Source organism: Carassius auratus, unplaced genomic scaffold, assembly GCF_003368295.1.
Source record: "Carassius auratus strain Wakin unplaced genomic scaffold, ASM336829v1 scaf_tig00214183_4049273_7079891, whole genome shotgun sequence".
Classification (NCBI taxonomy): domain Eukaryota; kingdom Metazoa; phylum Chordata; class Actinopteri; order Cypriniformes; family Cyprinidae; genus Carassius; species Carassius auratus.
In genome coordinates this window covers 4,361-72,704 of record NW_020527547.1, presented here as the reverse complement: position 1 = coordinate 72,704, position 68,344 = coordinate 4,361, and the positions used below count along the sequence as shown (strand labels likewise).

Sequence of the window (68,344 nt, the reverse complement as noted above, 5' to 3'; positions counted from 1 at the left end):
GCCAGCGAGCAAACTCAGATTAGAATTCATCAGCTGATGGTGTTCAACACTGCACCTTCTAATATCGCCCGTGTGATTGTTGGGAAGTATTAAAAATAGCCTATTATTTGCCTATTTTTTGTCTTTTGGGAAGCTGCGTTCAAAATCCCCTTGGCTCAAAAATCCGTTTGAATGGGCATGACGCCTCTGAACACCAAAACCAATCTTTGGATGGTTTTAGTAAATGACCTAGTATTGCAAAATGTATTTCAGATGTGGTTTCATCCTCGTCATATTTACTGCAGCTGTCTTCAAAAGCCTGGAAAGAGTAAGGATAGAGTTTGCCTTATTAGGAAACAATCTATGATTAAAACTCTCTCTCTCTCTCTCTCTCTTTGTTTCCAAAATTCAGACAACACCTTCTGCTTTAAATTAGTGTTCATTAACAGGCAGACCATATTTGCATACTTAAAGTGGGGTTTATTAGAGTTCACAATTGTATAACATTAGTGAGATGAGTTTGAATAATAATGAATGCTATGAAAATATGAACAAACATCATGGTTTTGAAATATGTGTGGGAAAAATGTATTCTCATAAATGATTATAATTATGATAAACTGACTTGTTGTTAATATATCAGATGAGACAATTCAGCACACCATAAAATAGACCTTACAGTTCAACTTCTGCCATTTTAATTTGTGATGCTTGATAGATGTTCAACGTTGCATTGTTATACTTTCGAATTGTGTCCCATATGAATTTTTTTTTTTTTAATTATGTTTAAAATTGTCATAGGGATGATAATTGTCACTAATGGAATTTAAAACTTAAAAAAATATAAAATGTAAACACATTTTAGGTTGTTCCTATGTCCCTGGTTGTACTGCATTCATTTACTAAACAAAAATGATACTTAAAAGGTATTGAGGTGCTTTCATGAGACAGTCTGAAGATGATTGTTTAGATTCCTTACAGATATTATGTTATGATTACTCTCTTTAAAAAGCTTGCATCAAAGAATGCTTAGGTGCTTGCGTCTTCCAGTCACCTCTGCCTCCATTTGGTCTCGGACTCTCTTACTTACATAGGAATTTGCTTCATGATGTCCAGAAGTGGATAACAGGCAACCTCTTGATTAAATAAATGCTGATGAAGTTGGAAAAAGCCTCTGCATTTCTTAAAGGCATAATATAAACTGTAAGTTCTACTTATCTTCATGCAGTGGCCAAGATGGATCTGTAACAGCGTTTTGGTGCCACGTGGGAGGTCTGATCTTTCCAGCAACTCTGACATTTGATAAGTTTGCACACTCATCTGACCTGACGGAATTCCTGTAATAATAATAAATGTGAAGATTTTGGTCATGCCTTAGCACAGTTGACCTGACTAGAGCAAGAAAGGAAGGGGGGTCCCGAAGAGATTTTCAAAATAAAAGTTTGGACTCATCCAGGTCCTCCTAAAACACCTCGTTTAAACACGCTCCAACATGTATGTCACTGTGTGAGAAGATTTGCATAATGCTGCCCAAATATTCACACAAATAAAGAAATCGTACCTTTGATTCTCTCTGTAGTATTGTTGCTGCCGTCATGTTGTGAAGACGCTGTGTGTTTCATTGTGAAAATTAAAATACTTTGTTTGACCTTCCAAAAGAGGACTAGAAATCAGTGGTTAAGTTGTGTTTACAACACAGTTCCAGAACAGTTCAACCCAAATATTGAGATTTTTTATGGAGGACTGTTTCCTGATCCTGGGAGAGTAGACTACAATGCCGACTGTTCTGACTCACAGTCTGTAAGTGTGTTTACATGTTTACATTAAAGGATTTGCCACTGATGATTCAAATTCATGTTTTGAGCCATGTAGAGTAGCGCTTGTTGTTAGCCGTTTCTCCAATCACAAATGAAGACATAGTTTTATGCTTACGCTTCGCAATACGCAATGCAACGCAACGTGTAAAATACGATATAAGTCATTATAATCCAGAATTATGTCCCCACTGGATGCAACAAATGGCTTGTTTGTAATGGGTTTTATTGATTTTGTCTTGTCTTGCTGGGATATGGCATCACAGTACGATAAGGGACGTAAAATTTCCATCACACGCTTGAAGCATTCATCCAATCACAACGCACTGGACAGCTTACCAACCAGAGCACACCTCCCTTTTCAGACTGATGAGCTTTGTAAAAAACAATGCATTTCTGAAGGCGGGGCATAGAGGAGAAACAAAAATGTACAGTATTTGGACAATAAGGTTTTTTTTTTTTTTTTTTTTACCTTAAACCGCATAAACACCAACATTACACTAAATACACTAAATGATGTTCTTTTTAGCAATATCATATAACCATTTTAAAAGTGGTGCCATTTATGTGACATACATACATTTTTATTGCTAATTCCTGACATGAATGAATATTAAAGTAACTCATGAAAATATCTATAATACTGCCATTAATCACAAATATTATCAATAAACACATATTGTTGCTTGATACTAATGATTATACATTGTGTAACTTTGAATAAAAATGCAGCTTAGTGGTCTAGCTTCCTGAAACAGAATGATTTGGGGCGGGGGGACTTTACCTTTCAATGTAGGTCACTTACTGATAATATAAAAACTGAATAAATGTATAAACATATCAATCTTGTAATATAATATTCAAATATTAATCAGAAATGCATTGGATGCTTAAAAATTAGACACCTAATTTATAAAAACACCTTAAATCCTTTTGATTGTGGAAAAATATCTTTAATATTAGTTCAGAATGTTCCATTATTTGCTACAGTTCTCGTATGAAAGTCTCTAGTCTCTTGTTGCTGGAAAAAAGGACGCAATCTGGTAAACCCAGGGTTTTATTTAACAGGTTCCTGTGTACTGACATAGAGGTTGCAAGAAAAAAAAAGAAGACATTTTCCCAGTGCAGGATTTTCAGTTGAAAGTTCAGTTTTCTGTGTTGCTATTGTTAAATTCCTTTGCGTAAACCAAAACCCTAAAGGCAACATGAATGTAAAAGTAATTTACAGCCTGAAATGTTCACCTTTAAGCCTCCCAAAAACCAGACAGGGAATGAAGGTTAAGGGCTTGAACTCTCTTGAAATTAGCCATAAACATTATGTTGAGTAATGAAGTGCTAAGTGACCAGGGAAATAAAAATGGTAGCATTACTGCAGAGACATAAATGTACAGGTTAGCTGAGTGTTTTATTGAAACATGCTGCATTAAAGCTTTCAGTCTGAGGGAAATGTGCAGTAATTGTACATTATATATATACGCCATGTAATTTATGGTTTGCCAGAACAAAACATGATCTTAAAAGCAGATTTATCTAGGTTTAAATATGTCACTGACATACTTGTCGTTCTCTTGAACTCCCTTCTGGCTACAAGGTGTCTCCTGACGGGACTAAGAGGAACACAAGTGTGCAAAGCTGTCCTGGGACCCCTCACGCACCTAGAAGAGGGGGTGCTGCGAGCGAAACTGAAAGAGAGTAAGGGTGGGAGTGTGGGAGGACAGGGTTTGCCAGCTAAGCAGCTCAGGCATATATTGTTGGTGCACCTGGCCGCAAGACTCAATTCTAATTGATAAAAGTGCCTCCTAGAGCTGCCAAGGGGAGCTTTACTGCTGAGGCACCTCAGACCACTATTGTTTATTATTCTCCCCCAGCTCCCACTTACAACTGACTGCAGAACGTTGACCAGAAACACACTTGTGGCTTGATTTTTCATTTTAGTGTGGAGCTTGGGAGGTGAGTCATGGTTAGAATGTGTTTTATACCAGGCGTATGCAGCACACCCATTTATTCATATTGTAAACACACTTGGACTCCAGCACACATAGAGCCATAAATGTACATGCTCTGCAAACTGCTCACTCCATCATTTAATCATCTATAGTCTGTGTGCATAGTGCCAGTAAAGTAACAGCACTTTCTTTAGAATCACTACAGTAATGTGCAGACTTTTAGTTTTTAAATTTTAGGTACAAAATGATGAACAAATCTTTTTGAAAGACTTATTTTACTTTTTTGGTCACACAGAGGAATATGCATCTTCATAACTGTCAAAATGAATGGATCACTTCTCCGATTTAAATATTGAAAATGTTTCACGCGTTTTTTTATTTCTTAGTGAAATGGCAATTTAAAGGAATAGATTACTCAAAAATGTATTTAATCATTCTAAACCTATAAGTCTTTCTTTCTTCCATAACAGAAAAGGAGATGACCACGAGAAAAGCCCCAAAATAACAAAATTCACCACAGCTCTCAAATCTCATTCATGAATGGACTGAGATTATATTCACGCTAATGAGTTCCAACTAGAGTCATACCTGCACTTTTCTCCTGGACAATGTTTCTTTGTGCTCAACTTGGAGTTGGAGAACTATCATCCTTCCAAGTGCCTATGGCTAGTCAGACAAAGAGAGAGAGAGAGAGAGAGAGAGAGAGAGAGAGAGACCCAACTCAGAAGATCTTATTTTTTCTAAATTTGACAGAACATTAGCACAAACAAACAAACACTAAGTCAAAATATTAAATGCAAAGGGAGGGAGAGGGAGAGGATCAGGTAATGCTAGGGCGATTTTAATCCAAGTTTCCCCAAAGTTTGCCAGGACTCCCACAATAGTGTCTGTCTCAAGTCTCCCCCTGTTGGAGAAAAGTGGAGTCACGTGGATTTTAAGCAGCTGACAGAATAGTTTGACCTTTGATCTATCTTTCTGTCTGTCTAAAAGGCAAAAAAAAAAAAAAGAAAGAAAACAAAGGTGAGATTAAGATCCTCATTTTAACCCAACTCCCAGACATTGTCTGTAAATAGACATACAAAAAATCTCCCCTTGTAAGAGTTTTTTATAAAAATAAATTTTCATCTATTATATCAACAGCTCCCCGACACTGAGTGAACAATGTATCCCTTAATATTGCTCTTTAAAGGCAAGCTCATCCACACTACAGGGATCATTGTGCACTTTCATACTTGGTCTTTCTAGAGAATATTCTGTAGAATTTCAGTAATGCATTTTCTATTGAGGATAAACAATGCTGCAACTGCAATGTGAAACAAAATTCCCTTATGTCAATGTTCATATTTTCTACTTTATAGATACTGTATGTGAACAGAAACATCTATTTAACTCGGTGATGAATCAAAAATGTTTCTACACCCCTATGATGATTGTTAATGGCAGATTACTTATACTGTTGTAAATTGTATATTCAAAAGTCAACAAGGCCAGGAACAAACTTGCTTTACTTGGGAATAGAAAATGGTGTTGTCTGACATGACAGGAAAGGCAGTTATTGTTCACTATGATTCACTTACTTTGATTTCCAGTGTGCAAGTAGGTGAGATGTTGTTGGACATTTACACCCCAACCTGATACTCCGTCTGAGATGAAGATGGGGACTTCTCATTGCTTCAAGTATGTGATGGAGAGGGATTCCAAGACTAACAGCACAGTAACTGGCTAGTCTCCATTCCTCTGGGCAAGCCTGGCTCCCATCATGCACTTCTCTGCCAGCACCTCATTGGCTCTGACTGCCTTCTCTAATTGCAAGCACCACACATTCCCAGAATGCCTCACTTGGTTTACCAGCTCATATATTTCCCTATATACTTTCTTGTGGTACTCCACAATAACTACTCTCTTCCTTCCAGTTTCCCTGCTCTCATCCCCAGACTACCACCTAAAAAAAAAACATTCTGTAGTTAATCAATGTTTTCCAGACCACCACAAGAGGGAGACAAAATCGTTTGCAACAGTCCACTGTCCAGATTTTTTTTTTTTTTTTAGATGAGAACATACTGACTGAAATTACAGTTTACAAGCAACATTTTAACAGAGGCATTAACATGACAATTTGTAAATAGCATTTTATCTCTACATGCATTCTGTCTTGTCCATAGCCTGCACATCCTCATTTGTGTAGTTTGATGGATGCTGTATTTGCTCTCGGGCACATTGATCTGTGGGTGTTTGTGGGCAGATAGTATGAATAACCTTGGTCCTCTCTGCCCACAGTGTTCTCAAATCTCTTGTGCTCTTTTTTACTTGATAGAGACAATGATGAGAGATACTGCTATAACAAATATAGTTTGTCTGTATACTAACATGTAGTATTGTTGCTATATAGTACATCACACAAAACATTTGTATACGGAATGTTTGGGGCTATTAATAAGGTCAGAGGAGGATTTTTTCATCATTTGCAGGCTCTGCAAGCATTTTTTCCTCATTTAAAACAAATAGATTGCTTAACTCCCTGTTCTGTAAAAGATCACATTTATGCATAAATACAAAATAAATGCATATATTTTATTGTTTTAAAAGTATAGCATAGAATCCCCCTCAATAAACCATAAGGGTATATTTAGGGTTAATCTGACTAAATATTTAATTGGAAGGTTGAAATAAGATTTTTTTTGTAAAAAATAAATAAATAAAAAATAGATAAATAAATAAATTAATTTTCAAGGGCAGAAAAGAAAAGAAAAAAGAAACAAACACATGTATGCTTGAATCAGTCACAATAAGATCAATTACATGCATTTAGAAAACGAATTGTAATTTATTATTAATTTTCATTTAATTATAATCTTAAATTATAATTAATTTAAATTATATTTATTAAGGATTTTCTTGTTTTTTTTTCACATTAAATTGTATGTCTTGTGGCTATGTTTCTTTACATGTACAGACTGACCTCGTTCATTTCTGTTGTACAGTAAGTGCCTCACTATAACCCACATTTGAGCATTTTACAAGAAAAGGAAAGACAAATATAAATTAATTATTTTAATCAATATTATGACACAAGTTCTATTGAATTTATCTTTACTTGTGAACTATGAATATTCCTCTAAATAAGTGCCAACCCCAAGAATACAACAGAACGTCTACAAGCATTTAAATTCAGCAAAAAAGATAAAGGGAGAAATGAGTGCTCATTTTAACAGTAAGCACACAGGAATATATATAAATTAAATTAACCTTAAATACTGGCACATCTCCTCACAGCATTCTTTGGGTGTATTCATTCATTCATCCTTTATTTATATATATGGCAATATAACAAAGAGTGAAAAATGTACAAGTCTGAATACTTTCCATGCACTGTGTATATATATCTATCTGAAAGGTTGTTGGGGAAAATACTGACCAGATTTTTTTCATGCAGTGGAAAGCCGATTCTAATATATACTAGCAGAGATCTACATTAGACTATAGAAGCCTGTTTAAAAAAAGGTAATTGTGACTTTTTATCCTGTAGTTCAGACTTCTTTCTCAGAACTGTGAGGAAAAAAGTTGTGAGAGATAAACTCAATAATTAATTAATTAATTCCCTAAGAAACACCTTTTTGCTTTGTGTCAAATCAGTGCATAATGAGATAATTTGTTGAGTGTGTCTTTATTATTTTACAAAGCATGAAGGATAAAACTGGGATCAGATCCATTGCTGTATCAATAGTCAGACTGCATGTCCATCTGCATGTAGGCTACTGTACAGAAAATTTCCCCAGTGGACTGATAGCCCATCGGTTCCCATCCCCCATTTATCCTCTTTTTCTTTTATCTCTGTTTGTGTTAGGGGACTGGAGTTGCCTAAGGAAGAAGCTGTGACATCACTGTAGGTGACCTTGGTTCCCCATCAGCCACAGACGTATGGAAACTGGTATGTGCGTATGCATGCATGTGTGAAACGTGTGTGCATGTGTGTGCTCAGGGAGAGAGCTGTGCAGTGGCTGTGAAGCAGAACATTAGCTTAACTTTTGAGGTGCATTTGCCTAAAGCCTGAATGAAAGAACAAACCTTGTCTTCACATGTTTTCTTCTCTTTCCTTGCTCTTATCAAGAAGGCTGTAACCTGTGTCATAAATACTATCAAAACTGACATAAATCCACAGTGTAAGTGTAATGAGCAAAAAAAAAAAAAAAGATTACATTTGATAAAATTAATTGCTCAAAATCAGATTTTCCTGAGTCAAAATGAGTCAATGCTGAGACAAAATGCACTATTAATTTTTTTTAATTTATTTATTTTTTACAGTGGGCATGGCTTTTTAATGACCCCCAGATGGCAAAATGCAAAGTACAGGAGACAGGGTAGTCGGTTTCATATGTAAAGCACCCCAGACTGTGTCTAAAGTCTATGTCCTGACATGTCACACTTGGATCTGAATGAAAAAAAAAATGGCTCAAAGAAACTGTTTCTCACTCCGGCTACAAAACATGTAACAGATGCAGGATGATATACAAATAAAAATACACGTATAGCTAAGTTTCGCAAAATTGTATGTTGTCTGCTTTCACATACTGGATATTTATTTTAGCCTAATATATGAGCCACATTGTCCCACATTCTCTATTTGCTATTTAAAAAGAGTTTTTAATTGCTCCAGCCATTTAGGCTTTCTCAAACCGCAAAGCTGTCTCAATCTGCCATGAACGCTTTGATTGCCTTTGTGATTTATTACGCTGGTATAAGATGGTCATTGAACAGTGAAAGTCACGCAGTAACCAGCAGCCTCTGATTTTGAATTCTAGATGCCTATTTACCCAGAATTCCTGTAGAGAATGTAAATGAGCTGATGGGAATTTGAATGTAACCAGCTATGAGACTAAGAGTGGAATAAGAAAGGAAGAATAGAATGTGCAATCCACAGGAGATTTTTCTCCATGGCATTTACCAGAATTCTATATAAGAATGAGAAGTTGGCTTAGAGCTCAGATTTAGCCTTTTTGCTGTAATAAAGGAATTCCTTGTATATAAATAAGAACCTTCTTTTACTATATTTAACAAAGTGGATTTGTATTGCTAAGTTTTCTGGTTTAGACTGAACTGAACATGAACAACCCCAAATATCTTTTAAAAGTAATGCCTGAACTTTTTTATTTTTTGAAAAGTCATATTTTTTATGTTTTAAGATATGCAGACCTTTCAGTTCTTTTAGTAGACAAACATCAAAGAATCACTCAATTATTTTTAGTTCTTCAGATGAATTTAAATTTAAAAAGAAAATTCAACCAGAAAAGAAAATTCTTCTACACAAATTCATGACTTTCTGAATATACAACTTAGCTCAGAAATATGAAAATTGTAAGCTGAGACAAATCTTGTGGTTAGATTAAAGCTTCTGCAAAGAAACAAGTGAAGAATCCAGCTATTCATATTTGGATAAAAGTATGGATATACAGATAAAAACATCTGCTGTAGGGCATACATGTAAACGTAAAATTTGAGCTTGTGATTTTGCAAAGCTCTTGTCATTTTTGTGTGCAATATGTGTCAGACAGCTCAACATTTGTGTTAATGTGTCCTCAAATGAATCCTCAAGACATTTATCCCTTCCCTATTCAGACAGTTGTCTGTGGTCTGCCACTTAAATGGTCACACCATTTATTAAAACCAAAAATGGCAAGAAATAAAGTCCAGATATATCAGGTGCACATACAGTGTGTGTGTACTGTATATCTCCACACCATGGGGAGATTGAAAATACATTTTATTTGTAGGCCACACACCATTTAATCTTGTCCTCATACCATTTATTCTGTCATACTACATTATACAGCTGACAGGTTTGGAGCACAGACTCTCAAACCTTGATTAAGTGAGGTTGAGAAGCTTGTTGAGGAAACACTCACACGTTTTCAGAATGTGACAGCTCATGTAACACTGGCCTAAGTTTGGATGGGCTTGTTACTAGACACGCTGACCTGAAAATGAGATTTGATGCTGAGTGACTCTACAGACACAGGAAGCGATTTTCATTCGTTCATGTAAACCCAAGCAACCAGTCTTTCAGGCTTTTATGGTTTAATAAACCATGTATACAAAAAACATTAATGACAGAGTACTGTGCATTGAGGTAATTACATCAATAATGAACGAACGTCATGAAATAAACAATGCAGAGCAGAATTAACAAAATAGGCATGTTTATGGGAATATTATGTCAAAATATGGATCATTTTCCTTTAGAATTTTTATTTGAAAAAAATGTGTGGCTGTCTATCAGATATATGGTTTTGTATCACTCTGTAGCAAAAGGAAATGTTTGCTGTTCCAAAGGATCTCAAAGTCAAGTGTAGCCTTAGGCCACATCCTCTTTAGTGACATCCGGATGAACTGCTCCCCACCAGCCTGGGATCACTTTAAATCATGTGGCGTAGTGTCAAATCATGTAGTGCCTTATTATCTATCCCAGCTTGTATAGCCACTACTGCAGGAAAAAAGTACTCCAGCCATCCAGCCAATGGAGGACGGCGGGGCGGAGAACGCTTTGCGATTGAACTAAAGGACCGCAGGCAGCTGTACACGAGCATCCTCTATTCTCCACACGCGCCCACATCACACAGTCAATGGATTACACCTTCTCTCTCCAAGTGCAACACCATCTGACCGTGTACCCAACGCACTTATACGAGGACTACAGCTTAGAGTTACAGGTATGTTTATAAAAATGAAGTCAAAGTCTTCGCTAGTTTGTTTAGCGGAGACGAGCGCGGCTCCAAACTAACCCTTCTCCCGACACTGTTGGAGATACTTGTCAAACGCACGAGCAACATTATAAAACCGGATTATATGGTGGTGCTGTACTTTCTCAGATTTTATGCCGCTGTGACGCGCGAAAAGCCAGTTTTGGCGCGAGCTCGATGAATGTGTGGCGTGCTGTGATGTTTACATGATAAGGGACACAGGAACTGCAATTACATTTCATAGTATCATACTTGGTGTTTAATTTGAGAGACCTCAACAGTAACATTTTCGTGTGGTCTTTGTTGTAAGAAGCAAGGATGACCCCGAAAAAGGTACATTTCGGTGGCACGAGGCACTGTTGACAGAAAGCTCTCTGTTTCGTCAATCTCACAGCTGTTTCATTTACTGCAAACGATCAATTATGTAGCCTATCACTGTACAGTCCTGAAAGCAGTCAAATCAGAACTTTGATTATCTTTTTTGACTGGCTTTGAGTAACTAAAAAACAACCATTTGTATTCATTTTATTTTTCTAATCACTGTAATTATTAATGTAGCTAATACGACATGTAATAATTTTCTCTTTGTACTACATTACATACAAGTATTTAATTTGTTTAAGCAGCACCTGGTAGACTCATTTTAAATGTTTAAACTTTAAGCCTTTGAAATGAGTCTGTCCAGGTGCTGCTTAGATCACCTTTGTGCGGAACAATGGTAGAATTAATATTCTCTTTCATATTCCTTGGATTGCAAATACATGACACAAAAGCAGATGTCTTTTTTTGTAATAAGTGTCTTACCTGTTCTTTAACCCTGTGTATGTACTTTGTTCACCCAAGACTTCAGATGACGTGTGCTGTAGTTAGCAAAGAGCCAAATGTCATTCTTATAGTTTAAACTAGGGCATCACAATTATTCAAATTTCTAGTCGGGTTTACAACTATGGATGCCACAATAACATAATTGTTCAAAGTGTTCCACTTTATGGTATTCTGCACGCTTATGACATGTTTTTTTTCTTCTACATTATATTAAGGGTTTCTCCATTGTTTTAGTTTTAGTATAGCATTACAATACCATTCATATTTTTCCTTTTTTATAATTTAAAGAAGAACCCAATCCCAGGCTTAATACTATAGAAAAGCACTACAAGTTTTTCAGTTAAGAGTGTTTCCATCTTGTTATTTCTCATATAAATATACTTCATGCAGTTGAATCAAACAATTGTATAAACCTCATTCAATGTTAATTATGGTAATTGTAATTACTAATCGCAATTACAATTTCAAGGGAATAATCGACAATTATAATTTTTGTCATAATCATGCAGTCCTAGTTTAAACTCTATTTATTTATATTAAATTCTAGAATTATCATTTAGGATTATAGATGAAAAATACATTATATGTTTTAATTTTTAGCAATTAATTAGTGTACCGTCCTACAAGTAAAATAGTTGTTAAGAGAGAGCAGAATGAAAGTAAGATGTGAATTATTGATGTTCCCTTGACGCTGTTTTTCCTGTGCAGAGAAAAGAGGCTCATCTTTAATTTCTATTATTATGGTATGTTCATGAATTAAGATTCTCTGCCTGCCAGCTAGCCAGTGGAAAACAGCATAAAGAGAGAGTAATGCTAGATATATCATCATCACTGTTCATTCATTATAGATGCATCATGGTCCGAACCGTCCCGCTGTAGTGTGTTTTTCAGAGATAAGGGAACTTTAAAGTTTGCTCACTTGAACATTATTTCCTTTCAGCATTCACACGTGAGGCTCCCTGCCTTATGCCATGCTTTTAAAATTAAGCCATTTTCTCAGTATTAGGGGCAGTGGTGGGTGGTTGCTTTGCTTGAATGATCAGAGAAAATCATCCATGCACCACAAGATGGCTCTGTTAGTGTAGAATCACCTTAGAATTACCTCTGGTCTTTTTTTAACACTGACTCCTGTGCAAAGCCTGCCATATTACAGTTGCACTTTCTGTTGAGGTTCATTTTTGTAGACTGCCCTATTCACATCAGAATTTGTGATAAAATCGCAATAATTGAGAGTTGTTCAGATCATGATGTATATCTTAGCAGATATCTTTTATAGTAAAGAACAGTTGAACTCTTTGAGACATACTTTTTAATCCTCTTATTCTAACTTAAAAAGAAAAGACAAAAATGCCATCTCCATAACCACAGCATCATAATTTGTCTCTCAGGACATCTGAGGCAGAAGTGACAGCCCATTGCCTCTCCAATACTGTGTTTCCATTGGGAGGGACAAAGCCCACACTTATGGAGAAGCGTATGGAGAGGAAAGTGCCTTGCCAAAGCCCAGGGATATGATATGATATTATCTTTCACTATCTCCATTTCTGCTCACAGGAATTAAATAGCAAAGCTGAGGTTTAGACTCCCAGGCCAGCAATATTTCTACAGCAAGACTCACAGCAATGCACATATGCTGACTGAAAACCTCCTAAAATGCCAGACATGTTCTTATTTATTGAAAATATGGTGTTATCGAGTCATTTATTTTATAAAATGAGGTAGAAAAATTCAGTTGTTGCCCAAACATACCTCTTACATAAAATCTTATTATATTGTTTATCGACAGTATAATGGTTATTAGCTTTGAAGGAGTGAGGAAGGTTGATTCTCTGTGCCCTTTATTTGAACCCTTCCTTCATTTTATCAGATGTTGTTGGAGTCCCTGGGGTCCTAGTGTGATGAAGAAAATTAGTTTTCAAATTTAATCGAACTTATAATACGTAGTCTACATTAAAAGCCCTATAAGACATGTTTGTGTGGGTTAGGGTGTATATTGTTAACTGAAAGCACCCTGCATATATTAAAGGTGCAAAGAAGTTACCTTCAAATTAAATGACACATTTAATAACTGATGTCGATGTTCAAGGTCGATTTTTGTGCTTACGCCCAGTGAATCCATTGTCAGTTTGAGAACCTTGTAGTACATGTTCCGAACTCTTTTCCAGTAAATAAGGAAGTTAAACAAAACATGATTTGTGTAGAATTCAATGAAAAAGTCACATTTTACCTTGTTACGTCCTCTTGCTTTGACCTAGGCTGATTCATAATTCAGGTATGAAAGAGGTGAGTGTATGATTTATTTAATTTTTAATTTAATTTAATTTAATAAAAAAAAAAAAGATTTTGTCCAGTTTGAGTGTAATTGCTAGACTAAAAATAATTTTCCAAAGTTGTAAAACAAAGATTTTTTACAAGAAAAGACTATTTTAGATATTATTTACTTAGAAAATTCACATATAATTCAGTGTGTTGCTTGCAATTTCTTTGTAATTGTTGAAATGTTCTCAATTTCCATGTGATAATTGTTTCTACACAAATTTTTGTTTTATGGTTCTGGAAGATACATCATATTCATACATACCCGAATGCCAAAGGTGCAGCATGTGACAAACATAATGTTTGTGTTCAGGATTGAAGAAGATCTACTGATGATTGCTGTTCTCATAAATACATCATAAGCTACATACATATATGGTCTCTCTCTCGTTCTCTCTCTCTCTATGTATATATATATTAGACCAAGATTTTTACATTACATCAGGGGTTTTCAAAGTTTTCAGACTGGGGAACTCTTTAGTTCAGTGGTTCTCAGTCTAAAACAATATTCAAAGCCTACTTAATATTAATAATTATAATAATTAATAGATTCATGGAATAAATTAATAGATAAAAAATATTTAATTGCAATTTCTAGTTGTAAAGATTTTAAGCTTGCCATACATATATATATATATATATATATATATATATATATATATATATATATATATATATATATATATATATCCTGTATAAAAAATGCACATGGCATTTAAAGATTTTCATGAATTTACGATTTATATTTACAGTTCTTGAAATCACACTTTTAAAATGATAAAAAAAAAAAGTCATCTTGATGCCCTCTAGTGGGACCCATCCCACTGGTTGAGAACCACTGCCTATAAGGAAGCAATTATATTCTAATGGTTGATACAATAAGCTGATCATTATTTTTGTATACCATTATTTCCTTTTACCACAAAATTAATTTGAGATAATTGTCAGACACCCTGCAGCATTGCCACGGACCCCAAATTCTCATGCATTTTTTTTTTTCACATGAGGCCCATGTGAATGTTGAATGTCTTCCAATTAAAGTATTTGAACAGGATAATGATGTTTGACCTTCAACTATCTACAGGGAAGAAGCAATGAGCAAAGTTTTTACTTTGAGAATTAAAATGAAATGACATTGAAGTAGGACGTTTGTAAAGGTGAGGAGGGAAATTAATGTGAAGTGCTTAATGTCATATCTGATCGGTTCTATTGTAAGTTAATTTAAAATAGGCCTAGCTCGCAAACACCACATTTAAAATAGATGCTGGGTTATTGTAGCATGACCAAATTATTACATAAAGCCATCTTAATTTACTCCATGATAATCACCCACCATGACAAATGTATTATCTGCTAGGAGCAGGTCGCTTTCCTTCATCACGCTACAGTAGATTCTATCACATCTCCTTGCTCCTCTGCACATGACAGCAGATGTTTTCCCCATCCCCTGGACACATAACACCACTGTCTTCTGTAGGATGGTGGAAAAAGCATTTTGTACTATATCCACATAACATCCCATGTCATGATAAAACCCAGGCCGGTTTTATAACATCCAAACATCCAAAATTCATGAGTCTGGCAAAGAGATATACTTTGTTCTTGTGCACTGAAACATCTGCTGTGTAAAATAATCTCCTCTGTCACTTTATTTTGTAAACCATTGAAGTGAGTGGACTTGACCCACCCAGCCAGCATTTGGCTTATGACCAGAGTGTGAATTACGGGGGATTCGGGGAGTCTGACCCTGCTTCTAAATTCAATATGAGGGTAAATAAATAAATAATTTGCCAATATCTACACGATTTCAAATGTTACGCTTATTTATACATCAGTTACAGTAACCATACAGTAAGTTTATTTTGTGTTACATTTTTGAATCAATATTATCAGAATTGTCTGTTTTTGTGCAGATTTGCCAGCAAAAATATTATCTATAAAGCCACAGGAGAACTGTTTTGCATCTCTGATCAACACACAGCGGTGATTCATTACTGAATGAATCCACATTTTTGAATGAATCGATTGAATGAATGATTCAGTGAGTCATTCATAAAGACAGTCACTTGCTTCGTTTTCTGAATGTTTCATATTTGGAATATAGTTTCTTTCTTTCTTAAAATCATTTTGAATTTCAAAATTTCATTTTTTTAAATGTTATATTCCTTTCTAAAGCTACTTTTTTTAAAAATGTCTATTTAGTGCTTTTGTAATTTAACACAATAATGACTTCAAATTATCTTTAATTAATCAGCATGAAGTGCCAATCAATCTTATTAATGAGATTAATTAATTAACTTGACAGCCCTTTAAAGCATAAAAAAATGACACAATAAATTCATGTTAATTTACACCAGACACCCCACCCCACACCCCATGTCCTCTGACCCCCATCACTGTGTAATTTGCATACTCCCTATGATGCAAAGCCCTGTCAGGGACACGAAACAATTATGTGAATACAACAACATTAGAAAGATTAGCAGATGAGAACAGGCAGAACATGCCGAGCAGTGAAAGGCTCTCTTTTCTTTCTTTTACATTATTTATCTTATTTTCTTGAGACATATCTTCTCCTGTCAGTCCTGTTTACACAGTATGAGGAGCTACTCAGGACGTGTTATTTTGTTTAGGCAGAGGGGAACAAATCTTGTTTATTCTAGTATAAGTTTTGTTTGCTTTTGGCTACTTGTAGACCTACTAAAGGGCTGTTTTGATACTGAACTTTTAAAATTCTGGTTTTGATATGTTTTTTTTTTTTAAATTCAGCTTTATAGTGATCTTATAATGTGCTTAATTCAGTAACACTCATGAAATGTAATTTTACCTCTATGCTTTCATTAATATTTTGTCTTTCCACATTGCTATGGGATTGTATCACAATTTTATCACAATATGCAGTGGAGTGTGTGTGATGTATGCTTATGAAAATGAATCATCTTGTTTTTTGGGGATTTTATCATTTAACTAAAGTTTTTGAGTTTAGATAATAATAAGAAGTTTATTTAAAAAAGTAGGAATTTTGGTAAAAATTTGATTACATTTTAAAAATTCATACACGTCATATTTTCAAATTCTTATATGTGTCATGGTTTCCACAAAAATATTAAGCAGCACAACTTTTTTCAACATTGATAATAATAAGAAATGTTTCTTGAGCAACAAATCAGCATTATACTGATTTCTGAAAGATCTTAAGACTGGAGAAATGGCTGCTGAAAAGTTGAGCTTTGCAATCACAGGAATAAATAGCTTTTTTATATACTGTATATATTTAGTAAACTGCAATTTTATTGTTATTTCACAGTATTACTGTTTTACTGAATTTTTATCAAATAAATGCAATATGGATAAGCATAAGAACCTTTTTTTTATTTGACAACCCCAAACTTTTGAATAGTAGTGTGTCATTAGTCAATATTATTTGTAGTTATTGAATCATTTAAATCATTTAAATCATTTAAAGTGATAAAAGCAATTGATAATCTGCACAGCAGTTTTAACAAGAAAAACAGCAGTTTGGAGCTGTAATTTAGTGAATAGGTATGCATATCAAGACTGATGTGAAAAACTTTTCATATTCATAACGTATGAATACAGTTAACTCACTGATAACTATGTTTAGTCATTTAAATCTGTTTGTTTTTTTTGCATTAAGGTAACGACACAAAACCATGAGAGTTGTTCCTCAATGGCAGCTACGTGCTGCCTATGGTAATTCTTCTTATTTGTATACAGCACACACAAACGCTCTCCCTGTGGTTCCAGTTGCTTGAGGACATGAGGACATTACTCAGCAAACAGCACGTGTGTGTGTGCGCGCACACGCCTGTTTAAAGCATCAGCAGTTTACTTAAAGTCAATTGAAATTGAATATTTCTGACTGAAATGGTTTTATTTTTGTGTTCCTCTTCTCATCCCACACTTGCATCAAATTAGCAGTTGAAGAGGTGTATTTAGACATATTCTGCCCAAGCCGCCAAACTGACGTCATCAGAAAAGGAATACCATTCCAGAACAAATAATCGGATTTTGATTAAAAATTACCTAGACAATCTATTTTTTTCAGCGGATTAACTTGCACGGATAAATTGTTCACTTTAAGACTAGCAATGTGCGCCAAAATAAATACTGTAAATCTGGATTTCATGTGGACTTTAAAGTGGTGGTTGGCTGGGTTTTTTCTAGGCTTGATTGTGTTAATGGGGTGCAGTCTAACATGAGTTCATGCTTTGTTTAAAAAAATTCATTATTTTTCACATAATTTACCTTTATTCCACACCGATCTGTCCCTTCTCTCACAGACGCCTGGATTATTTCCTGTTATTATGAAGCCCCTCCCTCAGAAACACGTGATGGGCTGAGATTGGTCAGCTGGCTCAGTGTGTTGTGATTCGCTAAAACGACTCTAGAGTGCTTCTGAACATCCTGCCCCTCTCAAACTCAGAATGTGCTCCGGTTGTATTGTAAACAATAACATCCAATATATTGCTCAACCCTCTACATTGCGAGTAAATCACTCGCATATGTGACTAAATCTTTACCTGGGCGACTTAATGAAGTCTAATATTAGCCAACAGCCAATCAATTCTCAGATTTTACTCGCCAGTGTGTGAGTTGGAGGCTAAATGAAAGTTTAGCACAGATATATTTTCACTCACCAACCACTGTCTGACTGAGCGCTTCAGAGTTTCACTCTCCGTCAAGCGATCTGTGATATTTTTCAGTTTTTTTAGGATGTGTAACCCGCCTGTATTTGATGTACCGTAAACTCTACTGTAAAGGCGCCTGACTCTCCGTAATTTGTCTCTCACACACTCGCAGAGAGAGAGAGAAGAGAGACAGAATTGACATGCCACATGTAAACAATATTCCTTGATGCACTTTCCTGTAAAAAATCTTCAGCTTAAGAACTGCCGGTTTCTCCGGTAGTGGGCAGAGCTAATGCACAAACGGCAATCTCATTGGCTGGCACTCACCTATTATCATCCCTGTATTAATTTCAGCAAATCAGTTTGAGGGAACGCACACAACCTGATTAATATTCATGGGTTAATCCTTAGTGTGTTCTATATTGTTCTTATTAGTAGAATTCGTATAATTATTATTTTATCAGTATTTTTGTCAGTTTTTTCCCAATATTTTTTTTACAGAAACACTGAATGACCAAAAAAAGCACCACCACCAGTCGTAAGTTCAGTTAAAATGACTAATATGCATTCAAACATGGTTGTCAAAATTTTTATTCTAATTACTAAAGTTATTTTATTAAATAATACTTAATTATTATAATGCTTGACTGACTGATGTTAAGAGTGTAGTTTCAGATATTAAAAAAAAACTGTGCCATTTTACAAACATATAGGGGAAGTCGTGGCCTAGTGGTTAGAGAGATTGACTCCTAACCCTAGGGTTGTGGGTTCAAGTCTCGGGCCAGGAAGTTGTGGCCTAGTGGTTAGAGAGATTGACTCCTAACCCTAGGGTTGTGGGTTCAAGTCTCAGGCCAGGAAGTTGTGGCCTAGTGGTTAGAGAGTTTGACTCCTAACCCTGGGGTTGTGGGTTCAAGTCTTGGGCTGGCAATACCATGACTTATGTGCCCTTAAGCTAGGCACCGAACCCCCAACTGCTCCCCGGGCCCGCAGCATAAATGGTTGCCCACTGCCCTGTGTGTGTGTTCACTGCTGTGTGTGTGCACTTTGGATGGGTTAAATGCAGAGCACAAATTCTGAGTATAGGTCACCATACTTGGCTGAATGTCACATCACTTTTTATTTCATTATTCATTGTGTGTGTGTGCGTGTGTGCGCATAACCACACACACACACACACACACACACACATATCAGTCTGGCGAGTAAACAAAAAAAAAAATACTAGCCAATGGCGATTCAACTGCCAAGGTGTCCGTAGAGGGTTGATGGCTTATCAATTTGTGCCCGATTGAGATGCAGAAAATATTAATGAGGAAGATCATACGAACTTGTGCAAACACGGCTCTTAATGTTATGTTTATTTGTTGTTGTCTCGTACTTTTAGATATGCTGCTGTTTGTAGCGTCTTCTGTTAACTTTTAATATACGGTTTTATTCTGATTAAAGCTTTAATACAGCACAGCAACCGTACGCGCGTCCATGTATAACACTTCTCATTGCTATGTGAAAATAAGTGTATAAATGGAACAGTTTGTTGGAGCTTATCTGGCAATCTGTGAGAGAGAAAGAGAGAGAGAGAGAGACGCAGAGCAGGAACAGGATTGAAAACCGTTGCTTTAGAACATCGGATTTGAAACTTGTAAATCCATTAGAATCATTAGAAATGGCCTGAAGGAGGTGAGTGGGGATAGGTTCAAGCGGACAGGTACTAGGATGATTGGAAAGGATAAGTTTGGATACGTCTGCTTCTGAGGGTGGAGAAAAGTATTTGTTCTTCTGAAGTTTTTGTCAGTTTGTGGTGTGCAGTATTGGCCGCACGCCACTGATGGTTCTTGTTTTATTTGGGGAAAATATTGCAAATTCGTCAGCTGTAAGAGTTGACGAAGGAAGTGTGGGGGAGGGGGGACAAAGAAGAGAGAAGGATTTGAAAAGTGTGTGTGAGTTCTCTTCACAGAGAACATTGGACAGCCAGGGGGAAGAGGGTGTGGTGCATGATGGGCTGGATGAATGTGAGCTGGATGAGAAGTGGTCCAAGCAAGATGTTAAAGTGGAGAAAAGAGTGTAAGTAGCAGTTTAAGTGTCCAGTGCTGGGAACAGAGAGGGTGGAGGAAGTGAGGATGAAACCAGAGAGGATAAGTGAGAGGGAGAGAGTGAATGTAGGTGACCTGCAGAGGAGTGTGTGTTGTGTTCAGAGTCAGTCTACTAATAAACAGCTAATATGCGATGCATGCTAGTAAGCAGCTAGTGAGAATTGATTCTTAAAAAAAAAATTTTTTTTTATATAAAAAGGTCTTTGGCGGTCTGAAAATACACTTTCTGGTTTATATCAGCAGTTCGAGTAAAGCTATTTTTATTTGCTTTTTGCATTTTGTTCTGTAATCCATGTTGTTTGACAGCAGCTGAGGCAGAGAGTTTTTGATTAAAGATTATGAAAAAAAACTTTTGAATAACATGCACTGATAAACTGTGCACACTAAAGCTAGATACAGTTTTTCAAAAACGGAAATAGGCAAAATGTGTATTATGTTGTCTTTTAATCACATTCACATGGCAAATAAAGAGGAAAACTCTTCAACTCTGTCAGCCCCATTCCTCTCTCTAAGCAGGCCTCAAACTGATTAATAATGCAACTGTTTATTAGATGTGTGCGCTGTGTGTATATATGTGTTCATCAGAGCGATAGAGCTTGGGATCTATTGATGGCATTTTGCCTATTTTGTTCTGCTGAATTTATGCACGGTTTCCTCAGAGAGGGAGAGTGAGCTCCTCTCCCCACGCCATCTTTCTTTTTTTCTCTTTTAATTTTTTCTGTCCGTTCCTCTGCTGTACTGCATCAGCTCTGGTTACCTTTTATTTATTTATTTATCCTCATCTCTACAAAGGTATGCTGCTGGAACACCTATCTGTTGCCCAGAGCAACTAACAACAGAGCTTTGTTGTTGCCTTTACTCTGATGATGGGTAAACTGAGGTCACAGACAAAAAGAAGCCGAAAAACCATGCACAGTATCATTAATATGTGTAGTATCCATAATGTTGGTGTATGGTTTTGCAGATGCATCACAAGTTGCAACAGCTTAACTTTGTCCCTCAAAGTATGAGACACAGAGTGTAATATCAGAATCTGAAATTAAATATTGAGAAAGAGCAACTGATCACTATTGAAGATTTACCTGAGCTCTAAATCTGATGCAGATTTAGAAAATATCTGTATTCACAACAGCCTGGGACAGGTTTTTTGAGACACTGTATGAAAGATTATAATAATTGTTGCTTGAATATGGTAATGGTGCGATATCTAATATGTATGCATGAATTAGTGTAACAAACTGACTCCATTTGCAAACTATTCAGTATGTTTATTTATTCTTTTTTTTTTTTCGAGAAGTTGCAGTCATTAGCATTTGCAAATCAGGCCTTGCTAAAAATATGAATACCAGTGTCTTAATCTGGCTTTCAACGAGAGCTGCTGCTGCTGCTGCTGCGGCTGCAAAAAACAAAAAACAAAGCTAAAATCACACCGTCAATTATGGATTATATTCCATCCCACTTTTGCAATTTCAGCTAAAGAAACTAATTGATTTCCAGGCTTTGTAGATTTGCATGCATGTTACTGATTTAATTGTAAATTATTTATCCATTTTTTAAAACATTTTTATACTTTATATCTTTAATCAAAATATCATACTTCGACATAACAACAGACTTCTCTCTGGTGACATAAGAATTTAATTTAATTTAATTTCATTTGTTTAAACCCTATTCCTTTCTTGTAATCGACTGCAAGTTCATATTCAGATCTGCCTCCATCCAAAAAGATCTGTTGCTACTTCTGTTTTATCTCGACTTCAATTAAATATCAGTTGTATTTGTATGTATGTCTATTGGTTACATAAAAAGTAGCTGCCTGCAGTCATTACCAAAATGGCCATCAGGTGAATTGTCTTGTCTTTCAGGGACTTTAAAACACTAGTCAATCAAAGTTTTTGGCTTCAATTAAATTACAAAGAGGTTCATGTAAATGATGTTAATGTTTAATAAGTAGAGACACATAAACAGCTTCACCAAGTTTTATATTGAAAACCAACAAACAACAAATAAAATTACTTTTTGTTTGCATAAACACTAAAACAATAACATTACAAATGATGTCTGGATTTTAAATGACAACCTGACTGACAAAGGTTTATCTCATAACATGTATGAAATGTTTAAATAAAGCTTCGAAAAAGTTTCATAAAATGGTAAACCTCACATTTTAAACAAAGAAAAGGGACACGTTAAAACAATAACCAATTAATAAATGATTATGTACTTTATCTGCTCCGTAAATAATTCTACTTTATCTGAATTTTTTAAATGTGTAGAATCCACATCAGCTTGTTTTTCATCAAGTAGTCAAAAATTACAGCAAGACATGCAAATTCAGGCCGTTTTTTTTCTCCAGACAAAAGCTGCACACAGGCTGAATGAAAATGTAACTCTCTGTAAACCCACTCTCTGACACTAAGTGGTGCTTGTGGAACAGCAGAATTAGAGCTGTTTCCCCGTAACCTCTGTGGATAAGAACACGTTTTTATTAGGTTTTACATGGAGCGAAGATGAAACCTAAATGCCATTGAATCTCTTCTGAGAGACGGTTACTTAAAACTTTAATTAATGCTGGACAGTGTTTATTTATCCTGAGTTGTTCAAATTGTGATAATCAAATATGGTTTTAATGATAATTAAAATATGAAATGGTAATACTAACCGTGAGGAATTTTTATCATGACTTATCAAACCGCTAACCGTTTTATCCCTATCTGAAACCTAAAGAATGCTTTCTTTGCAGACAGTATATTGAGATCGAAAGTATCAAAGCATGTCTGAATCCAGTGTATTCATTGTTTCCAGTCAACTAAGATGCCTGGTAAATTTTTAAAGACATTTAGAATATCCCACAATCCTGTATGCATGGGAAGGCATGTGTAAGCGCAACTGTCTGCCTTTAAACAAAGATGGCAGCAAGCATGCCGCGTCCTTCCACATGTACCTTTGAGATGAATAGAGATGCTAAGGGACAGCTCTTTCCAGGAATTACAGACCTCTTTGGCCTAAACCCAGTTTCCTTTGGAGTTTCCTTCATATAAAACTGCTGTCTGTTAAATAAGTGACTAACTGTGTAGTATAGCAGCTGCTTTCAAACAATCTGTAGTCATTGTCTCCACATCAGTGAAGCTGTTAGTAATTGGTAGTAATAAAGACACACTAATTGGTCTATGAGGCAGAGTGTGCAAAGGACAACTGAAGAGTGATCAGTTTATTCATTAAACAGGACACACAGAAAATAAACTCTACAAAAATTCAAATCTAAGTAAAGCTTTTTATATCTATTTGCCAAAAGAAAACTGAAAATGTCTCCTACTATTCCTTTATCTCTTTATTACTTTTTCACTCCACCTGTATCTGGCTGAAGCCATCAGATAAATACTATGGGAATTTTAGGCCCTTGATTTGTTCACTTATCATCCACAAAGCACATGGTATGTAAAGTTAATGTATTTTTTTTGTGCTTTGCAGCGAATTTCCATTTAAATGCATTTATTTTTATATTTGATCACATGAAAGTCATATGAATGTTTTAATCTGTTGCTCTAAAATCCCTGCAGTCAGTTTATAAGCCATTCTGGGAGTGAAATGCAGCTCCAATAGAGGCATGTCATGTCCTCGTGCTGGTTCAGTGGTTTGATATGTGTGACGCATGCTGAAATAATTAAAGTGACAGAAACAACATGTCTTCATGAATAATTCACGTAACACATGTTTTCATGATGCCGTTTTTCCGAAAAGTATGTCTTAAATAGCAGTGCAGTACTTTCGACTTCTGTCATTTTTCCATTTCATAGTGCTCACTGCTTAGTGATAGAAGTGTATAATAAAGTGCGGAAATATAATAATGTTTTTTTTTTTTTTCTTCAGATGAAGTCAACAGAGGTGGATCAAGGCCTTTTCACAGACAGTTACTGCAAAGTGTGCAGCGCTCAGCTCATCTCAGAGTCACAGAGAGTGGCACATTATGAGGTGAGACCTGGTTTCTGTCTACATCCTGTCTGCTTGTACGTACAAATCTCTCTCAGCCCTTTTGTTTCCTTGACGTAAGTCATTTTAGATGTTGTTATCCAAAGTGTAGTTATTATACGGTCAATCCACCTAGAGCAATAAGAGGTTTAGTACCTTCAAGGAAACAGTGACAATATAGTAACAACTGGTAAATATAGCTGGTACTAGGCAGCTTTCTGGACTTCTTCCACAATTACCCATGAGAGGTTCTGAGTGCACGTCTTCTGATCTGTGTGGTGAAGAATAGCAGCCTAGCTGTATTACAGAGTGTTTCCCTGTGGTCAGTGAAAGCAGAATTATATGGCCACTCTTCAACAGAGCTGTAACCTGAACGGACCTAGATGGGAACATAATGTATTTGCCTAGGCAGGTATGGAGTACAACAAGAAGATAGTGTGCTCTTCACTGTAAAATATTAATTCTGGGTTTGTTTTGTTTGTCCGCGCCAAGTGTGTTATTGGCTGTCCCATGTGGACCGAGCCATTTTCTGAGCACCTTTGAGCCATCTAATGATTCTGTTTACAAATGTCACGTGTGTTTGTGAATTTGATTGCATTGAATCTTATTGAATATAACTTCTGACTGTCATATCAAGCTAGCGAAATTTTTAAGCCGAAACTGTATTTTTGGAGGATCAGTTATTGAAAGAAACACTTGCTGCTTTTTCAATGATGTGTTTTGGTGGTATGCAAAAACATGGATAAGCTACATCATGTAAGCATGTCAGCAGTGTGGATGTACTTCATCATGAACAAAAATGAGGCAAGAGTAGCAGTATGTATATTTTGTTGGGCTAAAATATCAAGAGGTGGCTTGTTGCCAAATAACACTTTTACGATGACTGGTTAATCACATGTGAACAACACCCTGAACAGTTCAACGATTTTTGGTTTCAGTTTTTGGCTAAATTAACATTTAAATTTTATTTTCCATGTTTTAATAAATGAAATAATTTTGACCCATCACTACTTTAGTCTTTTCAGTGGAAATCTGTGGTGCATCTGAGGCTGCTGGGTAAATTACTAAAAGCTGCTTAAAAGCTAAAAACTTTTTGCCGATTTTTGCAAACCACCACAGGCATTAAATGAAAATGCTGTCATGCTCCTAATGTGGAAAGACATGTAGTAGGCACAGTCATTGTTTTGTTAAGACCCACATATGTGGAGAAGAGTTTTTGTCTCTCTTGTTCTGTTTCACTTCAGAAAAGCTCCAAAGTGTATTGGATGGAAGCTTAAATATCCAGACTCTGTCTTATTAATTAAGCATTTTATCAGAGTATTTGTAAAAGGTTTTGACAAGTTCTTGGGAATATACCAAATAAATGTTTATTTGCATCTTAGTAAATATCACACATGATGCTCATGGCAGCAAAAAGGAAATTATGTTTGGGGGGGGGGAGACAAGAATTTCATAAAGTATGGAGTAACAACATGTTTATGAAATTCAATATAAAAATGAACATAAAGGGTCTCAAGTACACTCTAATTGTAATAAATAAACTGAAACTTAATACAAGTGACAAGAACTTTAAATCAATTGACAAGGTTCACTTACTAAATTTTGTATTTGGAATCCTTATATTATCTACTCAGTGCTTTCTGTCATTTCAAAAGAAACTTACAATGTGTTTTCTTGAACTAGTTAGGGTCTTTGTCACAGTTTTAGCATTTGATTTAATTTAGAAACAAAATAACTTGTGTTTGCATTGAAATTGTCCTGAAGCTCATTTTATTGGGAAGGGATCTGTACTGTAGAGTAGAAACATCTACAGAGGCTTTGGCGCTCAGTTCATGGTTTTAGAAATTATGCTGACGGCACAATTTGATGAGCTCTTAATCCTCACTCCTGAAACATCAAAGACTGAAAGACAGAGAGAGAGAGAAAGACAGATTGGAGGAGGGAAAGAAAATCCAGACATTTGAACTCCCCACATTTTGTATTAAAAGGAACATTAATAATGCAGAAATACAATCATGGACCAGAATAGCACTTCCAGCATTGGCTTTCATTTTATAGTCCTCAGGACACGTATCCAGGGTCTCTATTCATGTGCTCAAGTTCATTCCATACCTTTTTGTGTATTACCAAAGACTGTGAGAACATCATATGTACAGGTATGATACATGTTATTGTTAAGCTCCAGGTAAATATCTTCTTAATGATAAATCCAAGCATATTGCTGTGCAGTTAAGATTGCTAACACAATGCTTAAAGCCAAGGTGACTTTTTTTCTACTGTATATTTCTATAGAAATGTTACTAACATCAGGTATGCATTACCTAAAGCAAACAGAAGTTATCTGATTTCTCTTAAGCAGTAAGCGAGGTCTGTGGCCTGTGTCTCCATTTTGAGTATAATCTCTCTGGTGCGCTGTGCTATTTGATTTCTTTTTGTGGTCTTGCTCTCTTTCTGTCTGATTGTGTGCCCTTGGCTTATGTGTTTCCTTCATGCAATTCCAATCAGAATTGTTTAATCTTACATATGCATGAGCCACATAGCAAAGAGTGGTGAAGACTGCAGGCTCTTATTTACGTTTGGTCATGATGATATTATCAGCATTCAAGGACAAATCAACCCTCTCATTGTCTTGGACCCTCCTCTACAGGATTGGAATGGTCCATGTAAGTTTGATTCTAATGAGACTTCTGTTTCACACTAAGTTTTGAATGTGTGTATATACCATTCAAAAATCAGTACTGAAATAAATACTTTTATTTAGTTAAAACGCTTTATATGGATCAAAAGTGGCATATTTATTATGTTACAAAAAATTATATTTGTTATATAAATGCTGTTCTTTTGAACTTTTGATTCAGAATTCTGGGGAAGAAATGGCACAAGAGCAAGAAAAATATTTCCACAACTGTAATTTCCACAATAATATTCAGAAGCACATCTGGTTTTAACATTGACAATACAAATCAGCACCCATCATTGACCCATCAATCAGAAGGATCATATGACACTCGGAGTAATGGCAGCTGAAAATTCAACTTCGCCTTCAAAGGAATAACTTACATTTTAAAAATATTAAAACAGAAAACAGTTATTTTGAAATATAATTATACATATTTATTAAATAATATTTTAAAATTATTTTTTTAAATTCATTTAATTTATGTATTTTTAATCAAATGCAGACTGGTCAACAATCTTTCAAAACCATAAAAAAACGTACCAAACCTTTGAACGTATAGAATTAATTATGACTGTATACATAAGCCTGTAAACTTTTTAATATCCCAAAATGTGACTTGATATCATGCAATGTGACTTTATTTCTTATTTTAAACTTTTTGTCATTGTTATTCTGGTGGAAACGAGCTTTCACAAAACTAGAGTAAGTGTGATCCAAAACAAACAAGTCAGCCTGGGAAAATGTCATAGGTTAAATGCCCTCATGCTATAGGATATAGGCTGCTTTACACATGCATGTGAATCTTGTATTGTGAGCTAAACTTTTCGCTGAGCTATGAAACTCTGACATCGATTCATGAAGCTCTATTAAACACATCTACTGTTATTATCTAATCGAGAATCAGTAATGTCTTTAAATATAGCTCTAAATTTGGCTTCCTCAATTAGCTCCTGTAGCTGACTAAATCAGGATGTCCTTGTTGGCCTAAGAGTTATATAAAAGAGAAGAAATCATTTCTCTGTAAGATGCTTCCTAAGAGAGTGCTGACAAGTGAGAATAAAATTGGGATGCATGAGGCCAAATCTTTGGGTTCTCATCCCAGTTTGTCTTTAACATAAAATTAGCTTTTCAAATGAAAAAAAGGCATGAGTAATTGTATTTCTTTAAAGTTAGTCAGAATTTGGTGGGTGGCTCATATTGTACAATTACAGTATAATGAATCATTGTTTGCTGATTAGACTATTTATTTTTCTTTAAAAAAAGGCAGTTATATTATGGATGTCTAGATCATTTTACAAGGAGTTTATTTTATGTTTTTTTTTTTTTTTTTTTTTAGATGTTATGCAGTTACACTGTGCAGTGTTTTAATGTTTATTTTGTCAGGTCAAACCAGCCATAACAGTGAGGGATTCACTGTCTGCAATGTGAAGATAAAATGGCTTCATTGAGATATTGGCAAAATTCAATTAATAATTAAAATAAATAAATAAATAAATAATACAATAAATGTTGCATTTAACCTTTGATGATGTTCTTTCTTTTTTTCTTATGAGGATAAAGATTTTTTAGTTCTTCTTTTTAATTTCCATGAAATTCCTAAACAGTTGACATAACACCGTATTGAAGACACAAAGCACAATGCATTCATTGAGGAAGGCGATAGATGGGTTTTAAATCTTACTGCAGTATCAGTAGAGGAGGAGCAGCAGCAGCAAACAAATTGGAAGAAGATAGAGTTAATGGACAGAACAAAGGCTTATGATGCTCTGATGAAATATGGATGAGGGCTTGTCAGAAAAAACATGAAAACATATCATGTAAAGAGTCCTTGGGTCTAACAAAAGGCTTTCATACCCAAGACAAAGACTGATTGCTAATGAACTCACTTTTCCACACTTTGATCCCCATTTAGATTCATAATGCACCACGGTTTCAGAATATCAAGTCAAGTCTTACAGTTTGATGCTCAGGATTTTTGGTTTGTATTTTATTTATAGTAATGGCATTTAGTCTGCTCATTCAAGGTAATTTTTTTCAGTAGTACTTAAAGTTCATACATATTCTTCAGGTTATTTTTCTTTTACAGTATTTCACAATTGCTAAAACACATTTCTTGAAACCTTCACCCATATTCTCAAAACTTTAAACACAAAACCCAGTCTTTAAACTACATTCACAAAACCCCTGACTCTTCTGGCCAAATCAAACAATTGCCTCAAAACCATTTGATCTGTGCTCAAAATCAAACAATGCTTTCAAAACATAAACACAGCCAGTCAATATATAAAACACTCATGAGCATTCTTTAGACACTACATCAAAAAATTGACAACACAGCATTCAGGGCATGTAGTTACAGATTTTTTTTTTAAATTGCATATAGAGAATAATTTTGCCATAAATAAAAGTAAATAATTCACAGCTCAATACAGCAAATATATTGCATACTGTAAGCACTGCAAGTAATACAGTATAGAATTTCTGTATTTTCAGCATAAAAATAAAGTAAGCTCAAAGAACAAAGACAACTCAAAATGTATTGCAAAGTGTATTACACAAAACATTGTGCAGTTGCAAAATCAAAGTCAATGAGAGACTCATTCTGCCTCAGCATCCCTATGGTGGAGAGCCACGGGAATTGGCTGACACTGTTGATAGCTTCAAAGTTTGCATTGTCTTCTACAAGTCTTTGCTATTTCACGGAGTCGGATGAGATTGTTTTGATGGACCATATGAACAATGAGAGCCTCTTGCTGTTGGGAGAACGAAGGAGTCCTTCCACCCTCATTTGGTAGTTTTGCAATTCTACAAAAGGGAAAATGGGCTTACTTATATATACATACAGAAACAATAGTAATGGACATCACATTCATATGTAAATTGTATTCTAATTTTTTTTTTTTTTTCCACTCCCCTTTCTATTGTCAAATTTATGTGATATATCAAATGTTAAAATAGAAAACAATAAATGTACCTGTTCTCTTCTCTGAATGTCCTGATTATGGTGGCCACAGTTGGTCTGTACTCTTCCTCCTCGTCCACCACCTCTTACACAAACTCTTCCTCCTCTTCCTCTTCTTTCTCCTCTTCCTCTCACATTGTTTCCATCCATTGTGGTATCAACACTCACCGTACCTGGGTCACCTATACTGGCTTACATTCTAGACAACTGATTTGATCACATCATTAGAAACAAGTGTGAACAATTTTGAGTTGTTGTGTGTAAACGATGACAGTTGTGTTGTAGTTGTGTTTAACTTTTGCCACATGTATTTACCATTTTGCAACACAGTGCAAAATGTGTTTTAGTGAGTAAGAATGTGTTTAGAGTTTTGCAAAAAGAGTGGGTGAGATTTGCAAACAGTGTCTTAACTACCTGAACTTGTTTAAGGTTTTGCCTACAAAGTGACCGATTCGACAAATGGGTTTAGGCCACTGAACATTGGGTTCAGAGAATGGGGTTTAGTGTTTTAGCAGTTGTGAAATACTGTAATGATAACACAATTAATGTTATTAATGCTTTGCTGAACGGTGCTTATGTTAAAATATGTCTGAAGGTTTGTTTGAAACGTTTCAGAAGCTCTAATAATAACCTGTCCTAGCTTTTTCTGTGTTGTAATCTACAGCCATGCTGTGATATTTTCTACAAAACCTATTTCGGCGTATTGAATGTGATAGGGTTATATGAGGTTTTGGCGTGAATCTAAAATCCCACTCAGTTTACTGTCATTCTGTGATAGCCTTCCTGCTCCCAAAACTGGGTCAGAACATGTTTTAGTGACTAAGCAACCAGAGGCCAAATAGTGAGGATGCATATAGTGCCTTGGAATAGAATATGTAGTGGATCTGTGGCATGTGTATAACCCAGTTAACTTGATGCAGATGACTAATTAAAATTTGTAGCTGAAAAAAAAAAAAAATTCAGCACCATCTGTTAGATTTTTTGTTTTGTTGCAATTTTGCACTTGTTTATTATCTTGCTGCATCATTAGAAGAAAAATGTATCTGCACTTGTATTTGAATGGCGTATTTGATTTTTTTTTCTCATAAACTAGAACAATATATGAGCAGCACACAGTATGAGCAGGATTTAATATATTGAATAAATTAGGCTTTTCCTTATAAACCATTTTTCCTTTTAATTATGTTGTCAGATTGGAAAGCTATAGAACAAAATGTAACTTTAAAATTTAAAATTTGTCTTAGCATGGAAGTGATCATCACGTAATGTAACCATGGTTCCCTGAAGGCTGCATCGGAAAAGGCTATGGGAATGCATATGAAAAGTTTCCACTTCAAGGCATACAGTCTCCTCATTGAGGGAGCTCTGGATTGGAACCTCGGTTGAGAGACCGGAAGCTACGAGATGTGCCCCCTAAGGGGCCACACTCATAACTTCCACAGCTCCGGGCGTGTGAGAGCAGATCCCTCCTGATGGGAATCTCCCATGGAGCGCTGCTGAGGAGAGGAATCAGGTCTGTTTTAAGTGAATGAACCTGCATGCAGAAGTCCTTCACTTAGTATTGACAGGTTTGTCTACTCTTTAACTCACTTTTGATAAGAAAGTAATGTAAACCCTGAAGGAGACATGTCTCAGCAAACAGACCTTTACCAGTGGAGTTTGGTTCCTTTTACAGTAATGAGTCTTGAAAGCTTTCTCTATTGCCAGTTGTTTTTCCCCTGTGCTTACCCATGAGTAGAGCTTGATGTTCTCCTCTGGCCAAATGACAGTGGGGTTTGGAACATTATGTGCTCATGTGCTTTTTGTGCTTAAAGCTATATTGTGGCCCTCTAAATCTATCACTGTGACGGTTCAGCCCCAATCTGAGTTTACTTCACCCTTTGAGACTAGTTTTGTCTACCTCCATGTAATCACCATACCCTAGACACCCCAAGAACTGGAGTCAAGAGTACTTAAAAGTACACTTCGGGATCAGATAAGTCCACAAGGGTCATTTCTTCAAAGACATGACCACTGGAGTGTGGCTGTGGAGTGTCTGTTTATTTATAATTAAACAAATTAATTGTGATCACATCTGATGATTTCTTTGGGGTTAATACAGTTAATCTCCAACATGATAAACACACATGCATTTATAATATGTATTTGTGCAATTTTTATTTATTAAAGTGCTTGGCCTGAAAAAAAAAAATATATATATCATATATATATATATATATATATAAAATACTACAGTTAGAAAAAATGGAGGTTGGTTAGATTTAAATGAATAATTTTGAAGAGAAAATCAGTCAATAGCACCTGACTATTACACACTGACAGACAGGAATGGATACAGACAAATATGCATATTTATTGCATGCTGGTGTTGTAGGAAACTGATAAATTATGGATAGAATTGTTGCTGAAGAGGTTGAAGAGAAATGTGTTTCTATTTGCACACTCTCCAGGTGCTGAAGCAGTGGCATTCTCCGTAAATCTTGAGATCCATCTGTCCCTTTCGATCTCTTTCTGTCTCATTTCATATTTACTCTCTTGAGAGGAGAAATAGGAGGACCAGGCTAATAAGATTCTCTCAGGCAATCTTCAAACACAAGGTGACAGATCATATTTTTGAACCACATTCATCTGTAGTCAGTCAGGTCAGTTTCATCCTGCATGTGTCATTTTTTTGGTAAGAAAAGCAGACAGAAAATCTTTCACTCTTCACGAGGAAATTAGTGGCTTTCAATGCAGATTATTCCAGTGCCACTCTCTATCCTTAATTTCCACACTTTGCCTCTTTCCTTTGTGTTGAGGTTGAAGTTCAATTGCCCTCTTGTCAAACATCATGTTCAAGTAAACTGAGCGATGAATTGATTTGGCCCTCTGCCTGATAAAAGTGTCACCAAGTAATGGATGGGTCTTGATTTCTGGCTCCAGAGTAATTATTTATTGGCCTGTCCATAAGATGGGCACTGTCATTCGCTTCTCACTCAGTCCCTGCTCCAGTGCTCATCTTTCTCTGGTAATTATTTGAATGCTTTTTCTTCACAATTAATAGATTTTCTAGTCTGTCCCAGGACTGTATAAGGGTACGGATCTTTCACTTTGATTTATTACAGCCATCTTATTCTCTTTTATTCTCTTAATACTTTGATCTCAGAATAATCTGATTAAGAATAATAAACACATGTTTAAATAATAATTAATTTCCTCCCCTTTCATCTTTTTCAGAGCCGGAAACATGCAAACAAAGTTCGTCTGTATTATATGTTGCATCCAGTAGATGGGGGATGTCCGGCTAAGAAGCTCAGAACAGATGACGTGAGTATATCTCATCCTATTCTTTTAATTTTTTTTAACAAATGACACCTCTATACTGAGTTCATAAATGACTTGCTCTGTAACATTCTTTGAAAAGATCAGCGTGGTGAGTGTTTTTTCTTTTAATGAGGTTTCTAGCCATTGCCCTCCAAAGCCAGTCTTTTTCATAATAATATGCTTCATGAACCCCGACCATTAAAAAGTACTTAATTTTATGCTTCCTTTTATGCAAACAATTAATTTAATAGACTGAATTTGTGAAGGTATGATGCAAATTTCTTTTGAAATCAAAGTAAATAAGAAGCCTGCATCCATGGCCAGTTTAGCTGTGTGCACTATAGTTTCTTTATTTGGCAGAGACTTCTTTATTTTGATCAAGGAGGTGTTCATGTAAGATGTTTTCTTGGATTTACAAATAGCTAGCTGGAATACAATGGAATAAAAATGTGTCATTCATAGCAGAAGATGCTAAAAAAAAAAAAAAAAAAAAAAACAGCAAGATATCTAAAAATATATCTAAAGTAACTTTTATGAGTTTATTATTCTAGTTTATGAGTGAAATCATAACTAGTTCCCCTAAAATCAAGAGGCAAACCTGCTTTACAGTATGTTTGTTAACATGGTGAATACTGTGCCCTATTTAAGGATGTTTCTATAGGGGAATCAAGGGTTTTAGTACTTCAGTCCAGCATCATTCCATCACAAGGAGATAGCAGCTTGATGTGTGTAAAATGTTTTGATCCATCTGATTTTGTACTGCATTGTCACTTTGGGCCCTATCTTGCACCCAGCGCAATTGACTTTGTACACCGACGCATGTGTCATTCCTATTTTGCACCCGCGCAAAGCGCGCTTTTCCCTCCACAGAAGCACGTCGCTAAACTAGTGAATGAACTTGCGCTCCCTGGGCGGTTCAGCGCAAAAAAGGAGGCGTGTTCCGGCGCAAACAATCCCTGGTGCTATTTTGCTGTTCCATTAAACAATTGCGCCACTGACCAGAAAAAACCTAGTGTAAAGTCAGTGGCGCGTTGCGCGTTGTTCATTATGCTATTTTAAGGGCGCATGCTTGACCATAATGTATAGCGTGCACAACGCGCATACACTTTGCTCATGTAATCTACACAGATGCAACAGTTATTTTTGCAAATCATAAATTGTTACACTAAAAAAATATTAACACATGAGATGACGGAAATCATTGTGGTGTGACACGAAGATGTGAAAAAAATAGGCATAAATCTAGCTTACAAATTATTCAGGCTAATTATTCTCCCATCCCCATACAACACAACTTCTCTGTCTTTCACTGCTCTTACAAGAACATCAGTCTCCTCGGCTGTGAACCGCTCCTGGCGTGCGCCTGGTAAATACGCCATAATAATAGCAATCCATAATGGAACTTGCGCACCTGCTTTTAAAGGGAATGTTGGATGACGCTCTGATTGGTTTATTTCACGTTACGCCCAAACCACACCTATGAATAATGAAGCTACTTCAGACCAACCCATTTTAGATTTGCGCCGGGCGCAAGAGCCATTTATCCCGCCGGGAAAATAGCAACAGCGCCGAGACCCGCCCACAAAGTTACTTGCGCTTCGCGCTTTGACACTTGCGTTTCAGATCATTAAAATAGGGCCCTTTGAGTTAATAGGTGATCTTGTGTGCATTCAAGCTTGGGTCTGAGAATGGAGCAGGTTTTACATGGAGCCCAATTAAATTCAAGAAATAAACAAGAAAGTTCAAGAAACTCAATTCTGAACTACAGCCATCTTCTGAGATGAGTCTTGCTGAGATGATAGTCATTCTGCTCTGCTTCTCTCAGTATAGGATAAAACAGGCTTCCACTTTATGGCCGTATTTAATGGGCTATTCACACAACAAGATGGGTTCAAAAAAAAAGGTTGTGTGTTGCTGGGATCTGCCTTTTTGCACTCTCTGCTAGGCAGAGAAAGTCTATGATGCCTGTGGTTTTTGCAGATGTTACATGTTCTTTAGACAGCTTCCAAACAGACCAACAAAGCTCTTACCACAGGAGACCAAATGCACATCTAAATGTTTATGTGAGAGTCAGAGGATGCAAAATCATAGCCGTCGGCTATTGGATACAGTTATAATTAAATGATATTGAGTGCTGTGTATGTTTTATTGATTCTGTATGATCACAGTAATTGTCATCGTTAGACAAGCTGTTGAAGTGAGGATACTGGCAGAGAATTGCAGTAAATGAAGGTGATTAGTACACTTATTGTGTAGGGAACTGCCACCTTCAGTGGCCAGATTTCAAAAGACTATGAGCTGCTTCTGAGTTCTTCAACTGAACTTTAACACTTAGCTTGTATCAGATCAATATTGGCAAAGAACAGACATTCAAATAGTCATCGATCGCTGTGTGTCCATGTGTCCTCTGTCAATAGGCTCTGCAGACAAACTAGACTTTGAGCAAGTTGGACAGCAAATTTTGATGAGCCATTGACCCACTGAAAGTGATGTTAATGAGGTAGAAATATGGACATGGCTTTTTTTTTTTTTTTCAGAAAAGAGAGAGACAGTATTAAACTACATTTACATTTAAGAGACAAGTTAGGGCGCCTTCAGGCCTGTAGATTTTTTGCTTTAAAACAAATTAAACTCCTATTTTGTAACAATGTTACTATATATATATATATATATATATATATATATATATATATATATATATATATATATATATATATATATATATATATATCTATATATATGTATGTATATGTATGAATGTATATACTGTGCGTCTGGAAAGTTAAGTTGTTAAGTTACATTCTTATTCCAAAATGGATTAAATTCATTATTTTCCTCAAAATAATAGAAACAATACCCCATGATGACAACGTAAAATAAGTTTGTTTGAAATATTTGCAAATTTATAAAAAAATAAATATTCAAAAACAAACCATGTTCATAAATATTCACAGCCTTTGCCATGCCACTCAAAATTGAGCTCAGGTGCATCATGTTTCCACTTTTTATTTTATTTTATTTTTTAATTCTTTTTTTTTTTCTGGAGAGAGATAACTGTTCATTTAAGTCTTTAGTTTAAATTAATCAAATTTGAATGTTTAGGGTAAGTTTTCCCATTTAAATATTGAGTTAATCCTCTTACACTCTCTTATCACTTATCAGTTAATGTACTTCTGAAAATCAATATAAAATTAGTGCAAGATGTGGAATTTTGTGATTACCCTTTCTCTGTCATTAACCTATAAACGTGATAGAGAAAAACTAAGTCAGGAAGCATTCAGTCAAAATCAGCACTTTTCACAGCGGGACCGAGGGAGTAGAGTGGAACTGAAAGCAATTATTTTTTCCACTACATAGCTCTTTCTGATATGTATAGATCAATGAACTCTACATGGCTACTGTTGTGTGAATGATGTTGTAATGTTTTTTGCTTCTCGGCAAGAAAAAAAAAAACTGAAAGTTTTGTGTCAGCAATTTTACTTCATCAGAAAAAGCTTAGACATACTGTACTTTTTTATTTTCTTGATTTCTTCAATTACAATGTGCACGCACACACATATGTGAAAGCTACACTTTCAACAGTTTAAATGTTAAGGGAAGTATTAAAATTTTTTCCTCTATATTTCCCCAGAGCATAGGGTTGTGTAAGAGTACACTGGCTATTGACCAGTGGAGAAGTAAAATTCACCTGCATTAAGAGTCAGCAAGCAGCCAAGTTCTAACAAGCTGTCCTCTGCTCTCTCAACACCTAATAAAGTAGCATCAGATCGTACACGAGATCACTGGCCACATCCATCTGCTTAACACAAATCAGCTGTCTGCGGCAGCTACTAATAGCTACATGGTCCCCTAAGGACACTTTAAAAATCGCTCCCTAAGTCTCCTGCACTGTAACTCAATGCAAGGGCTGTGGCGGAGGACACTATTAGCAGTCTGGAACAACTTCTGCACTGATCGAATAGCCCATCGGATACTTCTATTTAATTAGCGGTGATTAAATCAACCCCTGCTGGGTCTCATGTTTCCAGAGGAGAGCAGGGCAGATGGAGAGCGTGTGGAAGACCAGAACGAAAGAAGAGAGAAGAAAGTGAGCTGGAACTCGAGCCTGGATCCTCAACTTTTGTTCTAGTCTTTGTTTCACTCAGTTAATGACAGATCAGTGACAGTGTGTGGAATGTCCCGACAGCCTGAGAGTGATACAGCAGTCTTCTCTTTACATTTACAGTTCAGTTTACATTTCTTTCTTAGGATGAACTAATGGGATGTATGCACAGATAAAGCTTTGCTGAAACCTTCTCTTCTGCTGCCTTCATACATTTACACTTAAAGTCAATGATATGCAGTCAGTAGTTGTGTTTTGTTTTACCTAATATCTATTTAGCCTCTTTTTTTTTTTTAGTCAACAAAAATTATTTCAATAGTAGTTAACAATCTCAACACTGTTGCTGATTTAACTCATTATCACTAGTTTTGGGAAAGATTTTTGTTGACAATCGAGGAATTTTCTGCAGACCACAGGCCATTTTATATGGAAAAACACTGCTCTATCTGCTTGTTAATTCATGATGTACCAAATACTGTTTCTAGGTCCAAGCTTGTTTCAAATAAAAATATGTACATTTTTTTTTTTTATGTTTATGAGTACTTTAATTTATAGCACAACTTTAAGACACTTTAAGGTGTCTGGGCTCAAATAGTTTTTTTTTTCTATTATTTTAAGCATTTTGAAAATATAAATCATTGATGATTTTTCCATATTACAGTAAGTGAGTGTATATTAGCATTTTTTTTTTTTTTTTTTTGGTTTTCTTCTGTCATGGTATTTAGACTTTAGCCTTGTCAGAATCAGTACTGAGATCTTAAGCTGTGACACTGATGTGGATGATGCAGATTTGAAACCATCTTCCAAAAGATTATAGCTTTAATATAGATATTGTATATCTTTAAATGCTAAGATTTATATGGGGATGGTTTTGAAGTATCCGTGGGAACCTGACTGATGCAATGTGAACTGACAGCACTGAGCTTGCCATGCTTTACATAGCATCTTGTTCTCATGGAGACACAGACCAGACTGAGTCATGAGTTCTCTGACCTTTTTCTTCCTTTTTCATTGTGCTGTCACAAAGTAGACAATTCTTGCTGGAGGAAATAAGTAGTAAACAAAAATATAAGTGAATAATCCCTTAATGTGCTCCAGTTAAAAGCACAGTATGCTTGTAAAATGCTTGTAAAATGTGGATTTGAGCATTCTGAATCCATGGAGCAATAGCCATACAAACATATATACTGTGTAAACAGAATTAAACCTCAAAAGGTTTTCCACTAAAGCAATCTCTGCAAAGCCCCTAGAGCGCTTTCACCAGCTACTCCTGCCTGCAAGCCTCAGATGCATTGCTGATCCTCAGATGCTTTTCTGAGGTCTTTCATTGTTCACAAAAATGTACTCTGCTTTATATATATATCTGTGTGTGTGTGTGGGGGGGGGGGGTGGGGGGGGGGGGGGGGGGGGGGGGAGGTGTGGATGTGTGAGAGAGAGCTATCCATAAAGCAGAGTACAATTATGTGAATATATATACACATATACAGTTGCTGGTCATATAGAATATCCTCAAAAAGTTTATTTATTTCACTAATTCCATTCAAAAACAGAAACTTGTTTATTCTATTCATTTATTACACAAGGCTGATACTATATTTCAAATGTTTATTTCTTTTAATTTTGATGATTATAACTGACAACTAAGGAAAATCCCAAATTCTGTATCTCAGAAAATTAGAATATTGCTTAAGATTTTTAGAAATCTTGGCCAACTGAAATGTATGAACATGAAAAGTATGAGCATGTACAGCACTCAATACATAGTTGGGGCTTCTTTTGAGTGAATTACTGCAGCAATGCGGCGTGGCATGGAGTCGATCAGTCTGTGGCACTGCTCAGGTGTTTTGAGAGCCCAGGTTGATCTGATAGTGGCCTTCAGCTCTTCTGCATTCTTGGGTCTGGCATCTTCCTCTTCACAATTCCCCATAGATACACTCCTATTCAAACAGAGCACACTGATGAGGGCAGTCAAAACAGGTCAGAAAATAGCCTGTTCTAAATTGTTCTTCTAGGTAAAAATCTTGATAACGTTATAAGTGGACATCAGAGAACAGTAAAAAATGATTAAAAAGGCAGATCATGACCCCTTTAAAATAGAGATGTGTATTTTGTCATGAATATAATTTTATATTGTCACCAATACACCATTGTTCCCAAGCCAAATTATTTGTGTCATTTTTATGTTTATATATATATATAGTATTTATTAATGTGTATTTGTTACATTTAATAATATTATATACAGTTGATTATATTATTTCCATCTATTTATTATTATTATTTACATATAACATTTGTTACATACAGGTGTTATATTTTATTTTTGTCATCAGTTTATTGGCAGTTTGATATTCTTACAATCTTATAGGGGTGGGGGAAAATTTGATTCTTAGATGCATCACAATGCGGATGTGGACGATTCTGAATCAATTCACAAATGTCAAGAATATTGACAGGAAAGGCAGGACAGTCTATGGCGTGCATGTAAGAGACTGCATTAAAAGCTAAGCTAAGCACTTTGGCTTAGAAGCCCTGTGGGACTGTTGCACATGAGGGAGCCGCTATCAAAACTCTGTAAAGGGAACATATCTTACAAGATCAGATATTTGTCAATGAGCTCAGGAAATCTCTTGAGCAGCAAATCTTGAAAAATGATCTTGTCAGACATCTCTCCTTATTTTTTACCTGTGATCAGTGAAAACTTCCTCCTGTTGAATGCAGGGTTGTCAAGTCCGCTTCAAGTGCTCCTATGAAGTTGAAGGAAAAAAGGACCTGGACAAGAGCCACACTATATGCAAGGCGTGTCCATTATTTTTTGTTACATTCTTAAGTCTGTATTAATTTACTGCAAGTTTGCTGCTACAGGCACACATTTCTTTTCCTGTTGGTTCTTTGCAACAGTGGGACATTTGTTGGCAAATGTTAACTTCCAGATGACTCGCCAAATCCCTTTCATTTGATTTATTAATAAAAGATTCCAAAAGTAAATTCATTATTGGCCATTACAATTTATTATATTATATATAATAGTCACATGGTGAGAAAAAAGAAATTCTGTATAGAAAAAAAGATGCATCGATAATCATGTTATCGCATCGAAGCCATCTGAATCGTAATCGAACTGAATAGATACAGACGGTTGGTCTGGGAACGCCCACGGGAACGCCCCGTCACGTGATGTGAATTTAGCCCGTGGGGGGAAAACATAGCCTTGGCGCCAATTGAAATAAACGGGACAATCACGCCGAAGAGTTGCTTTGTCGTTTTCTGTACCTCCAATAAACTAACAAATTATGAATTGAAGTTCTACATCCTTCCTAATAAACATACAGAGCCGGAAAGGATTACAAAATCCTACAAGCAATAAGTTTTGAGGATGATCAAGGGAAGTTGTGGAATCCCAAGACTAAGCATGTATGTGTGTGCAGTCGGCATTTCATCACAGGCAGGCTATATTAACATCGAGTTCATTATTAACGTTATCAAAACTGTGTAAGGTTGTTTCAGAAAGTGGAATGCATATATAATTAGCCTTATCATTCTACCTGAAGCAAAACTATGTAACGTTAGCCTTGTGTCGAACATAAACCCACTTAAAAAAAGCGTGTGGACACGTAACAACTTAGTTTTGTGTCAGAACTTTTACACTTTCATTCATATAAATTCACCCCGTCTGTGTTTGCGAAACGATTGAAACGCGGAATCCAGTCAAAAATGGAACTTGCTGTATAAAGCAGAACGTCACGGGATTTGGCTATTTCTGAATGAATTCATCTATATTAGGGCTGTAAAATGAATAAAATATCGATGTGGACTAGTGTATATGAATATTAAAGTTAAAAGAGACTACAATTGTTCTACGTGTCTCTGGGAATGAGCGCTCAATATGTGCATTTTGCCATTCAGATACACACGATGCTCGCAGTGTTTTCCCCCATGCCGACTCCACCCTCGCCACGCCCCCAGCTATGACTAGATGCCGACTGTATCTATCGTAAGCTGCCTAGAGACCACAAGGTTTGTAGTTTGTACATACATAAAAGAATGCACCATTTCCATTTGAGACTCGCTGATCTTGGTATTTGAACAGCAGTTACACATTCAGCATCTCTTTTTCACAGGCGTGTGCTGCTGTTCCAATCAGATGGTTATCTGCCTCCTGATTATTCCATCACAGCCGCGATGAACCCTGTCAGACTCTTAATAGTTCCGTCACTGCTTAGTTGGACAATAGGCAGTCATTTGTCTCTTTGAATTGACTTTATACAATACTGCAGAGATATGCAAAATGCAGGACTATTGCACAAATGAATCACTAAAATATGAGGCAAACCAATTTCAGTTTAGCTTTCAAACTCCTAACTCAGTTTGAGTCACATGATCTCAGTACAGTCTCTGACATAAGTTTATGGAAATGTAGTTGGTGTGTCAATAATATAAGTAAATTAACTATGTATATTCTTTTTGCATGTCACCTGCAATGCCACAGCCCTTTTCTCTGTTTTATCTCTTGCCAGCAGTAAATGAGCCTTCCCCTTTAACCAGCATATCCATCTGAGAAAAGACAACAGTGTCGTTTTTGACATGATTTTATTCTCAGCAGTTGTGAGAAATGGGGTCGACACCATGAAGTACAAAGTAAAGTTAATTTAAGAGCATGCAGTATGGTACTACACTGTAAAAAGTGAGTAACACCTTTAACAATAACATTTTTGAATTTTTACAAAAACACTTCAATTTAAGAGCTGACAGGGTTATTAGCCTAATATAAATTGACCTAATATGGTTTAATTTATATACAGGTGCATCTCATCTCATGGAAAAGTTTATTTCAGTAATTCAACCCAACAGTTCACTATCTCAACAAATTAGAATACTTCATAAGACCAATTAAAAAAATTTTTTTTGTGAAATGTTGGCCTTCTGGAAAGTATGTTCATTTACTGTACATGTACTTAATACTTGGTAGGGCCTCCTTTTTCTTTAATTACTGCCTCAATTCGGTGTGGCATGGAGGTGATCAGTTTGTGGCACTGCTGAGGTGGTATGGAAGCCCACATTTCTTTGACAGTGGCCTTCAGCTCATCTGCATTTTTTGGTCTCTTGTTTCTCATTTTCCTCTTGACAATACCCCATAGATTCTCTCTGGGGTTCATGTCTGGTGAGTTTGCTGGCCAGTCAAGCACACCGACACCATGGTCATTTAACCAACTTTTAGTGTTTTTGGCAGTGTGGGCAGGTGCCAAATCCTGCTGGAAAATGAAATCAGCATCTTCAAAAAGCTGGTCAGCAGAACGAAGCATGAAATGTTCCAAAATTTATTGGTAAACGGGTGCAGTGACTTTGGTTTTCAAAAAACTCTTGATGCCTTGACCCCAGCCCAGTTCACTCAAATTCTTGAATCGATTTTGCTTGACAATCATCACAAGGCTGCAGTTCTCTCGGTTGGTTGTGCATTTTTTTCTTCCACTCTTTTTCCTCCCACTCAACTATCTGTTAACATGCTTGGATAAAGCACTTTGTGAACAGCCAGCTTCTTTGGAATGTTTTTGGCTTACCCTCCATGTTAAGGGTGCCAATGATTGTCTTCTGGACAACTGTCAGATCAGCAGTCTTTCCCATGATTGTGTAGCCTAGTGAACCAAACTGAAAGACCATTTTATAGGCTCAGGAAAACTTTGCGGGTGTTTTGAGTTGATTAGCTGATTGGCATGTCATCATATTCTAATTTGTTGAGATAGTGAATTGGTGGGTTTTTGTTAAATGTGAGCCAAAATCATTACAATTAAAAGAACCACTTAAGACTTAAACTGCTTCAGTCTGTGTGCATTGAATTTATTTAATACACGAGTTTCACAATTTGAGTTGATCCATGAGATGAGACGAACCTGTAGCTATTGCATGTGAGAGACTTTATGCTTTGGCAACACTTTTATTGTGCCAATAAATTGCTTTGAATTGAATTTAAGCCTAATTTATTAATCAAAATCATCATCATTATAATATGATTTAAGAAAACTGATTTTGTTGACAACATGATGTTTTCTGTTAAAGTAATGTGTAACTTAAAATACTTTCTCCACTCCAACCTTAACATGTAGGGACAACAAGTATGTTTTTTCTTGTTTTCTTATTGATGCTGCACCAATACTATTATAAGAGTAAAGCTCTGTGGAAGACACTGTTTTGTGTTGACAGAAAAGTGAATTTACAGCTTTCAGATTAAAAAAAAAAAAGATTATTTTTTTGCAAATCCTTTTTGCCGAAGAGCAATAATTATTTCTTAGTGACAGGCTGTGAATTGCTACGTAGACGTATATTCAGACATGTAATTATCTTCAGTTTTGCACATGAGTTTAAAATAAAGTCACACAAATCTGAAAATATCACATTGGAGATTAAGTCACTGGTTTTCTGTTGCGTTTTTCTATTAAAGATCCTTGGCTGTCATTTTTCGGTTCAAAATGTTATCAATATTGTTCATGCATGCACATGTTTGTGGGTTTTACCTTAGATTCTGGATTTGATGCTTAAATATATGCATTTATTTTTCATTTATCTATAAGACAACATGACAAAGTTCACTTCCATAATCTGATGTATTTCCTAGTGAAAAAGGACAGTCAACATGAAAATATATAGTTCAACACTCAACAGAATGCCTATAATCCCATAATAGCTATTTGGATATTAGTTCAAATTAGTCCGCATGGCCTAAGTGATTTCAGAAGACAAAGAAAGTTGTTTCAGAGGAAGAACATTTTGATGCAGTTTATAGCATTTTGTTATAAAAAAAAGTTGATGGTTAATAAAACCAGAAATGTGCTCTAAGAAAATTCATTGACACATGGACATATTTCCACTTGTTAAAATTTACCATTTAAATAAATATCTAAATTAAAGTTAGAAACGTATTTTATCCGTTATTTTCTTTTAATTGCAGGTTCATTTGCATAATAACACAAAAGTCTAACTTTTTCACTGTCTAAAATTACCAATTTTAACAATTGAAAAACTCTCAGCCAGTGCAAATTTAATTTGCGTTTTAATTTGCACCTTTGTGCATATATTTTGCACCACAATTTGCATATCAAAACCATACTTTCATGAAGTCCAAAACAACCATACACCATAATTTAACAGATAAACTGCAGTACTTTTAACTGGGGAAGTCGTGGCCTAGAGGTTAGAGAGTTTGACTCCTAGGTTCGAATCTCGGGCCAGCAATACCACGACTTAGGTGCCCTTGAGCAAGGCATCGAACCCCCAACTGCTCCCCGGGCGCCGCAGCATAAATGGCTGCCCACTGCTCCAGGTGTGTGTTCACAGTGTGTGTGTGTGTTCACTGCTCTGTGTGTGCACTTTGGATGGGTTAAATACAGAGCACGAATTCTGAGTATGGGTCACCATACTTGGCTGAATGTCACATCACTTTCACTTTCAGTGCAAATTTGCAACATGGTGACCTCCCCCTTTTGCAGATAGCATAACAATAATAAACATCCATGTTCTTTATCAAATTTTCTTTTAATAGAGAGTCATTATTTTTTGCCCTTGATAGTGATTTTATTTTGCTGTATCACATAGTGAAAGTCACTATAGTACAAAGACCACAGCATTCTGAATGCACGGTAGGACTTGTGTAAGAGATTCTGCTTTTCAGAGCAGGTGATATTGTAATGGATATACTGAATGTACAGTGCACATACTTGAGCACAGAGCAAGGTCATTCGGAGAAGTGCTGTGTTGGTGTGTGCTTTGTGTGCAGCTCCCTCCATTAACACTGAGGGTGCTTGCCTTCCATGATCCTTAAAAAAAAGAGAAAACGGGGAATTTCTGCAGGTCACCCTCAGACCGAAAATAGCTTCAATACATGTTCCCCTATTACACATTATGCAAAACCAGTATATTAAACAAAGCAAGCAATACAGGCCAATACAAAATGCAGTAACTACACCCACACTGGAACTGAGAAAAATAACTTTAAAGTTTGGAAAAAAACAATATGGCAAATGTAGTAGTGTGTTTACTACATACCATCTCCATACCCATAGAACATACTTGTACAGGAGTTCTGACCTTATTGCTTTCTCACTCTCTTTTAACACACTTCAAGCACAGTGTTTGTAATACAATCTGTAGTCTAGGAAGATTGAGTTTCCTGCTGAGACAGAGAGAGAGTTTATGCATTGACATGCTTGTGTAAGAATGCCTCAAAGTGCAACCTAAGCCTTTAACTCCACATGTGTAATACCAGTTTGCCCTTCCTATGGTCCAAGGCTCCATGTGGCAATGGAACAAAATTGCCGGAAAATTCATGCAAATAAGCTCCTTGTTTATTCATAGAGCTGGAAACTGAGCTGTAGGGCAACCTTTGTTTTTGATTACTATCAATGTAAAGTATCTCCCTGTAATTACAGTTAACAGTTACAGCCTCTGTTAAGGAACATCTAACAAGGCAAAAGACTAGCAAATTTCACAGTGGAATCTTAACAAAATGACAGTTCTTTTTTTGGGAAAGAAACCCTGAAAGTGAATTCTATTGGACCTCTAGCCCAAGCAAATACTGATTAATGTATCACTGGGAAAATAAACTCCATAGATTCTACAACTTGACCTCCGGGGTTAGGAGGAGAAAATCTGCTGTGAGAAATGTTGTGCTAAGCTCTTGATTTCCTCTTTTAACCCCATGCCCTTGCTCTGTCTTACATTCTGACCAAGAACAATGTGTCTGATGTGTTGCAGGGGAGTGAGGAGGGAGATGTGGATAAAAACAAGTGCTGTACACTGTGTAACATGTCCTTTACTTCAGCGGTGGTAGCACAGTCTCATTACCAAGGCAAGATCCATGCTAAAAGACTCAAACTTCTGCTGGGGGAACAGCCTGCCATATCAGCCAAAGGTACGTGTTGGACATACAAAAACACACATGCACACACATAGCACTAAAAAACTCTAGCAGGGTGTTGATATGTGAGTAGATATGTCAGAGATGACTGCATGTGGCTGGAGGATCAGGGCAGGCGTTTGAAAGAGCCAGATACTCACAGTCTTGCACTGCACATCAGTCTACTTGCCTAGGGGTAAATGACCTAAAAATAAGGTAGAAGAATGCGTACGTGTCTGTCTGTGACTTTGTAAAAGGAGCTGTACAGAAGCAGACAAATGAAAGCAGTGGATTTGAGAATACTGTTGCCACGCTGTTTGCATATTTGTATTTATGTCTGTGTTCATTCTTGCATTAGGTTTTTGTCTATCATGGCCTAATGGTTAGAGATTCAGACTCATAATCCTAAGGTTGCGAGTTTGAGTCTCGGGCCGGCAGGAATTGTAGGTGGAGGAAGTGAATGTACAGTGCTCTCTCGACCTTCAATACCATGTCTGATGTGCCTTTGAGCAAGGCACCGAACCCCCAACTGCTCCCCAGGCGCTGCAGCATAAATGGCTGGCCACTGCTCCGGGTGTGTGCTCACAGTGTGTGTGTGTGTTCACTGCTCTGTGTGTGTGCACTTCGGATGGGTTAAATGCAGAGCACAAATTCTGAGTATGGGTCACCATACTTGGCTGTATGTCATGTCACTTTCACATTCATGCAGTACTTTGTTGTCCATTTTGGGTTTCTGACCCATTTACAGCACAATAGCGACCTGCAAAAAAATGAGCAGGAAACACTCGGGGATGTGTGGGCTCTCAGAAATCCTCTGCATGTGGGAGGATGCATAAAGGATATACAGTGTTTACAGTAGAGTGTGTCATTTCGATTTCAGCCAATGGAGAGAGAGACTACACTGGCTCGCAGTTCTGTTCAGCATCCATTAGTCACCAGCTTTCCTACAGGCTGTGTCTCCAAATGGCCAATATGTTTATTAATTACACTCTTCACTGGACAGCTGTGCCACATATGGCATAGTTAGGAGGCCCACCACATCACATCCAGTGTTTAGGATCAATTACACAATTCTAACGCTTGAGATGGAGCCACTGTCTGTCCACTATCTATGTCAAACTGATGTAATCCGATGCACGTACAAGGCATACTAGTGGATGAAAACCACTGTTTATTTTGTGGGATTTATTATTTAAATTGATTGTATTATTGTAATAAATATATTAAAACCAGCATATTTATTATAATAAAAATAATAAAATAAAAACACATCTAAATAAAGTAATAGTAATTTATTATTATTTTAACATATCTAAATGAAATAAATAGTATATTTATTATTATTGTTATTTTTATAAATGTATTTACTTAAAAAATTATATATATATATATATATATATATATATATATTTTTTTTTTTAAGTAAATACATTTATAAAAATAACAATAATAATAAATATACTATTAATAAATATACTAATAAATATACTATAAATATACTAATAATAAATATACTAATAAAAAAATACAAATAATAAAAAATTACTTAATATTTTTTATTATTTGTATTTTTTTATTACTATTAAAATAAACTTTTTATCACCCTGAATAGGCTTTTGATAACGACCATCTGACTGAACTTTTATCCATTACTTATCAACCACATGTTGCATATTATTTTATGGTCTTGTGTTGCCATGATCATTTAAAATTCATAGGTTCATTTTTTTTCACTGTCTGGTTTTAAATGCAAGGCTATGTAGCATATCTGGCTTAAAATGTATTACCACTGTAGTCTTGTTTTTTTTCTTTGCTCATTCTCTCTCTCTCTGCTTGTTCCTCCCATGTTTCCTGTCACTGACTGATGCCATCATTAGCTGTGCCATCTGCGTCTGATGGCTAGAGACAGACGAGGCTTGTGTCCCACTCGGAGTGGATTGAGGCAGACCATCAATCCCTCTGACATGTGGCATACTGAGACAGACTAACCAAGGCCCAGCTTAACTGAGCAAAGAGGAGTTCTCTTGAAACTCAGTAAGCTTTTCAGTGCCCTGGCAATCTGGGGACAAACTGTGAACATGTTGCAGTGTCGCTTCAAAAAAAGTGCTGCAGTCTCTAAAAGTGTTTTTAGATAAGCATTTTACAGGGAAAGATGATCTATTAGGTGCTATTTGAATGAATAGTTTATTATTGAAGTTTAGGATTGGAATGTGATCTCAAAGTCTGTTCCAGGTCAATTACAAATAATGATGTCTAAGAGTTGAGATCAAGAAATCTTTGAAAAATCTAGTTCAAAACACAAATGCCAAATTCTTATAAATGTCATTTTTGTCTTCGTGTTTGTTTCATTTTATTTTATAATGAATTCTTATCACACACTTTTCTTGTGATTACTGTTTGATCTGAACCAACCTTGCCTTTTTATAAAAAAAGTGAAAGTCTATGTTGGCTTTTTATAAAAATCATATATCAGTTACATTGTGACTTTAAGACTTTTTAAGACTTTAAAGATTTTTTTATTTATTTATTTAAAAATAGATGTATATTCAAGTCATTGTCTTTCAGTTCAATGTAAGGTATTTCTGAATAGCTTAATGGATCAAGTAAAAAAAAAAGTGCATGCAAGTAATTTAATGCTTGATGATTGCTTTAAGTAGTTAGCTTGTATTGTGTGATTCGTTAGGATCTTAGTGGCTCTATCTCAGTTTGTGTGAAATAAAACCAGGCCATTCAAAGGCCACTCTTATTGATTTCTACATAACACACAAAGTGACATGGCTGAGTGAAGCCAGTGACCTGAGCCCAGCTCATCTCCTGGGAAACACTATTGTTTCAGCCGGATATCAGCCAGTAACACACAACATCCTGTCTCTTTCTCTTTTTCTTTATCCTTCTTCTCCTCCTCCACCTCTTTTGTATTCAGTAAAACAAATGAGAAACCAGTGGAAGGCCGTGTTTATTGACCTTCGTGTACATTTGTTTATTTATACATGACATTTAAGGGTACTACATCAATCTTATTAAATTACTCAGCAGGGTGTTTTGCAGTCAGGTCTGGTTGAACGTGATTCCTGTTACTACAATAAATGTCTTTACCCTTTGGTAAATATGGGGAAATAATTGTTTGTTTGTGTGTGTTTCTAGACAAGATACAGCAGTATTGTGTAAACTGGGCAAGCTACCTAATTATAATTTAAATATAATTATATACTATTTCCAATAGTTAACACCAGCATATTAAAAAATATCTTTTTTTTTTTAGTTTTTTTTGTAAGGCATTATGTTTCATATTTCAAATACTGTATTTGGTCAAAAACTCCCTGCTTATATAAAGCAGGGAACTAGATGAGATTCAGCAGTGAGAAAATGGTACAGAAACTCCAGTTAAGAAATTTTTCGAGAGAAAAGCAGATAGCTGTAAGGATTAAAAAAAGCCTTTGATCCTGTTCTGGTTGATCCAGAAATAGAATCTCTCAAGCCATACACCTCCATTGCATTAGGATAAGGGGCCGTTTACACAACAACGTTTTCAGCCAAAAACAGGAATCTTTTTATGCGTGTTGTCTGTTTGTTTACATGACGACAGCGTTTTGGGGACTGAAAATGGATAATGGATATGTTTTTGAAAACGCCACTGTTAACATTTCCGCGTAAACTCCCAATACAGGTACCTTTGAAACTGGTGACATTGTGCGCATGAGTAGTACATGTTAGGTATGTAGACATGTGCTGTACATGTTTATTTTAAAGGCAAGTGTGAACAAACATAAACAACAGTGGCGGAGTACATGGCACTGTTATTGCTGCTCAAGAGTTTGCTAAGGCTTCTTCAGGAAAGTATGGATTTACTTCACCAATATTAGAACCAACAGCGGAGACACATAATATACAACATATAATCGTCACTTCTCTAAACTCTAGCACCAACTACTGGCCTGGCTTACGTAAAACAGAATTTTTGGACATTTTTTATGGATGTTTTTTACGAATCTTTTTGAAAATGTTGTGGTGTATACGGGAAGATTTTTAAAAATGCAAGGAAAAAATGTTTCTGATTTTGATTACATCGTTGTCATGTAAACGTAGCCTAAGATTGCGTGTGAAATACATTTTCAGTGGGTTTGGCCATTTTAAGCTGTTTATTACATTAGCTGTTTATATGGATTTTGCGTGTTTTGTGTATTCAGGGGAAAAGTATTATTAATGTAGTTAGAATGTAAATAAGACAAAGAAAACACGATAAATATACAGAGATGTAGCTTTATATTCAATGGTGTTTTGATTTTTTCATAGATTTTTCTGTCTAAAAAATTAATAAATAATAACAGAAACAAAATACAGTAATTACTATTTTTTTGAATAAATCAGGTAACATGTAAAGGCAGCATAATCTTCATCTACAACTGTCATGACGTTTGACAGAGCATCATTTCTAGCATTATACACACATCGCCTGCACCTTGCCTGTTCACTTATTAAATATATCAGATATTTTGCATGTTTTCCCCCACAATTAATTGTGATAAAAGTGTGTAAGTGTTTGGGTGTACTCAGACCTAACAACATGCAACAGTTGTCGCTAAGGAATCACAAAAGGTTTTTTGTGCATATGACTTGTGCAGACTGTATGCTTGGATGAATGATCTCTTAGAAAGTCCCTCTCCATCTTTATGTCACTCAAATCCAGTAGCTGTCTTTGTGCCTGCAGTAAATCTCCTGATAGATGACTCTTCCTTTATTGCCTAAACTGTCACCTGGAATTACCTGAAGTTCCTTTCTTATTTCCTCCCACAGAGTCTCATTAATGTTTGAAATCTCCTGCCTACTGGTGTCAGACTATTGTTTGTTATAGAGAAGACAGGTAACAGATTGCCGGTGAATCTTTTTCACTGCAGCAGTGGCCATGAACTGATTTTTTTTTTTAGAATGTGAGATACTTTAAATTATTTTGGTCACTGCATTATGCATTATGCTTAACCTGCTTTCCCTTCTTGTCCCTAATTCCATATATACAGGTCCTTCTCAAAAATTAGCATATTGTGATATATTGTGATATCTTCCATAATGTAATGAAAAAAATTTAACTTTCATATATTTTAGATTGCACACCAACTGAAATATTGCAGGTCTTTTATTGTTTTAATACTGATGATTTTGGCATACAGCTCATGAAAACCCAAAATTCCTATCTCAAAAAATTAGCATATCATGAAAAGGTTCTCTAAACGAGCTATTAACCTAATCATCTGAATCAACTAATTAACTCTAAACACCTGCAAAAGATACCTGATGCTTTTAAAAACTCCCAGCCTGGTTCATTACTCAAACCCCAATCATGGGTAAGACTGCCGATCTGACTGTTGTCCAAAAGACCATCATTGACACCCTCAAGCGAGAGGGTAAGACAGAGAAAGAAATTTCTGAACGAATAGGCTGTTCCCAGAGTGCTGTATCAAGGCACCTCAGTGGGAAGTCTGTGGGAAGGAAAAAGTGTGACATAAAACGCTGCACAACGAGAAGAGGTGACCAGACCCTGAGGAAGATTGTGGAGAAGGACCGATTCCAGACCTTGGGGGATCTGCAGAAGCAGTGGACTGAGTCTGGAGTAGAAACATCCAGAGCCACCGTGCACAGGCGTGTGCAGGAAATGGGCTACAGGTGCCGCATTCCCCAGGTCAAGCCACTTTGGGCTACAGAGAAGCAACACTGGACTGTTGCTCAGTGGTCCAAAGTACTTTTTTCGAATGAAAGCTAGGAGGAAGTCTGGAGGAAGACTGGGGAGAAGGAAATGCCAAAATGGCTGAAGTCCAGTGTCAAGTACCCGCAGTCAGCGATGGTCTGGGGTGCCATGTCAGCTGCTGGTGTTGGTCCACTGAGTTTTATCAAGGGCAGGGTCAATGCAGCTAGTTATCAGGAGATTTTGGAGCACTTCATGCTTCCATCTGCTGAAAAGCTTTATGGAGATGAAGATTTCATTTTTCAGCACGACCTGGCACCTTCTCATAGTGCCAAAACCACTGGTAAATGGTTTACTGACCATGGTATTACTGTGCTCAATTGGCCTGCCAACTCTCCTGACCTGAACCCCATAGAGAATCTGTGGGATATTGTGAAGAGAAAGTTGAGAGACGCAAGACCCAACACTCTGGATGAGCTTAAGGCCGCTATCGAAGCATCCTGGGCCTCCATAACACCTCAGCAGTGCCACAGGCTGATTGCCTCCATGCCACGCCGCATTGAAGCAGTCATTTCTGCAAAAGGATTCCCGACCAAGTATTGAGTGCATAACTGAACATGATTATTTGAAGGTTGACTTTTTTTGTATTAAAAACACTTTTCTTTTATTGGTCGGATGAAATATGCTAATTTTTTGAGATAGGAATTTTGGGTTTTCATGAGCTGTATGCCAAAATCATCAGTATTAAAACAATAAAAGACCTGAAATATTTCAGTTGGTGTGCAATGAATCTAAAATATATGAAAGTTTAATTTTTATCATTACATTATGGAAAATATCACAATATATCACAATAAGCTAATTTTTTTAGAAGAACCTGTATATATATATATATATATATATATATATATATATATATATATATATATATGATAGAAATAGACTCTCCTTATATCCAGTTATACTCGGGGGGCCTTCTAAGTGATTTTAAAGTGCTTTTATGCTGCAGTAGGCAAAAACCAGCAAATAAATGGAAGGATGGAGGTGTATCTGCCTTTTGGGGATCAAGACATGCCCATTGCTTCTCCCTGAGCTTGTGAATAAGAAGCACAGTGGGGGAGTGGACAGTAAGGTGCTAATGATACACTAAAATAATGTAAAAGAGCTGGATTCATGCCTAAAAAAGAGCAAGGAGTAACAGTTATGACCAAGGTTTTGGCCACCCCAGTGACCATGAGAACATTAAATAAAACTGAGATAGCGGTAATGAAAAACTTCTGTGTCACAGGCCTGTGACACCTAATTTAATTTGGGATGTATAGAAGGACTGTTAAGGCAGAAGTCTGGTTGCAGTAATGACATTGGGTGAGACATTTCTATGGTTAGACTAGTGCCAGTGTTATTGGGGACATTCCCGGGTGTTATCCTTTGTCACTTATGCGGGCTCTGTGTTTTAGCTATTATGCGAAAATTTATCTTCATATCTATGTATTTGGAAGATAAACACTAAGTAGATGATTATTTTAGCTGACAAGGCAACATTTCCCATTTTCATTTAGTTGATCTTGATGTTCTAAAATAACTAACACTAAAAATAAAATGTAAAATAGTAATTTTTACAAACAATAAAAAACTTTCAAATGAAAATGACAGCAGAAATTATTAAAATAACAAAAATAATTCAATATATTAATAAAAACTATAATAGCACATGTATGATAAAATAGCACAACAAAATTGCTTTACAAAAAAGTGTCAGTGTAAGATGTATACGATGGGGGGAGGGGATTAGTAAGTCTTTTTTTATTCAAAAGTGACAGTAAAGATATTTATAATATTATAAAAGATTTATTTTTCAAATAAATTATATTTTGAACTTTGTATTCCTCAAATAAACCTGTAGAAACATATCTTACAAAATAATAATCAGCTAAACTGTTTTCAAGATTAATGAATATAAGAAATGTCTCTTGGGCACCAGATGAGTATATTCAAATGATTTCTGAAGGATCCTGTTTACACTGAAGTCCAGAGTAATGGCTGCAGAAAATCCAGCTTTTCCATTGCAGGGATAAATTACTTTTTAAAATATATTTGAAATACAAAAGACTTATTTTTATATTGTAATATTTTAGAATAATTCACCAAACAAGTGAACTGTCACACAAGCAGACTGGCTATTCAACTTTTTGTGAATGACATGTTAGAAATGTTTTATAAGAAGGGTTCCTGCACAATAAGAATATATGGCGTTTTAGTACACAAATATGATGAATCAAGGCATTCAGCTCCACATATTCTATTCCACACACAAAACACAGTGACAGTGACAATATTTAAGCAAGGGACTTGCAGTAAGTTGTCACTGTGTGACACATAACTCACAACAAGTGCAAATAATCTAGTAAACAATGTCAAAAAGCTTGGTGACCCTGCATAAAACACAGTTCTCTTATATTTTACAGAGATCATCTTGGTCTTGTGTTTGTACCTGTTTTTCCTTTTGATGGATGACACTCTGTAAACCCCTGAGCTTGTAAATCAGTACTGCAGTGTTTCAGTGCCGGTGCCGAATTCTGCCAATATCCATATTGTTATACTGCAAGAATCTGTCAGATACTCCAATAACTGAAGCAAGGGCTTAAGGGAGTTTTATGAATTACATATTATGCGTTTTATTTGACTTTCACTTTTATTTAATTTGTTTTTGCCTTGTACTTTTAACATTTTGTTTATTGTCAAGGCAACATTTGTTCTTCGTAGGCGGTTTAAAATGCCATGTAAATTTCCTGTAAGAGGAGGTGTGACCACACTTCAGGCAGGACTAATTCATTTAATGTCTTTTATGCAAATGTATTGTCTTTCATTGGGCCACAAACTGATAGGCCCTGCGATAAACAATAATTCTTTACAGACCATCAGTTAAAAACAAACTAGGCTTAAGCTTTCTCAAAATGAAGTTGCCTGCTCATGTATTGTCACCCTCTCTTGTGACAGCTCATTTATCTTCTTTACATTTTCATCTCATGTAGCATTTTAATTTGCATCATCAAATGTAATTTTTGCGACAGTGGTTGTATATTGGATAAATTAAATTGTGTGTCCCAACTAAAGCATGGATTATATTTTCATCTACCCTGCTGGAAAGTGTGTAGAAATAAGAGTGAAAACAGAATGAAGGAAAAATACATGTGTTTTGGCAGGGTATTAATTTCCTTGCTCAACAAGGGTACTTTTCAACATGTCTCTTGTTCCTGATTGTTTTTACAAATATGCTAATAAATCAAAGTTTTGTAGGAAGTTTATGTGGAGTCACTTTAGCCAAACCTTTTGTAGTCACACTGCTAATGTAGTTTATATCAAATCATATATAATGTTGCAAATAGGGCTGAAGAAGAGAGTTTGAGTTTAGAGCAGTCAGTGTAAATGAGAACAAACTCACCCCTCAATGAGACCTATGAAAACTAATAGTCTCAGACACAAAGTGGCCTATTCTCTCCAGTTGTCCATTCTGCCAAATAATGGGATGTGATGTCAAGGGCTAATCAGAGCTTTTGTAAATAAATAAAAAATCCATGGCAGACTGGACAGCCACTGAGGTGTTAAAACTGATTGTTAGGCCCTGCATTATGATTCTCTGGTATGTTTTTTGTTTATTTATTCTGCTCTGTGGTGATGCTGCCATCCATGCATAAAAATGCATAAGCATACAGTAAATGAATAAAGATGACACATGCACGTGCATCTCAATAAATTAGAATGGCCTGGAAAAGTTCATATATTTCAGTAATTCAACTCAAATTGTGAAAGTCATGTATTAAATAAATTCAGTGCACACAGATTGAAGTAGTTTAAGTCTTTGGTCCTTTTAATTGTCATGATTTTGGCTCACATTTAACAAAAACACACCAATCTCAACATATTAGAATATGGTTACATGCCAGTCAGCTAATCAACTCAAAACACCTGCAAAGGTTTCCTAAGCATTTAAAATGATCTCTCAATTTGGTTCACTATAGGCTACACAATCATGGGAAAGACTGCTGATCTGACAGTTGTCCAGAAGGCAACCATTGACACCCTTCACAAGGAGGGTAAGCCACAAACATTAATTGCCAAAGAAGCTGTATGTTGACAGAGTGCTGTATCCAATGTTAACAGAAAGTTGAGTGGAAGAAAAAAGTGTGGAAGAAAAGATGCACAACCAACCGAGAGAACCACAGCCTTATGAGGATTGTCAAGCAAAATTGATTCAAGATTTGAATGAACTTCACAAGGAATGGACTGAGGCTGGGGTCAAGGCATCAAGAGCCGCCACACATAGATGTGTCAAGGAATTTGCTGAACCACAGAAAACATCAGATGTGTCTTACCTGGGCCAAGGAGAAGAAGTACTGGACTGTTGCCCAGCGGCCCAAAGTCCTCTTTACAGATGAGAGCACGTTTTGTATTTCATTTGGAAACCAAGGTCCTAGAGTCTGAGGGAGGATGGAGAAGCTCATAGCCCATGTTGCTTGAAGTCCAGTGTTAAGTTTCCACAGACTGTGATGATTTGGGGTGCAATATCATCTGCTGGTGTTGGTCCACTGTGTTTTTTGAAAACCAAAGTCAAAGTAGAAATTTTGGAGCATTTCATGCTTCCTTCTGTTGACCAGCTTTTTGAAGATGCTGATTACATTTTCCAGCAGGATTTGGCACCTGCCCACACTGCTAAAAGCACCATAAGTAGGTTAAATGACCATGGTGTTGGTGTGCTTGACTGGCCAAACTCACCAGACCTGAACCCCAGAGAGAATCTATGGGGTATTGTCAAGCGGAAAATGAGAAACAAGAGACCAAAATAATGCAGATGAGCTGAAAACCATGTGGGCTTCCATACCACCTCAGCAGTGCCACAAACTGATCACCTCCATGCCACGCTGAACTGAGGCAGTAATTAAAGCTAAAGGAGGCCCTTCCAAGTATTGAGTACATGTTTCACAATTTGAGTTGAATTACTGAAATAACTTTTCCAAGACATTCTATTGTACTGAGATGCACCTTTATTTTCCTTTGATTCATTGGATTATCCAAGCAGTAAAATGTCATCACATGGCTGGAATAATTTATGTGAGTTTCTCTTTTGTTGTCTGAGCATTTACTTATAGAAAATCCAAAAATCCAATCAAAAGTCACTGAAAACTCCAAATGATAGTAAAACTTGGATTTGACAAATGGTTAAAACAAATTTCATTACCAGCTGGTGGACAGTTTGATTAGAAATGGCAATGTTGCATGCTTTAAAACTGATGGGCTGTCCCTTGTGATGTAAGCTATTCAAATCAAAACAGTACAAACTGTAAAACCTTAGTCCCAAAAACTCCCAACCCTCACCTATTCTATTAACTTGTATCTACAGTACTTAAATTCATTTTTCTCCAGGAATCCATGTTGTGACAAACTTATAGAATATTCTTCACGTTAAGCCTCTGAAACCGTAAGGTGGAAAAAAAATCTAAATTTTTCCTTTGATTTTGTAGCATGTGCATTTTACTGAGAAATGGAGAAGGTAATGCTGCAAGTGACACTTCCTGTGATTCTTGTTACAATGTGAATGAAAAAAAAAAAAACTTTTAATAATTTAATTCAAATATAATAACCATATCTACACTATATTTTTTTTCAGGATTCATACTTGTGATTGTTAGTGTGTGTGTGTGTGTAGTTATGGCCAATAAGAAATAGATTTTCTCATCTTCTCCAACAGTAGCAACATAAAGGCATAACCTTTGATCCCTGATTCCAACAAACATGTACAGAGTGTAATAAAAATGGGGAGAAAAAAGTGAATCTCCTGTGAATCTCAACCCCATATTTAGGGGTGTGTCCTAGAGAGGACAGAATCTTGGCCATTGCTTAAAGTTCTATATACAGAATTTACCACATTGTCCCTGGTTACCAAACTTCTTCAGACTTGGCAAATATACCTAAGCAGCATGTTTTGCTATTCCAAAATCTTGGATATAATAAATATTAAATAATGCATTAAATCAATAATCCAATGTAACTCTTTCTCTACTTTCTGCAGAGGTGCCACCTAGTCCAGTGAAGACACCCTCTTCAGAAATCTCACCTTTGAGCTCAACACGTCAGCACCGGGATTCTGATCGCTACTGTCAGCTGTGCAATGCTTGGTTCAACAATCCTGGAATGGCACAGCAACACTACGATGGCAAAAAGCACAAGAAGAATGCAGCACGTGCAGAACTGCTGGAACAATTAGGGAAGACTTTAGACATTGGAGAGATGAAAGGTACAGACTCTTTACACTTTCTTAGTGGCTGTATATGGCTGCATGATTATTTTGCTTTTAGTTCATTAGATGATGAGGCACTGAACTGAATGATAAAATATTTGTATTGCCTTACTGTCCTGCAGGTCTTTGACGGAAATGATAATGTTGATTATAATGGCCAGTTTCTTTTCCTTGTCTGCCAAATTTCAAACGGAAACAAAAAGTACCCATTTTCCTTATTTGAATTAATAAAACAACAAAATTGTGCATAATTTTCCACCAGCAGTGGCAGTGTGGCATACAGTGTGGCCAAAAAGAAATAGCAAATGGGTGATTTTAAATTACTGTTCCTAAATGACAGAGTCATTACTCGTAAGAAACTGGAAATACAATTGCAACTAGACTTAGTGTTTCAATGCAAAATGTGGCAGACATGTTATATATGTAACGCCTCTCTCCCGGGTCCTCACCGCCACACCTCATTCTCGTTCTGAGTGGGTCTCGAACCCGGATCTCCAGCATGAGAGGTGGACACACTAACAAGGAGGCTAAATGACTGCAGCCACTAGTGTCAGTTGTTAGTGCATTTCTTGAGATAAGGGGAGTGAGGTTTATCTGTACAGCATCCAATCATTGGACTCCATTACACTCACCCCCCAAACCTCACTACCATCCAGGTCATGGCACCAGTGTAACCCGGGTCTCCGGAATGGGAGGCGGACGCACTAACAAGGAGGCTAAATGACTGCAACCACTAGCTTGTCTCTTGAGATCAGGGGAGTGAGGTTTAACTGCACAGCACCTACTCGCTGGCTCTGTTACACTCACCCTTCCAAACCTAACTCCCTTCTTAATCATGGCACCAATGTAACCCCTCCCTCCCAGGTCCTCACATCCACACCCTGTTCCAAGTGGGTCTCTAACCAGAGTCTCCAGAATGGGAGGCGGACGCACTAACAAGGAGGCTAAATGACTGCAGCTACTAGCGTCACTTGAGATCAGGGGGATGAGGTTAACCTGCACAGCACCTATTAGCTGTCCTCCATTACACTCACCCCCTAAACTTCACTCCCATCCGGGTCACGGCACCAACATACGATTTTTTTTTTAATATTTCATTTAGATTTTGTTAATCATGCAGCACAGAAATGTCACAAATCTCAGCTCCTTTTCCTTTAATGCTCTGATGTCTTCAAAAATAACTGCATTTCTCTTGAAGAAGGAATTCAGAGTAGTGTGACTTTTGAGTGCAACCTCTTTGTTACACAAAGAATGAGAGCTCAATCGCAAACTGTGAGGTCACAAGAGTGACCTCTGTTGCTCATGTTATATTTCACTTATTTTTTTTTATTGAAGGCTATTCCCAGCTCAGAGGCGTAGTTTGGGAACAATTCCTCTATAGATTAATGAAACCACTCACATAAAACAATAAAACTCAATGTGTCTTTTACCTTTTACTTCCCTTGCTTCTTCTCCAGCCTGGGCTCTACGAGAATAAAAGCAATAGGTTTGTGCGTCCAGAGGCTTTGATACAGGCTATTCATCACTAAAAAATGAAGTGTGTGCTCTCCCGTTGTCACTTGGCTCACATTAGGGGGCGGCAGTGGCTCAGTGGTTCATGTAGTTTGTCTACAAACTGGAAGGTTGGTGGTTCGATCCCTGGCTCCACCTGACCAAGTGTCGAGGTGTCCTTGAGCAAGACACCTAACCCCAGCTGCTCCCGACGAGCTGGATGGCGCCTTGAATGGCAGACACTGCAGTCGGTGTATGAATGAGTGTGAATGGGTGAATGTGAGGCAAATTGTAAAGTGCTTTGGATGGCCATTTAGTCTGAAGCGCTATATAAATGCAGTCCATTTACCATTTACATTATGTCAATACCAATTACAAATAAATTTTTCTCTGAGGTGAGCAGAAAGAGGTCGGGTCAGCGGTTTCATTGCCTAGCAGAAAGGTCCAGTAACATGGGATGTTTCATCTCATTACAGATAAAGGAATGGAGATCAAAGCTTCACAGAGATATGTGTTGTGAGACTGAGATGAGCATTAAGCTGAGGTTGGGATTAGTTTGTTTGGACTGAAGGTTATCCCCAACTTAGAGTGATAGATGGTGAATTCAGAGCATCCTTGTTAAAGGGGGGGTGAAATGCTATTTCATGCATACTGAGTTTTTTACACTGTTAAAGAGTTGGATTCCCATGCTAAACATGGACAAAGTTTCAAAAATTAAGTTGTACGTTTGAAGGAGTATTTTTGTTTCAAAAAAACCTCTTCCGGTTTGTCACAAGTTTCGGAAAGTTTTTTCGAGTATGGCTCTGTGTGACGTTAGATGGAGCGGAATTTCCTTATATGGGTCCTAAGGCACTTCTGCCGGAAGAGCGTGCGCTCCCGTATAGCAGAGCACTGAGAGCACCTGATCAGAGCGAGGGCGTCGCGAAAAGTCACAAAAGAAGTGTGTTTTTGGTTGCCAGGGCAAGACAACCCTGCACAGATTACCAAAAGAGAAACAGCATTAAGGGACCAGTGGATGGAGTTTATTTTTACAGAGCATCAACGGAGTTGTGCAAGTGTTTTTGTTTGTTCCCTGCATTTCGGATTGCACATCGTTTATTTCTTAAGGATAATGCAGTCCCAACGAAAAAGGGTCACGATCGTGTGTTGGAACTGCATGCGGTGAGTAAAACTGTTTCAAATATCTCTGTGTTGTTAACTTAGCTATCAGCGCTTAAGCACATCAAGTAAACAACATGCAATGTTGTCATCAAACTGCACTTTCCAAATGTACAGCTGAAAAAAAAAGAAAAAAAAAAGACGACATAAAGTGGAACTTGGTCATTTTCCAAAACCGCTAAGCAAATATATACAGTTTCAGTACATACCACTTAGAGACGCCTTTGCTGATGCTGCTCTTGTTAAATTTCAGCCTCTGGATCTGTGTCACAGCTTCCAAACGCTCTCAACCTAAAAGCTTACTCGCGCTTGTGATTCTTTAGCTCCGCCCACACGTCACGCCTCTAGGCGCTCGTGTTTTTCCGGGAAAAATTGGTACAGACTATCTTTCTCTTATAAATATAATAAAAATAAAGACTTTTTGGAGTTATGAAGGATGCAGTACTACTCTATAGGTACTCAAGATTAACAGGATATTGAGTGAAAACGAGCATTTCACCCCCCCTTTAAAGGAAGAGGCACTGAGACTTTACCAGGCTCATAGTTACTATTACTCTGTCTGCACCAGATTAAATTGGAAAAAAAATTAGGCAGAGTGCTGAATGAGAATGAGAAATGAGAAAATAAACTGGGGATTTTTACTTCACTTGAGGATAGAAGTTATCTACATTTCCCAAAACCACAATAGATTTATGAATTATATTAAGATTTTGTCAAACATCCTCTTTCACATGCAAGCTCGAAGTTTTAGGTAACACTCTAAGTTTGGGAGATTTAACTGTAAGTGAATTTTTTGCTGTATTTATCCCAAACTTTGATATAATTTGTCTCCACATTTTTTTTTAACCCATTTAATTTTAACGAAGAAAAAAACAGAAAATATTTGGGAAAATTGAATAAAAAAAGGGCTGTTGTTCTTTCTAACCTAAAAAAAAATAATCAGAAATATTAAGCAGCGCAACTATTTTCTGCATTCTTTATAAGAACGCATTTCTTCTTGAACACCTCAGGAATAAATTATATTTTAAAATATATTCTTATAGAGAACAGTTATTTAAAAGTTTCATATTTCACAGTATTTCTGTTTTTACTGTATTTTTGATCAAATAAACACAATCTTACTGAACATAAAAAGACATCTGAAAAAATCTTACCAACCCCAAAGTGGTAGTATTGGTGAAAGTTCAAACAAGAGATTAAATGAGAATCTGCTAATTCAGACGATACCAGTTCTGTCATTTAACATCAACCTGATCGAAAAGTAGAATAATTTTTTTTTATATTCTACCTCCAAATGTATTTTATTTCTTCTGTAAATCCTTTATATTTGAACACAATGACTTACAACTTAAATATCCCCGGCCTCCCCTATATATCCATTTTCAGGTTGCATTCATCATCACACACTTCATCATTTCTGCATCAGGAATACCTGGACCAAAATGTACCTGTAGAAATAGCTAGTCGGACTGATCTTTCATACACATTTTCTCTTCATTGGGTTAAGGAGTGAAAAATAGATGGGCCAACCATCTTTTCAATTTTCCCCTCGGCTGCCCGTTCACACTGTCTGCCCTGCAAGGTCTCTCACTAATGTCGCCTAGTCATTACTCCAGCCAGGAAATGTCAGCACAGACACCACAGCGTTCGGTAGTACGCCTCTGGTGGCTTCCCTCCAACGTGATTATCAATTAGTAATGATGTGGCAAATCACCCTAACGGCCAGAGTGATAGAGAGAGTTTCACAGATGGGGAAATGTTGCAGAAGAACTTGCTGTCTAATTCATCGGGCTTGAAGCCGCTGGTGGCAGACTCATCTTTCACACAAAGTGTTAGCACCTACAACACTTGCCTCTGTCTCTCTTTCAGTATCCATCCCATGTTATTTCTCCCTCTGTTTGTTCCCCTTAGATTTTCCTGGCCTTTTCTCTGTTTGCATATATCTGTCCCGCGCATCTTTTGAGTGTTGTCTGATGTTCAGAGCATCAGAGAGGGAGCCAGCAGTCACACTTTGAAGACTGCAACATCATGAAATATTCATAGCTTTTCTGTTGAGCACTATGTCTGTGTGGTTTCTCATGAATGTGTGTGTGTGTATCTGTGAGTACATAGCACATTTTCTCTTCCTGTGGCTATGAATCGAAGCACCTTCTTATTTACACAAAGGTAGGGCTGACTGATATTTTTGTATTTTGTAGACTTTTTTGGAGGGTAAACATCAAAGGGTGCATTGTTTTCAACTACAGAAAAGAGGACACTATTCAGGTGGTGCCAGTTGAATATTATAACCAATACAGTTTGTTTTCAACAACCATTAACGTAAACTGTATGCAATTATAGTACAGTTATGACGCATTGACAGAGAATTATGGAGTTTATCTTTTCCTCTTAAATACCACGTCATACACTGATTGATCTGTAACGTGCCACATCAATTCAAAAACACTTACAAAATATACTTGCTTAATCATCTTATCTTGTTAAAGAGCCAGTAAGATGAAAATTCTAAGCTTCCTATCACTGTTTATAAGTCCTGTACATTAGGTTTAAATCCATCCTTAAACCCCACCTTTCGGTAGCATACTGTGTTCTGATTGGTCAACTAACATAGTTTTGATTGGTTGTTCCGCACACAACTTGCGGAAAACTATGCGTTAGCATCTGTTTGGGGTGAATTATGTCTTATTCCTCTCATCGCGAAGAAAACAGTAAAATAAAAAACTTAAACAGTCTTGCTGCTTTTTCTTCTGTGTGGGTGTATTCGCGCTTCAGTTTGAATCTGAATAGTGCGTTCAGCGCGGGGCGTGGTCACATTAGATATAGTGAAGGGAGACATGAAACAGACATCGCGTTGTTTTCATATGGATACTTTATCACAGAATATCTGTTTTCGGCAGCACTTGTTTAGTTTTAAAGTAGACATATCAAGCTTTCTATAGATATCTCTCTCATGTCTCTTCACGGAGTATTCACGGAGTTACAGTTCATTTTAAGGACGTGTTTGTGAAAGACAAAGGCTGCAGACAGCACACATACTGATAAGGCCCTTCGGGAGAAAACAGACACATAAATTCATAATCATACTTCGCGTTGTGCTCGTTGGTCTAAATAAAATTGGTAATGAACCCTCTTTTATGGCTAAACGCTTTGAAAATCTCGCCTTGTATTCACCGAGATTAGAAAAGCAGTCATCAGTGAAAGAGATTTGTTGTACGGCTCTGGTATTGTGGTTCTTCTGATCTTCATTCTTTGGCAGTAAAAATATAACAAACTTGCCTTTACAATTAAAAACACACTGTCTCCTCGACATGATGCTATCACACCAACCAGAGCGTCTGTGTGTGGGGGTGGGGCAGCTCAGAGTTCCGTTTCTCTCAAGACGGTAGGCGGAGATTATTATGCAAAGTGCTCCTAGTGACGTACATAGAGATGGGCAAAAGATTTGAAATCTATAACGACTCGTTTCAGCGATTCAGAGTCGACTCCTTACTTTAGAAGCCAATAACTTTATAAATCGTGTACTTTTTGGTTTAATTATTTGCACATTGTTTACACTGATGGACAGCTACATCATACACTGTAATACAGGTAATTTTTGATTTCCCATCTGTGTGGCTCTTTAACACAATTTTATGTACATAATTATGTTTCACTTGCTGACATAGAGCATTACACGGCACTTTTTCTAACTCATGTAACAAGACAATAACAATTATAGTAACTACACACTCAAACATGACGAAGTGTGAAGAGCAAAAGAGGAAGAGACATAAAATAAGGTCTGCTCTTCAGTTCTCTGCTGAAAAACTGAAATTTGACATGCTTCAGACATCTATTTCTGCAAACCACAAACATCTGACACCACTGGTGTAGTTTAGTACCAAAGATTTTATATTTTAACAAAAAAATTCTAAAATGCCAATGATGAAATTAATATAAAAATTAAAAAGAGGAAAACCCGTGTGCAACGTTAATAGAAAAAAATAAATAAAAATTATATATATATATATATATATATATATATATATGTATATATCATTATTATTGTTATTATTTTATATTTTAATGTAATTGCTTTGTTGACATTATGTCCCTTACTATATATATATATATATATATATATATATATATATATATATATAGTAAGGAACATAATGTCAACAAAGCAATTACATTAAAATATAAAATAATAACAATAATAATGATACATAAAAAAAACACACGACGGGTACATAATTAAATATATATATATATATATATATATATATATATATATATATATATATATATATATATATATATATATATATATATATAATTTTTATTTATTTTTTTCTATTAACGTTGCACACAGGTTTTCCTCTTTTTAATTTTTATATTAATTTCATCCTTGGCATTTTTGAATTTTTTTGTTAAAATATAAAATCTTTGGTACTAAACTACACCAGTGGTGTCAGATGTTTGTGGTTTGCAGAAATAGATGTCTGAAGCATGTCAAATTTCAGTTTTTCAGCAGAGAACTGAAGAGCAGACCTTATTTTATGTCTCTTCCTCTTTTGCTCTTCACACTTCGTCATGTTTGAGTGTGTAGTTACTATAATCACCCTTACATTCATTCAACCCATCCATTTAACACTTAACATTACACACCGAACAAAATCTCATCTCATCAGAGCACCAATCCATACTCATTTTGAAGGAGAGGCAGCAAATGGGGATCATTTTCCTTTTTCACAGCACTCTGTTAGACAGTGGAAAAAGCCTTTGTGATTTGAGCCATCATTGCAATGTTTTCTGTTGGAATTATGCATTCTGTCTCTCACAGATATCATGTTTCTATCTAGTTACATCAGACTGAGGTTTTCATCATATTTTCAATAAAACAGCATTGATAACTTGCTTTTCACCATAGTCTCATAAAGTTATTTTACAACTGGCATATGTTTAAGCATTGTAGTGACTGAATGAATGTTGAAAATTGGACTTTAGTTAATGCTTTGGTTTGCCTTTGAGGAAAAGAGCTTTAATTTCACAAACTTTATCATTCAAGTCTGCTTAGCTGTCCTCATTATAACAGAAAATGCTGATATAATGCAAACTGATATGATTTCAGAAGTGATTATGGCTCTTTTCTCTGAGATTCTTTTAGTGTCATCACCAAGCCAATCAGGCAGCGCCTGTGACAAATTCCATCTATCCAAACACAGTCCTGCTGATTGATTGGAAAGAGAGGTTTGGAGATATAATTTTACTTGTCTTGTATTCAGCATCTTCACTCCGAAGGGCTGTGCAATTACATTCTTCTTGCCTAGTGCTTCAGTCTTTGGTCTTTTGTACCACCCTGAATCACAGAGTGTTGGTGGATGTTGCCATTTCATGCTAAGGTGCAATGCTATTTCTTAGGCATTGTTGAAATATTTTACTGTATTGATAAGAAGTTATCTCTTGTTTCTAAAATGATTTTGGAAAGACTTTTGAAAGCATTGCATTAAGTTTATAGCTTCTGTGTCTTCTTAAAAGGTCTAATTTAAGACATCTCAGACCAGGAATTGTCAGTTCTTTAAACGATAGTTCAACTATCAACCGTCCAGCACCACGTCGTTTAATTAGCAAATGCATTTGTGCCCATTTCTCCTCCCATAGGCAGCTGGTGTAAAAAAGAGGTGTGTTCAGGCACATTGCTATTTTAAGGAGCTGAAAATAGACTGTGCCATAGACCAGCTCAAACCTGGTCTAAAGTCTGGCGCAATGTTTTATAAATGCCTACATGTCTTAATGGATTGTCATCGCATGTGTCAGAATTAGGCTATCTATTTGCACTCGCACACGAGCAGCTCCATTTCATCTCGGAGACGCGTTCTGTCTTTGCGCTTGCCAAATTCCACCGTGTAAATAGTAAATCCGTCATGGCATGAGCACAACTGGCTCTTAAAGGGAAGGGAAGATGAGACTCTGAGTGGTTTATTGCACGTTACACCCAAAAAACACCCGGGCGCGCCAACCATTTTTCCTTCGTTAAAATAGCAAATTTGGTGGAAAATAGTGGATTTTGACACTCCCTGAGTGCACCTGCGCCATGCGCTTTACACTTTGTGTTTAGATCGTTAAAATATGGCCCTTTAAGTTACTGATATGAAAATTTAGGGGTCCTTTTGTTTTCTGCTGAAAATAGGTTGAAAGGAATTTACTGTATTTATCATTTGCATAGTAACACTGGGGGAAATTGGGCATTGAAATGCTTGTGACAAGGCTCAGACATACAGTGACAATAATAGCACTATACATAAACAGATATAGACGTGCATGGAGGGCACTGATATATTGAGTGACTTCAGTGACCACAGGCAGAACAATAAACACAGACAGAGCATTTAATACAAATAAGTGGCAGTAAAGGAAAACCATAAGGGTAGACACTGTTAAGAGTTATAAGTAGTCCTGATGTACAGTACTGATATAATAATATTGGGGTAGAGCAGTTTACAAAATGTCATTGCAGAGTATCCGAGCTACCTGAAAAAATAATAATTAAGTGGCAGTGCAAATGCTATAAATAAATTTAAGAGCAGCATGTATTCCGACTTTGTATTTCCGAGTAGAGCAGTGTCCAAAATGTCATTGTAGAGTGTCACAGAGCTACATGAAGGAATATTGAAAGTGGCAGTGCAAGTACAATAAAAATAAATTTAAGAGCAGCATGTATTCTGGTTTTAGATGAAGGATAGCTGACTGTTAAGCAGTCTGTTAGCTTAAAGATAGAAGCTGTTCTTCAGTCTGGTTGTTCGTGATCGGATGGATCATAAGTGTCTGCCCAATGGCAGTGTGGCAAACAGGGGATGAACAGGGTGAGTGCAGTCCTTGATGATGTTGTGAGCCTTTCTCAAGCAGCGAATTTGATAGGCTGGGATTTTATGTCCAATGATGAGCTCTGCTGCTCTTACCACTCGCTGAAGAGCTTTGCGCTCGAAAGAAGAGCAGTTGCTGCCATGTCATACAGTGATGGAGCCAGTCAGAATGCTCTCTATAGTGCAGTGGAAGAAATTTGGCATAATGTTAGAGGAGATGCCAAACCTCTTGATCCTCTGCAGGAAGTAGAGATGCTGACGGGCTGTTCTCACTATGGTCTCTGAGTGTAGGCTCCAAAATCCTCAGAAAACAGATCAACAAAAAAGGAAGTCTTACAGGTGAATGGTGACCTAAATGAACTGATGCTTAAATGGTATTGTATTATATTTGCACTGCTAAATACATGTACTAGCCGTGAGCTTTTTCAGTTTGATATGGTTGATATGTTTTCTTCTGGAGCAGAAGTGGATCAGTATTTGCTGAATTACCCACCACTTAGATGCCATCTGCATGTCACTGTACAAATATGGGCATATTATTCTCATTTATTGTTGTTTAGCATATTTAATGTTTAATTTTACACAGCAGAGCTGATGAAAAATTGAGGCAGACACATTG

At 36.4% G+C, this 68,344-nt stretch overlaps 1 protein-coding gene across 1 annotated transcript; it reads left to right on the top strand.

Moving 5' to 3' along the window:
* Positions 1–10,128: 10,128 nt before the first annotated feature.
* On the top strand, positions 10,129–58,332 carry LOC113091365 (zinc finger matrin-type protein 4-like). Its single transcript, XM_026256841.1, has 5 exons — positions 10,129–10,443; positions 24,227–24,328; positions 33,184–33,273; positions 46,118–46,274; positions 58,004–58,332. Exons 1-5 carry the CDS (start codon positions 10,357–10,359, stop codon positions 58,315–58,317), a joined length of 750 nt encoding a protein of 249 aa, XP_026112626.1. The 5' UTR covers positions 10,129–10,356; the 3' UTR covers positions 58,318–58,332.
* The last annotated feature ends 10,012 nt before the right edge of the window (positions 58,333–68,344 follow it).

Bases quoted from the DNA above. Each gene is read 5' to 3' on its own strand.
- LOC113091365 (XM_026256841.1), top strand. From the start codon at position 10,357: ATGGATTACACCTTCTCTCTCCAAGTGCAACACCATCTGACCGTGTAC. The intron at 10,444-24,226 runs GTATGTTTATAA...TTTTTTCTTCAG, and splicing joins ACTACAGCTTAGAGTTACAG to ATGAAGTCAACAGAGGTGGA. The intron at 24,329-33,183 runs GTGAGACCTGGT...CATCTTTTTCAG, and splicing joins AGAGAGTGGCACATTATGAG to AGCCGGAAACATGCAAACAA.